Source organism: Dermochelys coriacea, chromosome 2, assembly GCF_009764565.3.
Source record: "Dermochelys coriacea isolate rDerCor1 chromosome 2, rDerCor1.pri.v4, whole genome shotgun sequence".
NCBI classification, from domain to species: domain Eukaryota; kingdom Metazoa; phylum Chordata; order Testudines; family Dermochelyidae; genus Dermochelys; species Dermochelys coriacea.
In genome coordinates, this window is record NC_050069.1 from 149,408,240 (window position 1) to 149,480,328 (window position 72,089).

General features: G+C 42.6%; 1 protein-coding gene across 1 annotated transcript; it reads left to right on the forward strand.

Annotated features, from left to right (window-relative positions):
• Positions 1-14,195: 14,195 nt before the first annotated feature.
• NDUFS6 (NADH:ubiquinone oxidoreductase subunit S6) lies at positions 14,196-44,730 on the forward strand. Its single transcript, XM_038389853.2, has 4 exons — positions 14,196-14,358; positions 21,660-21,713; positions 41,018-41,140; positions 44,580-44,730. Exons 1-4 carry the CDS (start codon positions 14,218-14,220, stop codon positions 44,646-44,648), a joined length of 387 nt encoding a protein of 128 aa, XP_038245781.1. The 5' UTR covers positions 14,196-14,217; the 3' UTR covers positions 44,649-44,730.
• Positions 44,731-72,089: the final 27,359 nt, after the last annotated feature.

Consider the following 72,089-nt stretch of genomic DNA (forward strand, 5'->3'; position numbering starts at 1 on the left):
AACAAGCCCCACATCCTGATTACAAAGATTGCTAACAGTAAAAACACAAATTAAAAACAAATTAGCAAAAATACAGTGGTTAGGGATCCAATATGTTTGATCAGGGTGTATCAAAGAGTCCAGACAGTCCTTCAGCCAGTTGGCTAAGGCCCTGGATAAAATCTTATAATCAGAGCACAGAAGAGAAATAGGTCTCCAGTTCTGTAAGTCACACAGATCCCCTTTTTAGTGCAACAGGGTGATCACTGCACCATGGCATCTGAGGAGCAGCTTCTTCTCCTTGACACACTCCAGCACCACTAGAAAAAAGTCAGGTCTGATAAAATGCCAGAAATGCTTGTAAAAATTCAGATGGCAGCCCATCAGTACCTCGGCCTGGCCTGTAGAGAGCTGCAGGAGAGCAACAGAAAGTTTCTGCAGTGACAGTGGGGCATCCAGGCACCACTGGTCCTCACCAGTCAGACAGGGTAACCCCTGGTGCAGGTCCTCCATTGCCAACACATCTCAGGCTTCAAGCGAGTACAGAGTACTGTAAAAAGAAACAGCTGCTTTCTGGATCACAGCAGGGTCAGCCATCAGACGACCATCCAGCAGCTGTAGGCAGAAAATCTGCTGTTGGAGAAACTTTTTCTCCAACCTGAAAAAAGAACCTTGTGGGAGCATCAGTTTCACGGAGCTGAGTAAACCGGACCTGAACCAGGGCTCCTTGCACCTTCTCTTCCAACAAGCTCCTGAGGAGCCACTTACGGTTTAGTGAATCTGCACTGGGTTTCCCACATCAAGGTTACCAGGAATGCCTAAGATGTCTTGTTCCAGGCACTCAAGCCTGACGCAAGGACAATGTAGCAGCCTGGTTATACCGCCAGAACAATTAGATCTGGACATCCAACCACAGTCTCAGGGACTCATGCAGGGGCTTGTGCAGCTGCCAATGCTCCCAAAACACAGCAAACATCTGGCTAAAATTCAAGTCCTGTAATAATTTGGTAGTAAAGCACCAGTGGGAAGCTCAGACAGGAAGCGGGAGAGACACATTGACAGAGACATAATGACAATCAGACAAGTGCGTGGGAGACATGGAAGACTGAACAAACACATTCACACCAGCCTTCATGGTATAAAAGCAATCCAGTCTCGCCCCTGACACCTGGTTGGGAGTAGTCTTCAGCCAAGAGTACTGCCTAACTGTGGGGTGAGAGAACTTCCAAACATCTACTAGCCCAAAGTTCTGCTGGAGACAACACAGTTCCCTGGTTGACTGAGGGTGTGGCTCCTTGTGGTTCCTGTCTAAAACATAAACTACAGTGCAATTGAAATCCCAATCCCAGGACAATAATAGTATCAGGGTCACTGTCAAGCATGGCATGGGCAAGTGTTTGCAGAAAGGAGATACAATCTCACCCCAAAGTAGGGGCACACACAGTAAAAACATAAAAATCAAGAGTGCCAATACGTCTCCACCTGGAGGAGCCAAGCCTGCCCAATCTCCTTCACAGAGAGGATCTGTGCCCTTGCACCCTTTGAAAAGAGAACAGCTACCCCAGCGGTGACATTGGAGTCATAGCTCAAGAAAGCTTCTCCTTCCCATTCCTTCAACCAGTTCCCCTGACTATCAGGGTCTGAGTGCATCTCCTGCAAAGGGGCAACAACATCACCCTGTTTTTGTCTGAGAAATTCAAAGAGTTGTGCCCTTCTATGACCATCCCAGCATCCATTAATAGTTTGAGAGCCATAATTGAGCAGCAACACAGAGATTAGAAGGAGAGAGCCAAGCAGCAGAGAGAAAAAATGGGAAGGGGGAAGTACCTTGGACAAAATGAGCCATGGGGAGGCCTATGTATCTTGAACAATCCCTCACATGCATCCTATCCTTTTGTGATGGAAATGTTTTCTATGATTAGCAGAGGTAACTTTCAAGACAAGGGCAGCTGAGTGAACAAAGTGCTGTACATCAGAGAAATAGGCCTCAACCTCAACTCCCCACTTCCCTTTAGTGCTACCCAAAAAGTCACTCATCTCCTGCACACTGTACCTAACCTTCCTATATAGCAGACTGGTTGGGACATCAGGAGCCAGTGAGGAGTCAGAGAGATCATCGTCATCCTCTTCATCTCCCTCAGACTCCACCAGCTCAGAAGAACATTGAGCCACCACTGTAACATTCTCCTCATTCAAAAAGGAGAGAGAGTCAGTGGGAATGGCTGGCCTATTTATTTTCCCTAGAGTGGTAGGGAGAGCAGCCCCAGGCTGGGACCCAGTGTAATCATTGCAGCATGCAGGATCGGAGGCTTGAGGACTTACTATGCCATGGGAAGACAGTACCCAACAGGGAGCTCCAGGCTTACCACCCAATGCAATGCTGCCCTCCTTCTGAGGGCATTCGAACCTCATCCACTGCCAGCAGCTCAGGAGCCCAAAGACTTAGACCTTTTAGAAATAGATGGTCTCATCAGTTTGTTCTTCACCCCCATTTCTAGAACCTGTATCTGCTTCATCTGCAAGAAGATGCTTCCCGACCTCCAGGACTGGCTTCTGTCCAGGCACAAGTGATGGGGTCACAACAGAGGATTCCTCTAAGGGGCTGCTGTCTGGACAATGGCAGACTACATACGGCAAGGGTAAGAGATAGAATCTGGCAGTGCAGATGCAGGTTCTGTTTCCTGCTGGTCCCTTGATGTTCCAGCCCCTCCCTGCTATCCCAAGGTCCCACATTCTACCAGGGACCCTCAAGCCAGCAGTGCATGGGCAGGAACCCCTCAAATAAAAAGGATCATCACACAGGAAACATTTCATGTTTTCAGAGGTAGCAAATACTGTATAATACACTCCATCTCTGTGTTGCTTTAAAACCAGGTTCCAGGGCTGTTCAGGGTTACTTAGAACCACATAAACCCTGCACTGGAATTACATAACATAACAGGTTCTTGAAGCCCAGCTACCTTCCCATAATGGGAGAGATCAGACACTAGCATCTCACTGTGAAAGAAAGGGAGACATTGCAAACAATACTTTAATAGTAGCTGTAAACAAGGAAAAAAACTTGACCAAAAGACTCCTTGCCCCAGAATCCCTCCTGTGCCAAAAAATTCACAAGCTGCTCCTGAGCCAGGAAAATCACTATAGATTTGCTCATTTGAGAGGAAGATTTTATATTAGCACAGCCAACAATTACCTACACTCCACAACACATCCTCCACAGTACAGGAGACAGCTGGCACACACTGGACCCCGTGCTTGTGGGTCAAACCATTCAACTCATCTGAAGTGAACCCATGGAGAAACCCTCCGATTCCTCAGGTGAATGGAGGGTAGAACCAAAATCCCTAACATACAGAAACAGCAAATAAAACAGAGACTACCAGAAGCCCAGCTAGTTAAAGCACTCAGTAGGAAACCCAGAGTCCAATCCCCCTGCTCCAATTAATTTTACATTATATATCCACAGTGGAACAGCTTCAACAGGAGGGACTGAGGGAGCCCCACTTCAGAATATCTCATAGCCCAGTGTTTAGGGATCTCATCTGAGAAATGGCAGATAGCTATTCAAATCCCTTTTCTCCCACTGGTGGAGAATGGATGACTTGAAACAGGGGTCTCCCTCATCCCAAATGAGTATCCTAAACATTGAGCTAAAAGTTACAAGGGATCTTCTGCTCTTTTCCGGGCTCCCAGCCATTTTGTGTAAGATTACCTGTAATTGCCCAATCCTATAGGCAAACTGGAAGAACTCTTACCAGATTGGGTCCAACAGCAAGTTATGCATTGGAATGTCTATCTTTCCCCATGAATAGCTCTGGGGCTGAGGTGACTAGACACTTGGTGTGGGGCTGAAGTGCACATGCTCAGAAGCAGAAACATAAGCACTCAGGGAACTTTTAATGCAAAAATGTAGGCACCTAGTAAGTTTAGCCATCTACATGGTTCAAGGGGCAGCTGAGCAGGGCTTTGTGAATCCCAAAGGGACCTGATTCTGGGATTTAGGTGCCTAAGAGAGAAGTTAGGTACCCAAATCCTTTTGTGAATCTAGCTGAATTGAACAGAATTCTTTATCATTATTTTATTGGCTAAACCAATCAAGAGAGTAAATTGAAAAAATATCAATAATGCTACTATGTTTAGCATTAATAAGGCTACTTATACCAATATTAATCCCTGAAAATTAAATACACTATGATATTGGGTGGGGAGGAGGGTTATGAGCAATTTCTTTTCTTACACTTGTGAGACAAAATGATAAAGGTCTTAAAATTTAGCCTCTGGTGAGTGTGTTAAGGCAGGGTAAGTTCCTGTTTAACTGAAACTGGATTACTTATTAATAGAAAAGCCATCAGAAGAAGCAGTTTATGAATAAAAAGGCTCAGAATTTGGTATAGAAAGGCTGCTTCATGGGTTAATGTATTCACCTATAAATAAAAGCAGTGACAGCTCCCCTGTCAATACATGCTGATGGACGGTTCCTTTTTCCGCCATTACAGCCTTGTGAATGTGGGAAAATTAATTTAAGTGGTAGTTAATTTCTAATGAATTCCATTCAAGCGGTTAATATGGTCCCTTGATGTTATGGTAACCTTCATGGATCATTGCATTATGTAAATAAATTCTACTTTATGCTGGTTTATTAAAAAAAGAAGATTGGTGAGTCTGGTCAAATCTTTCATACACACACACAGAAAAACTGTTAAGAATTTACTAAAAAATTGATTGTTTATTATGAGTAAAGTAAATTTTCCCAAAATGTCCTACAAACCAAATAATTTATCTTTCATCCTTACAGGGCAATTCATGCTTGTGTAATATTGCCAGAATTACCTTGTACTTGGAACTAAATCCTGGACCCATACACTGTCTCTGTAAATGAGCCCTGTAGAAGGGATCACTGTAGGGAAGGAAATCCTGTCTTGCAGTACATGTACACACACACACACACACACACACACACACACACACACACACACACACACACAGGTTTGATCAGAATCACTAGTCATACCTTGGCACATCTCAACTCTTCACTCATCTGGACTGCTGGGGAGACAGCTACTATAGAGTACTTGCTCTGCAAGGAGTGCAGAGAGTGCACATGTTGAATTTAGGTCCTCATACCACTGTGAGGTCAGAGGGAAGGGATCAGATCTGGTTCTTAAGCTCTGATTCAAAACCTATTGAAGTCAATGGGATTCTTCCCACTGACTTCAGTGAACATTGGATCAGGTCATTACTGCATAACTGAAATTAAAAATCTCTTTAAAAACTTATGTAGTTTGTTGTACAATATTTCATTTGAAATATCAATAGATTTCAGTGTCCAAATTCATGCAAGTTCATGCCAATGTATGATAGTTAATTTTTGGTTGGTTATGCCATACATTTTGCTAGCATCTAGTATATTACCCAACACACCTTAAAACCCTGGCATAGACAGGCCAATTTGTCCTTTAACATGTGTTAGCTGGCAGTGGTAAACACCAGGTAGGAGTCTGGAGTCTTATACCAATGTAAGTTGGTTGATTATGTGAGATTCTAAACTTCCATTTTAACAGAAAAAGTGTTATAGCCTCCTGGTGGCAGAGATCTTGAAACATGATACCTGATAGCTCAAATACCAGTAGACAAATAAAAAGAATCCAAAATATATTTTTTAAGATTTCATGATTTTTAAACCAATCTTTTATAATGGAGAGTGTTAAAAAAAACTTGAAAAGAGAGCTCATAGCAAGTTTCCCCATACACTATATATAAGGGATCACATCATTATAGAAACACACTGCAAATAATGTGGATCCTAATATGGGCAGGTGACATATGTGTGCATTTGGTGTAAGGAGCTCCTAGCTCTCAGAGACTGTGTACAGGCTTTAGAGACCAGAGTGTCTGAACTGGAGGAGCTAAGGAAGACAGAGGGGTACATAAATGAGACTTTCTGGGACACAGTAGAACGGTCCAACCCCAGTCTGACAGCCTGTCTGCTGTTGAGGAGAATGAAAGTCAGGGAAAGAGAACATGCAACTGAAGCTGAAGGAAATGATCCCCTAGTTTGGACTTTTCTTCCAGATGATGTTGTGGTATCCTCTCGCACTGAGGATACCTTGCCGGGGAAGGGAATTCCAGTTATTAGGAAGAGACAGGTAATAGTTATGGGGGTTCAATCATTAGAGACATATATAGCTAGCTTTACGATTACCGGAAGAACCGTATGCTGACTTGCCTGCCTGGTGCGAAGGTTGCAGAGCTCTTGAGATATCTAGATAAATGTACGTGTAAGTGCCAGGAAAGAGCCGGTTGTTGTGGTATTTGTAGGTACTAATGACATAGGAAAAGATAGGAGAGACGGCCTGGAGGCCAAATTTAGGCTGCCAGGTAAGAGACTGAAGTCCAGGAACTCCATGGTAGCATTCTCTGAAACGCTTCCAGTTCCACGCACATGGCCACCGAGACAAGCAGAAATGCAGGCTCTCAATGCGTGGATGAGATGATGGTGTAGGGAGGAGGGAGTTTAGATTTATTAGGAACTGGGGAAACTTTTGGGAAAGGGAGAGCCTATTCAGGAAGGGTGGGCTCCACCTAAACCAAAATGGAACCAAATTGCTGGCATTTAAAATTAAAAAGGTCATACAGTAGTTTTTAAACTAAGGGTTGGGCGGAAGCTGACAAGTGCAGAGGAGCAAGTGGTTCGGACAGAGACATAAGGGGATAAGTTCTCTCTAAGCTGTGTGGCAGGCTATCAAGGGCTGTGCAGGTGGGGAAAGGCGCCTCTCTCCGGCCCCAGCGCTGACGTAGGAAGAGGGTTGAGGGGAGTCCTCTTTGCAGCCCCCAAACCTCTCATCCCCACCCCACCCCGAAGCCCACACCCCCCGCCCCTCAACCCTCTCCCCCAGCCCTGAGCCCCCTCCCACACTCCAGATAGGTCCTATCTTCATCCCACATCAGCTCCATATTGGTGCATGTAAAATTCATTTTGCACATGGATGTAAAAAGAGAGAACATTGTTTTTACACGAAGATCTATTAATGGAGATTCTCTATGTCCTAGTAAGGAGAAGAGGATGGAAGATGATAAAATAGGGGTAGGATCTGATGAGAAACAGTCAAACAAAAAGAGAGTCCCATTCAATTACATCATGTAATTGGCAGACAGCAAAAAAGTGACAAGTTTTTAAAGTGATTATATACAAATGCTAGAAAATAAGATCTAATAAGATGTACCTCGTATTAAATGAGGATATTGATATAATAGGGATAAAAGAAACTTGGTGGAATGAGAATAATCAATGGGACACAGTACTACCAGGGTACAAAATATATCAAAGGACAGAACAGGTCACGCTGGCGGAGGAGTGGCACTATATATGAAAGAAAGCGTAGAATCAAAGGAAGTAAAAATCTTAAATGAGCCAAACTATACCATAGAATTTCAATGGATAGTAATTCCATGCTTTAATAATCAGAATATAGCAGTACAGCTATATTACCGACCACCTGAGCAGGATGATGATAGTGACTGTGAAATGCTCAGGGAGATTAGAATTGAATCATAGAATATCAGGGACCTCAGGAGGTCATCTAGTCCAACCCTCTGCTCAAAGCAGGACCAATCCTCAATTAAATCATCCCACCCAAGGCTTTGTCAAGCCTCATCTTAAAAACTTCAAAGGAAGGAGATTCCACCACCTCCCTAGGTAACACATTCCAGTGCTTTACCACCCTCCTCATGAAAAAGTTTTTCCTAATATCCAACCTAAACTTCCCCCACTGCAACTTGAGACCATTACTCCTCGTTCTGTCATCTGCTACCATTGAGAACAGTCTAGATCAATCCTCTTTGGAACCCCCTTTCAGGTAGTTGAAAGCGGCTATCAAATCGCCCCTCATTCTTCTCTTCCGCAGACTAAACAATCCCAGTTCCCTCAGCCTCTCCTCATAAGTCGTGTTCCAGTCCCCTAATCATTTTTCTTACCCTCCGCTGGACGTTTAACAATTTTTTCACATCCTTCTTGTAGTGTGGGGCCCAAAACTGGACACAGTACTCCAAATGAGGCCTACCAATGTTGAATAGAGGGGAACGATCATATCCCTCGATCTGCTGCCAATGCCCCTACTTATACAGGCCCAAATGCCATGGGCCTTCCTGGCAACAAGGACATACTGTTGACTCATATCCAGCTTCTCGTCCACTGTAACCTCTAGGTCCTTTTCTGCAGAACTGCTGCCTAGCCATTCGGTCCCTAATCTGTAGCGGTGCATGGGATTCTTCCATCCTAAGTGCAGGACTCTGCACATATCCCTGTTGAATCTCATCAGATTTCTTTTGGCCCAATCCTCTCGTTTGTCTAGGTCCCTCTGTATCCTATCCCTACCCTCCAGCGTATCTACCACTCCTCCCAGTTTAGTGTCATCTGCAAACTTGCTGAGGGTGCAATCCATGCCATCCTCCAGACAATTAATGAAAATATTGAATAAAACCGGCCCGAGGACCGACCCTTTGGGCACTCTGCTTGAGATTGGCTGCCAACTAGACATGGAGCCACTGATCCACTACCCGTTGAGCCCGATCTAGCCAGCTTTCTATCCACCTTATAGTACATTCATCCAGCCCATACTTTTTTAACTTGCTGGCAAGAATGCTGTGGGAGACCATATCAAAAGCTTTGCTAAAGTCAAGGAACAACCATGTCCACTGCTTTCCGCTCATCCAGAGCCAGTTATCTCGTCATAGAAGGCAATTAGATGAGTCAGGCATGACTTTGCCCTTGGTGAATCCATTCTGACTGTTCCTGATCACTTTCTTCTCCTCTGAGTGCTTCAGAATTGATTCCTTGAGGACCAGCTCCATGATTTTTCCAGGGACTGAGATGAGGCTGACTGGCCTGTAGTTCCCCGGATATTCATCCTTCCCTTTTTTAAAGATGGGCACTACATTAGCCTTTTTCCAGTCGTCCGGGACTTCTCCCGATCACCGTGAGTTTTCAAAGATAACGGCCAATGGCTCTGCAATCACATCCGCCAACTCCTTTAGCACTCTCGGCTGCAGCGCATCCGGCCGCATGGACTTGTGCTCGTCCAGCTTTTCTAAATAGTCCCGAACCACTTCTTTCTTCACAGAGGTCTGGTCACCTCCTCCCCATGCTGTGCTGCCCAGTGCAGTAATCTGGGAGCTGACCTTGTTCGTGAAGACAGAGGCAAAAAAAGCATTGAGAACATTAGCTTTTTCCACATCCTCTTTCACTAGGTTGCCTCCCTCATTCAGTAAGGGGCCCACACTTTCCTCTTGTTGCTAACATACCTGAAGAAACCCTTCTTGTTACTCTTAACATCCCTTGCTAGCTGCAACTCCAAGTGTGATTTGGCCTTCCTGATTTCACTCCTGCATGCCCAAGCAATATTTTTATACTCTTCCCTGGTCATTTGTCCAATCTGCCACTTCTTGTAAGCTTCTTTTTTGTGTTTAAGATCAGCAAGGATTTGACTGTTAAGCCAAGCTGGTTGCCTGCCATATTTACTATTCTTTTTACACATCAGGATGGTTTATTCCTGTAACCTCAATGAGGATTCTTTAAAATATAGCCAGCTCTCCTGGACGCCTTTCCCCCTCATGTTATTCTCCCAGGGGATCCTGCCCATCAGTTCCCTGAGGGAGTCAAAGTCTGTTTTTCTAAAGTCCAGGGTCCATATTCTGCTGCAGTCCTTTCTTCTTTGTGCCAGGATCCTGAACTTGACCATCTCATGGTTGCTACCTCCCAGGTTCCCATCCACTTTTGCTTCCCCTACTAATTTTTCCTGGTTTGTGAGCAGCAGGTCAAGAAGAGCTCTGCCCCTAGTTGGTTCCTCCAGCACTTGCACAAGGAAATTGTCCTCTACACTTTCCAAAAACTTCCTGGATTGTCTGTGCACCGCTGTATTGCTCTCCCAGTAGATATCAGGTGATTGAAGTCTTCCATGAGAATCAAGGCCTTGATTAACAACTTCCGTTAGTTGCCGGAAGAAAGTCTCGTCCGCCTCATCCCCGGTCGGGTGGTCTATAGCAGACTCCCACCACGACATCAGCCTTGTTGCACATACTTCTAAACTTAATCCACAGACACTCAGGTTTTTCTGCAGTTTCATATCGGAGCTCTGAGCAGTCATACTGCTCCCTTACATACAATGCAACTCCCCCACCTTTTCTGCCCTACCTGAAGAGTTTATATCCATATTTGACAGTCATGAGAGTCTAGTCTAGTCATGAGAGTTATCTCACCAAGTCTCTGTTATTCCAATCAGCAGCTAGTCCTGAACACACAAGAGGAAAGGCAACTCTTGATTTAGTCCTTAGTGGAGCATAGGATCTGGTCCAAGAGGTGAATATAGCTGGACTGCTTGGTAATAGTGACCAGAATATAATTATATTTAACATCCATGTGGCAGGGAAAACACCACAGCAGTCCAACACTGTAACATTTAATTTCAGAAAGAGGGACTAGACAAAAACATGGAAATTAAACAGAAATTAAAAGGTCCAGTGCCAAAAATGAAACCCTTAAAAGTGGCATGGAAACTTTTTAAAGACACCATAATAGATGCTCAACTTAAATGTGTATCTCAAATTAAAAAAAACATAGTAAGAGAACCAAAAAAGTGCCAATCATAGCTAAACAACAAAGTAAAAGAAGCAGCGAGAGGCAAAAAAGTATCCTTTAAAAAGTGGAAGTTAAATCCTAGTGAGGAAAATAGAAAGGAGCATAAACTTTGGCAAATGAAGTGTGAAAATATAATTAGGAAGGCCAAAAAAGAATTTGAAGAACAGTTAGGCAAAGACTCAAAAAGTAATATCTATTTTTTTGTTTTTGAAGTACATCAGAAGCAGGAAGCCTGCTAAACAACTAGTGGGGCCACTGGATGATCAAGATGCTAAAGGAGCACTCAAGGACGATAAGGCCACTGTGGAGAAACTAAATTAATTCTTTGCAACAGTCTTCCCGGCTGAGGGAGATCCTCAGATTATTCACCTAAAAAGAATGGCTCAGGTTTGAGAAACTGTCCCAGATGGAGATGTCATTAGAGGAGGTTTTGGAGCAAACTGATAAACTAAACAGTAATAAGTCACCAGGACTAGATGGTATTCACCCAAGAGTTCTGAAGGAAATCAAATGTGAAATTGCAGGACTACTAACTCATTTAAATCAGCTTCTGTACCAAGTGACTGGACGATAGCTAACGTGATGCCAATTTTTAAAAAGGGCTCCAGAAGTGATCCCGGCAATTACAGGCTGGTAAACCTGACTTCAGTACCGGGCAAACTGGTTGAAACTATAGTAAAAAAACAAAATTGTCAGACACATAGATGAACACTATTTGTTGGGGAAGAGTCAACATGGCTTTTGTAAAGAGAAATTGTGCCTCACCAATCTACTAGAATTCTTTGACGGGGTCAACAAGCATGTGGACAAGGGAGATCCAGTGGATACAGTGTACTTTGGTGAGGGACCTTGTCAAAGTCTGGACATCTAAGGCTCTTAAGCAAAGTAAGCTATTATGGGATAAGAGGGAAGGTACTCTCATGGATTGGTAACTGGTTAAGAGATAGGAAACAAATGGCAGAAATAAATGGTCAGTTTTAAGAACGGAGAGATGTAAATAATGGTGTCCCCAGGGGTCTGTACTGGGACCAGTGCTATTCAACATATTCATAAATGATCTGGAAAGAGGGGTAAAACAGTGAGGTGGCAAAATTTGCAGATGATACAAAACGACTCAAGTTGGTTAACTCCCAGGCAGACTGTGAAGAGCTACAAACGGCTCTCTCAAAACTGGGTGACTGGGCAACTAATTGGTAGATGAAATTCAATGTTGATAATAGCAAAGTAACGCACATTGGAAATCATCTTAACTATACATATAAAATGATGGGGTCGAAATTAGTTGTTACCACTAAAGAAAGAGATCTTGGGAGTGACTGGGGATAGTTCTCTGGAAACATCCTCTCAATGTGTTGCATCAGCCAAAAAGTGAACAGAATGTTGGGAACCATTAAGAAAGGGATAGAAAATAAGACCGAAAATAATCATATTGCCTCTATATAAACCCATGGTACACCCACAACTTGAATAATGCATGCAGATGTGATTGCCTCATCTCTAAAAAGATATATTGGAAGTGGAAAAAGTTCAGAATAGGGCAACAAAAATTATTAGTGTATGTAAAGCAAGCTGGTTGCCTGCCATATTTACTATTCTTTTTACACATCAGGATGGTTTATTCCTGTAACCTCAGTGAGGATTCTTTAAAATATAGCCAGCTCTCCTGGACTCCTTTCCCCCTCATGTTATTCTCCCAGGAGATCCTGCCCATCAGTTCCCTGAGGGAGTCAAAGTCTGCTTTTCTAAAGTCCAGGGTCCATATTCTGCTGCAGTCCTTTCTTCTTTGTGCCAGGATCCTGAACTTGACCATCTCATATGTAAACTTGATTAGCAGTAGTAAACTAAGGCTTTGTCCATGCACAAAGATGTCTTCGCACTAGGGGTTACACCAGTATAAATGTATTACTAAAAAAAAAATAAGTGAAACCTCTGAAAGTTATGCCAATACTGTGTGTATATCAGTTACAGGGATTGTCAGAATCACACAACAAAGTAAAACGCTATGTTTATACCTATTTAATTTTTTTAATTAGGCTTTTGATTGATAGCATTTATGATCTACCAACAAGTAGTTGTAGCACAATTATCGTTATTGCACTACTTACTACAGGCTGTTCCACTTCAAATTACTATAATTATTTTATGTTGATTCTGAACTGTAACTAGCATTAAATACCTTACAACTTTACAGACAATGAAAACTTAGCTCCATTATTGTTTACTCCGTTAAGTGGTGGAAAAATTATATTCATTTACAAACACTCTAATGATTACCTCCAAGGTTACTAGAGAGAGTAGGAAATCATCATCATTAGAAGATTTGTTTTTCTATTTTATTATTGAGCATCTTATATGAAATTTGTTAGTTTGAAATATCATCACGTCAAAAATACGAATTAAAAATACATGGAACTCAAAGCAAATTTAAGTTCTAATCACAAATTTTATTTTGAGAGTCTAGTTACCGTAATGACAATCATTTACACCACTTTTTCTGATTTGGGCCCATAGCTATGATAGAAACAGATCAATCTTTCAGCTAGTGAGAAATCCACAGCTCAGTAGCCATTCACGTGTATCCTGGTACCATATGCAATCTTTACAGCGATCACCATTGCATATGCAGCATTAGTTTAGTAGTTTCCTGCGGAACTTACTAGTCTTTTGAGGGACATTTTCAGAGAACAGGTGTTTTGCTTGCATTTAAAAAACTAAAATTACGCCTGTCGTTGCTTGTGTCTGGGATGAGTTTTACAGTACACAAACAGTCGCCCACGTCTGCGAACAATAAAACAGTCCTTACAACGCCTTTTGATTACACCTTTTGTTTTCATCCCCATAACAGGCTGTAGGGCTGGAAGCTGGCTGCTGGCAAGCAGTGGCTGACCTGCCAGGCTGCGCTTCTCGGCGACCAAGGCGGGCGCGGTCGCTAGGACGTGTCCGAAGCCCAGGGAAGAGAAGGGCAGGCGCGGGGGCGCGCCGTGCCGGAGGTAACACAGCGGGGTGGCGGCAGCCGCCAGGAGGGTCTTCACGAGCAGAGCCGCCATGTTGTCACACCTGCGGCAGAAGAAACAAGTGAGCCCCAGGCCCGCCCAGGCAGGGCCCTAGCGACCCCACCCCACCGGCCACCAGCGCAGCCACCAACAGACCGCGCCCAGCCGGCCGCGGGGAACGGGCCCCAGCAGGCACCAGGGCTGCCCCGGCTCAAAGCGGGGCAGGGAAGCCCCTTGATCCCGGCGCTGCCATGAGCAGGACACAGCCAGGCTCGAGCCCCGCTCGCCGACAGGGGACTGGCGAACCCGGCCCCGGCCCCGGCCCCGGCCGAGCCACCGACCTTCGCTCGCCAGCGCCGAAGCAGTTGCAGCGGGGACCAAGGAGCGCAGCTCGGGATCGGCGGGGTCACGCGAAGAGGGCGGCGCTGCCAGCTGCCTCGCGCCACGAGCAGAGCGAGTCCGCGGCGGCGCCCGCCCAGCACGGCCCCCGCGGGGCGAGGGCGGGCCTCCTGCTGCCGCGTCACGTGCTCAACGGCGCCGCCTCCGGGGGCAAAGCGTGATGCGCATGTGCGGCGGCGGCGCCAGGTTGCCCGATCGAGCGGTTGAGTGAAAATGGCAGCGTCCTGCGCGACCTTCCGCGGCTTGTTGTTGCGAAGGCGCCTCGCTGCAGTTCGAGGGGCGGCCGCTCCCCCCCCGAGAGGCTACGGCGCGCGCGTGTCTGAGAGTGGTGAGAGCGTGACGCACACGGGGCAGGTAACGTTACTGTGCCGGGCTGGGGCTGCTGGCTTCCCCCGAGCTGTGCCGCCCCGGCTGGGGTCGATGAGTGGCCCCGGGGGACGTGGTCCCGGCGGGTGCCCGGGACTGGGAGCTGTTTGCCGGCTCCGGGGTGCGCGGTTCCTGCGCCGCTCTCCTATATGGGCTCCCTGTGTCTTTCGCGCTTTGCAGGGCCGGGTGTCACTCCGCTGCCCCTTCGGCTCCCTTTTAACCCGGTGTGTTGTGGTAGCCGGAATCGCCAGTCAGATCAGGGCGCTGCCGCGTTTGTGCACAGTACAAATATGACGGGTTTCAGAGTCGCAGCCGTGTTAGTCTGTATTCGCAAAAAGAAAAGGAGGACTTGTGGCACCTTAGAGACTCACAAATTTATGAGAGCATAAGCTTTCGTGAGCTACAGCTCACTTGTAGCTCACGAAAGCTCATGCTCTCATAAATTTGTGAGTCTCTAAGGTGCCACAAGTCCTCCTTTTCTTTTTAGTACAAATATGGGATCAGGTCTACTTTGTTGGAGCGTTCAGATCGGTTTGTGCTTATGATTAAGGGCATGCACGCTAGCCAGTCCCCGTTGCTATAATACTTGCACCTGCGCTAGGATTAGCTTTTATCAATGGCGCTGTGTGTTGTTCTCTTTAGCAGGCCCCTCGGCTGATGTATGTAATTCACCCGCTGAGGGCATGTCTACACTTCCTGGTGGATCAGCTGTGCTGCAATCATTGCAATGAGTGTTGATTTAGCGGGTCTGGTGAAGACACCCCAAATCAATGAGAGCACTCTCCAATCCATACGTGTACTCCACCTCCCCAAGGGCTTGTCTACACTTACTGGGTGATCAATGCATCCGCGATCAATTTAGCAGGTCTAGTGAAGATCCCCTCGACTTCTCTGCTCCACCTGAACAAGAAGCACAAGGGGAGTCGACAGGAGAGCGTAATGTAGTGTGGACAATGCAGTAAGTAGATCTAAGTATGCAGACTTCAGCTATGTTGTTCACTTGGCTGAATTTGCATAACTTAGATCAATCTCTCCATAGCTTAGACATAGCCTGGATGGGAGACGCTCTGCTGTCGACACAGCGCAGTGTAGCCATGTAACTGAAATTGCATAAGTTAGATCGATTTACCACAGTAGCGTAGACCAGCCATGAGATTGCACTTTCACTGCCATGCTCTTTACAGCCCCTCACAGTATTTCTCCTTCCTAGCAATGCCACCATGGGTCCTCTCTATATCCCCCCCCCTTACTTTCTCTACAGGTCCTGGGTAGTAATTCAGTTGTGAATTGGTGACTGAGACTACAGCCCTCACAGTATGTCTCTCCATCTCTGTATCATTTCCCCTTAACTCTAGTAATTGCCTCCTGTTTCTGGTTCGCCAGCTGAGGAGTGTCACAGAACTAAAGATAACTACCGCAAATGTTTGGTACATGGACATATACGGTAGGCGTCACTGAGTGGGTTACTATGTGAGGATTATATGATGAGAGTGCAGTCTCGTCTGATGATCCCCAGCTGGATTGTTTGCTAAGGACTTAGGGGGCAGATTTTGGGGAGGTAACTGGAAAATGGATGGATGGGGATGCTTCTGGGGAGACTAGAATACTGTGTGGCGGTGTGTAGAATGGGGAATGGCTGGGGCCCTATTCACCTTTTGTGGGCCTGGCAAGAAACATATTTGTGGGCCCCCATGTCGTCGTTATGGGCCTCTTCTGAAAGTGAACTCGGCATCATTGGCTCTATAGTAAACCCAGTACTGCTGGGATGGGGATGAAAACATTTATTCAAAAACAAAATAAGATATTTGAAGCCCCACTGTATTAATACCTCCACTCAGCCCGTAGAGAACAAATTGGGCTAACATCAGTATACCCAGGGTACTCTTGAATTATTTATGTGGGAGGGGTTGTTCGTTTTTTTTTTTTTTTCTTTTGTTAAAACACTCGGGGCCTGCTTGGGGATTGAACACACACGTTTAATTAGCACATTTCTGAGCCATATTAAGCCCAGTCAGTGGAATTGCACCTGCATCTCTCCACCTCCTCCACCCAAAATTATGTTTTATGAGTACATTTTTTGAAAGCTGTATTTTCTACTTTGGTACAATAATATTTACAAAACCTCTTTAAATGTTAGTTTCTTTAGCCTGTTTCTCCCTTTGCCTCACCATCCCTCATGACTTCAAGTGAAACAGTTAAGTTACTGGGGTGGAGTGTGGGGAGGAAAATTGCTGGTGCCCATCTTTTGCAGGGAGAAAGGGCCACTGAGAGAGACATACTTTACCACCAAGGCTACCACAATCCAGCCTCAAGCCACTCCCCCAACCTTCACACCTGGGCTCTCCCCCTCGTCCATCATACTGTTCTCCCCTCTCTGCTCCCAACTAAATCCCACCTTCACACAAGGGCTCTTCTCAATCTCCCTGCTACTGCCAGTACATTCCTGGGGTAATTCTGCACCACTGCATATGCAGAATTTGCACAGAAATTAATGTTGTGTGCGCAGAATTTCCTTTTTATCCCACAGAAATGGGCTGCAGAGCTGTTGGTGGCCACGAGGGGCTTCTGGACTATACACTGTGGGGGGAGGAAGGAGAGAGGAGGAGCAGGGGGGTTCCTGGTAGCTCCAGTTCCTCACATGCTACCTGAAGGAAGGAGGCAGCATGCAGGAAATTCCACGGAAGCCTGAGAGCCAGTATCAGGCTATTTCTTCCTCTGGATCCCTGGGCTCTGGAGGGTGTGTGTGTGTGTGTGCGCGAGTTTCTGGGTGCAGGGGTAGGGGCGCTTGCAGTTGGGCTCTGGGCAGTAGGGGGTCCCTGGGCTAGGAAGGCCCCACAGCTGGACTCTGGGTGAGGAGGGAGTGTGTGTGTCTGGACTGCGGGGATCCCTGTGACTGGGCTCTGAGGCGTAGGGGGTGCGGGTATCTGGGCTGGGGGGGCCCCACGCTGGGTTCTGAGGAATAGGGGGTGTGTGTGAGTGTCTGGATGGGGGAGCTCTGCAGCTGGGCTCTGGGGGAGCAGGGGGTGTGGATGTCTGGGGGGCACCCTATAGCTGGGCTGTGGAGGAGGAGGGGATATGAGTGTCTGGGCTGGGGGGGACCGCACCTGGGCTCTGTGGGTGGTAGGGGGTGTGGATGTCCATCTCTCCCCCACCCCCCCCAGCTGGGCTGAGTGAGATGAGGCAAAGAAACAGGGGTTTCTTTCTCTGCTCCTGGGGGAGTTTTTTTTGTCTGTATTGTAGACATAGTTGCTGACAGGTATTTCGAAATAAATTACCAAATAATTGAAACTGGTGAGATTATGTAATGTTGTTTTGACAAATAAAATATACAGAATTTTGGAGAATTTTAAAATATTGTACACAGAATGTTTAATTTTGGGGGGCAGAATTCCCCTAGCAGTATAACTGCCCACCTGCTCATCCCCCACTTTCACCCCCAGGGCTGTCGCCTCCCTCCTACTGCCCCCCCCCAGCCAACTCCCACCCAGACTCTCTTCTCTGCCCCTCTTCCCCCCCCCCCCCCCCAGCCAGTCACCGCCAGGTCCTCCATTGCACCTGGACTCGTTTCTTTCCTCCAAACCGTGCTCTACCACCTCCCCTCCCTGGAGTGCAGGGAAAAGTTTCTGGGCATTCCCACTGGCAGGAGGCGTGGCAGCCAGCACCACCCAGCGCCCCCAATGGTGGCCAAGGGCTCCCCCCTCTGCCTTCCCCCCACCCCTCATCACAAAGCTGCAGGGTTGAGACAGTGCCCAGAAGCCCTTAGCTAGGCATTAGTCGCCGGGGGGAGAGTGCGGGGGGGGCACACACTGGGAGTCGTAGCATTTCTCCTACCCACTGCCCCATCAAAGCAGGGGAGACTCAGCAGTGGGGAGGGCTGAGCCAGGAGCCTCCACCCCGTGCCCCATGGGGGTGGGGAGCACGCCGGGATCAGCACCCCCAGCACCAGGAACCTTCTCCCTGCGCCATTTCCTTGGTTTGGATTTTTTTTTTTTTTTTTTTGGTCTGCTCCACTGCCACCTGCAGTTGAACTGGGGCAGTGTGGCATGGGGCATTTTGGGAGTAGTCGTGCAACTGGCGGCGCAGGTCCAAGGGCCCCGGTGGAACGCAGCAGTGTGCAAACTTCAACTCCCAGCATACCCCGCAACACAAAGTCCCTGTTGCGCCTGCATGCTGTGCTTCCTGGACTGCTGATCATTTTCAATGGGTGCTGGGAAGTTGCTGACTCTTCACATTGCCAGGCTGTGGTTAGGGCCAGATTAATCTTTTGTGGGTACCCATGTAGTCATTATGGGCCCCTTCCAAGTTTGGGCCCGGCACGATGGCACCATTGTAAACCCAGTACTGAGTATCGCTGTGGGGCAGAGAGGAGATTCTCTAGTGACAAACACAAGAGGTTCACTGACTGAAGGAGTTGTCTACTCTGACAGCAAATCGAAGAGACCAGTCCCTGGTTTGAAGACTTTTTAAGATTGATTTTCATTATAGTATACAACAAACTGGTAACATTGTGTAGATTTAAATGAAAACTGAATTTGAAGGGGAAAAACAAGACTTAAAATTGTCATGATGATCACAAGCATCCTACAGGTGTAACATTTGTGTCACCTTTTCTCTCTGTTCTCTGTGTAGGAGGAGCCTGCTTAATGGGAGATTTAGTTTTTATCCCTGCTCAGACTGTAGTCAATTTGACAATGAGTGTTCTGAGAGCAGACAGCAGTGTCCCAGCTGCTTGTTATCCCCAGAGCCCCTTCTGCCAGAATGATTGGTCAGAACTAAGGCTTGTGCTTAGTGTTTCCATTTCCTTCCCCTCACTGCAGCAGTGTCAGAGAAAGGCAGAATTGAGTGCTTTGGTTGTCCCTCAAAATGTACTTGCAAAGCAAAATTTATCTAGCATCTCCAGGTGATGTTACAGGTGATGTTACAGTGAGATACATACAGTACTTCACAGGTACTTTTGTAGGGCAGAGTAAAGAGTTGGAGAGTAGTATTAATTATAGAAACAAACTAGTTAATTTTAAAATAGGAGTTGATTATTTGAGGAATGTCATAGTCATAGAGTTTAAGGCCAGAAGGGACCATTAGATCATCTAGTCTGACCTGTAAATTGCAGGCCACCAACACCATCCAGCACACTAAACCCAACAACCAAAATTAGACCAAAGTATTACAACACACTGGAGACTAGGCTATTATGTGCCAGAGGCAGAGAATAGGAGGGACCAAGGCATACCAGGACCCAAGGCCTACAGAATAGTAGGAAAGTGATGATCTGATAATCCTGACAAGTGACCCACACCCATGTGCTGCAGAGGAGGCAGAAACCCCTAGAGTCACTGCGAGTGTGACTTGGGGGTAAAATTCCTTCCTGACCTCACATATGGTTAGATCCTGAGCATTTGAAGAGAGCAGAGAAAATGCTCTGTGCCACCTCAGAGCCCTGGCCCAGCCCACTAGTGTCTCATCTCCAGCTGTGGCCATCCTTGATGTTTCTGAGGACTGAGATATTTTTTTTAAAAAGAGTACATTGAAGGGGGTAGGCAGTAGATCCTTCCCTGAACACCTGCCGGTAGCCAGCTGAAACCCTGAAACAACAATAAATTACCAGGACCAGATGATGTTCACCCAAGAGTTCTGAAGGAAATATGAAACTGCAGAACTACTAACTGTGTTATGTAACTTGTCATTTAAATCAGCTTCTGTACCAAATGACTGAAGGATAGCTAATGTGACACCAATGTTTAAGAAAGGCTCCAGAGGTGATCTTGGCAATTACAGGCCAGTAAGCCTAACTTCAGTACCAGACAAGTTGGTTGACACTATAATAAAGAACAGAATTATCAAACAAATAGATCAACTTGTGTTGGGGAAGAGTCAACAGGGTTTTTGTAAGAGGAAATCATGCCTCGCCAATCTATTAAAATTCTTTGAGGGGGGTCAACAAACATGTGGACAAGGGTAATCCAGTAGATATCGTGTACTAGGACACTTAGAAAGCCTTTGATAAAGTCCCTCACCAAAGACTCTTAAGCAAAGTAGGCAGCCATGGGATAAGAGGGAAGGTCCTCTCATGGATCAGTAACTGGTTGAAAGATAGGAAACAAAGGGTAGGAATAAATGGTCAGTTTTAACAGTTGAGAGAGATAAGTAGTGGTGTCTCCCAGGGATTTGTACTAGGACCAGTACTGTTCAACATATTAATAAATGGAAAAGGGGGCAGACAGTGAGGAGGCAAAATTTGCAGATGAGACTCAAGATAGTTAAGTCCAAAGCAGACTGCAAAGAGTTGCAAAGGGATTTCACAATATTGGATGACTGGGAAACAAAATGGCAGATGAAATTCAATGTTGATAAATGCAAAGTAATGCATATTGGAAAACATAACCCCAACTATATATACAAAATTATGGGGTCTGAATTACCAGTTACCACTCCCAAAAGAGATCTTGGAACGGACCATGTTTATGGAATGGATGCAGATACAAATTTTGTATCAGAGTGGGGATCTATTAAGACAGAAGATATGTCTCTGTATAAATCCATGATATGACCACAACTTGAATACTGCATGCAGTTTTTGCCACCTTCTCAAAAAAGATGCATTAGAATTAGAAAAGGTACAGAAAAAGGCAACAAAAATGATTAAGGGTATGGAACAGCATCCATATGGGGAGAGATTAAAAAGACTTGGACTTTTCAGTTTGGAAAAGAGATGACTAAGAGGGGATATGATAGTGGTCTATAAAATCATGACTGGTATGGAGAAAATAAAGGAGGATCTGTGGAACTCATGGCCAGGGGTATGTTGTAAAGGCCAAACTATAATGGGGTTAAAAAAAGAACTAGAAAAACTAAAAAAAGAATGATGGATGATAGTTCCATCAATGTCTTTTTAGCTAAGGTGGTAAGGGATACAACCGCATACTCTGTGTCTCCCTAGCCCTTGATCGCCGGAGTGGATGACGATGCTTGCCTATTCCATTCATTCCTACTGAAGCACCTGCCATTGGCCACTTTCAGAAGATAGAAAGGCTAGATGGACCATTAGTCTGACTCAGTATGGCCATTCTTATGTTCTAAATGGTATCATTTGCCCATTTGAAATATTTTGTGGGAAATGATAACTCCATCCTCAATCCCCATCCTCAATATGACAATGAACTTGAAGCCCAGAAAGCCAATTTCACTTCTGTTTTGAACTGCCAGCAGATTTTTATTGTATTTTAAATATTCGTATCCCTTAGTCATGGTAACTACTTTCTAATTAAGATGCAACTTATTTTGTATTTCAGGTTTATGAAGAAAATGACTACAGAAAGGTTCGATTTGTTGCACGACAGAAGGAGGTAAAACACATTGTATCTAGACTCCTCAGGATATGATTTTAATTTTCTTGGGTAATGATGCCTTAAATATTCAGGTTTATAAAAATAAATATTTTTAATGTCCACAATTTTAAAAATTTGTTACAAAGTAGAAATGACAGATCTGTTTTACTCTGTCTTTGAACCAGTTGCTCCTCCAGACTCTCGCTGATGTGTACTGCTTTGCTTTGATGTCAGACTGCTTATATATTCCTCTGTTCCACAGCTTTGATCTAGGGGATTGTGTACATGTGGAGTTATTCAGGAACAGCTATTAGCCCACTGGGCTAAGATAAACAGAAACAAGGCACTCTAAGGGTTTGTCTACACTTACATTTTATAGTACTCTAAAAATCACCCCCCTGAGCGCAGCAAGTCTGAGCACTTTAAAGCGCTAATGTGGACAGGCTCCAAGTGCTGGAAACCATGCTCCCAGTGCTCGGAGCTAATCCCCTCGTGGAGGTGGATTACCAGGAGCACTGGGAGAGCTCTCTCCCAATGCTCGCGCGTGACCACACTCATACTTCAAAGCCACGAGAGCGCTCCCGCGACAGTGCTTTGAAGTTTCCAGTGCAGCCATGCCCTTATTCTGGAATAGGTGGGTCTACATATGTAGTTATCCGGAATAGCACCATGAGTAGACAAGCCTTAAATGTGTATTTACTAACTCCTACTCCCTCAAAGATTGTTAGTCTGGAGAATTTCCTCTTATACTTTTTAAAACTTTTATATATTGGTCACTAAATTTCAGGTAATAACAATTTATTCTATTCCATCTACTCAATGAAAATCAAATTCTGCCAAACTGGATTAAATCCATAGATTAATGTAAAAGTATTCAAAGAAAATGATAGCAATTAGATATTTGATACATATTTATTATTTGAATTGTGGTAGCACTTAGAGTCCCCAATGACATGAAGCCTCTAGTGTTCTAGATGCTGTAAAAACACATAGTGAGAGAGGAACCACATTTCATACAGAATTTTAGTACTATATTACTGTTTGACTATCCTTATAATAATGAATGATCTTTCTGTGGAAGCTTACTTTGTCTTGATCTTTCCAGCAGCAGTTTCAAATAGAGCAATAATAGTGCTCAATTAAAGCAGAGTACTGATCACGATTTGCTTAGTTAAAATTACATAACACTTTCCATTATAACTGACTTTTCAGTTGTTTCAGTTGGTTGAAAACTTCCTATGGTTTGTCTTAGCCTAGAGGCTGAGTTGTTTTGTAAAGTTGAGCAAGAATGTTTCATCTGTTTTTCTGAGCATGACAAGATGGATGAAAGAATTGGAAAACGTACCTTATTACTCAAAGAACTGTTATGATAATTGGACCTACAAATTTACTTTACTTGTTAGCTCAACTGTAATAAGCAGTGTAAGTTCATGAGATGTCACAATAACCTGTAACAACAAATATTGATGGGAAAAGGTGCAAAAGTGAGACGGACTGAATTAGTTCAAACAAAAAAAAATATGACTCAAGGACTGTGTTAAGATCATGCTTGGTAACAAGAGAAGTGTAGAACCAGAAATCAGTGAATCAAAATTGGTGTGTATGAAACTAGGCATAATTGGTGGACAAAATGAGGGGATGGGCTATTCCACCCATCATTCCCTTTTGGGGTCCTTAAAGAAAGCGTTTGGGAGAAAAATTGGTTACTGGAATGAGTTTCGCTATCATGGCTGCCATCCTCCCTCTCTCTGGTCTCCTTGGACTCACGATGAGGATGGAGAAGGTCCAGAGAGATGTCCTGAGCAGACCAGGCCAGGAAGAAGGAGCCAAATAACATTGCTACCTCCACTGGCTTTGGCTAAATCCCAAATACCACCTGAGATGTGAGACTTTTTCTCACCCTCACCCCACTTGCGTGTTCTTTTTCCTTCCCTACCTGATTTCTTCTCTTTTACTGTTCTTTTTTCCATCTGTCTAAAAAGAGTCTGGCTTAGTCTGCTAGACTGTATATTTTGCAACACTGCTATAAGCCTGTGACTAGCAAGAGGCAGCTAAAAGCAATGCCTTAAGTAACCTGATGCTTGTATGAGTTTGCCAGGCCTGAGAGTGGCTGATAAGACTGTGCTGTGCCTGTGTTTGTCCAGCAGTAAGGTTTCAAGTGAAAGTCAACACCAGAGACACAAACTGCAGCTTCTGTCTTTGATGTTGTTTTTCTCTCCCTTTGTGTGTGTGTTTCTTGTTTTGTCATCTTAGGAAACAGGATTGGACTTTAACAACAACAGCAGTAACAAGAGCTCCAGCTCATCTCTACTAAATTCTTATTTCCCCAAAAGGACAGTTATTACTATCTTTAATATCACCTAAAAGATTGTCAAACAAGGATTTTTTTTCCTTCTTAAAAAGTCTCTGGCTAAAGGGAACAAGGGGGGGCATGTTAAAATGAAAGTCTTCTTTAATACTTTATATTTTAAATACTTTGACTGTTTTCCTTCTTTTCTGTATCTTTAATAAAAAGTTAGGATTTTTAATGGTCTGTTTGCCATGATTCTAAGCAGGCTGATGTCTCTGTATACCAAACCTTGTTTAAAACTGCTTAATGTTGGACAGTGATTGGGTCATATTGACACCTTTAACTGATTGGGCTCGTATATTCCATCTAAATTAATGTAACAATACTCAGTCTGTTTAATTTAGCAAAGAGAAGGTTAAGGGATGACTTTATCACTGTCTATAAGTACCTACGTGAGGGGAAGATATTTGACAAAGGGCTCTCCGTTCTGGCAGACAAAGGTATAACAAGATCCAATGATTGAAAGTGAGGCTAGACAAATTCTGACTACAAAATATGATGCACATTTATTACAGTAAGAGTAACCATTTGAACAATTTATAAATGGTTTGGTGGATTTGCAGTTACTAGAAATCTTTAAATCAAGACTGTGTCTTTTTCTAAAAGAGATGTTCTAGTTCAAACAGGAATTAATTTAGGGAAGTCCTGTGTTGTGTTTATATTGGCCGGTGGCATGGTGGTGGTCAGCCCTGTTGATCACAGTGATTCCTTCTGGCCTTATAATCTCTGGGTACAACGGGAGTGTGAAAGGAATACATGTTTTGGGCAATCCTACTGCCTAAATGCATAAGACTGGAAGCTGAAATTTGGCATGAAATTAGTTTCCACTGACGAGCAGTCTCAGCCTTATTTCAATGGATATAGAAGTTTATTTCACTGTTTTCTAGGTAATTGGAACTGGATTCTGACCATGTGCATTAACTTTTCATAGAATATCAGGGTTGGAAGGAACCTCAGGAGCTCATCTAGTCCAACTCCCTGCTCAAAGCAGGACCAATCCCCAACTAAATCATCGCACTTTTTGTTAAGTGTGCACTAAAGAAGGTTGGTGGCATGTGCTTGTGTACTAAATTAGATTCACAATGAACAGTCCAATCAATTTAGGCTCTGATCCTACAGACACTTAAGCATGCACTTAACTTTAAGTATGTGTGCAAATATATGCAGGATTGGGGCCTTAGAGTCAGGGCTGAAGCAAGAACTTTCATACACTGTGTATGGTAATTTAGGGGCTGAGAAAGGGTTCCAACTGATTTCGAAAAGTGCACAGTGGAAATGAGCTCCCCTGGATCCTGTATGGTGCACAAGATTGTTATGTGGGAGTTGGATTGTGGTAATTCAGCGCAATGTTTGCAATTTGTTGGAAACCAGCAAAACTTGGAAGTCATACAGCCTGAAGCTTCTATAGAACAACTTTTTAATATTATATATGATGGTGGATAGACTTCATTGGGCCCTGTTGCTGTTGAGCTAGCATACGGGAATAAAAAAAGATCATATATTACAGAACACTTTGATGAAGCTTCTGTAGAACATCTTTTTAAAAACAAATATCTGCCCCCTTCTCTCCTAGTAATTCAATACCAAAAATAAGTTGAGACCATTAAGGCTGCATGGTTAAGCACTAAACATTCATGAAATACCGCAGCAAAGGATGCACGTGCAACCTTCATTCTGTTCCATGTGAGGATGCATTACAATAGTCCTTAATTACATAATCACATTTTTTCTACAACCTTAGCTGCATGGGTAAAGTATCTGTAGTATTGTGTGTGCTAGAGTCCATGAACATTATTTATATGAAAAGTACTCAGGACGCTAATTCAGACAATATATTACAGGTTAACTATAACTGAGAGTAATAGGGAAAATGTGCTGCCATTTATAGGGTTTTAAAATTTAATTACAGCATTAAGTCAGGCCTCAGTTCAGCAAAACAGTTAAACACATTAACTCCATGAGGAGTCCTATTGAAGGCCAATGGGACTATTTATTTGCCAAAGTTAAGTACTTAATTATTTGCTAGACTACTACAGTATTGGGTCCTGATCCTGTACACAAAGTGAAATCAATGGGACTACTTGTGTGTGTGAATGTTTGCAGAATGGGGCCTTAGTTTATCAATATATCTTACAGTAAGTACAGTGTTACTACAGGAGTGAGGTTCTGGAACAGCCTTCTAATAGTAGTGGGGGGAAACAACATAGCTAGTTTTAAGATGGATCTTGTTAAGTTTATGAACAGTATTACATGACTGTGTTGCCTGTGTTAAACACCCTTGCCCATTGAGGTAGGCAAGGAGTTCACAAAACAAGTCCCTCAGACTTCCCTGAATTTCTTTTGATAAAACTAGGGAACACCAGACTTGACATTCCTACTATTTTTATGGGTAAAGAAAAGAAAGATTTGGGGGCCTGCTTTATACATCTTAGAAAAGCAAAATTAGATGCAAGCCCATTTTAAAATAAATCTTAGCAGGATCACCTTTAACTTTCCCAGTCTACCTCTTAATTATGAAAATGAGAATGTAAATATTCTTTGGGTGAAGGGCGAAATCTGACGCCATTTAAAATCTTTTTTTAGCCCACTTGTATTAAAATTTTTCTTAAAATCTGCACTTTTGTATGGGCACTAAAATATGTAAATGGTCTCTCTCTCTCTCTCTTTTTTTTTTTTTTCCTTCTGAATCTTCAAGATAAGTATGTTATGCTATAATGACATACAGTTTCTCTTTGCTTGAATTCATGTTTACCCTTCTGGCGTAAGTGGCAGAATACTTGTACTGGAGAAGAATCCAAAATGGCAGAATCAGTTTGACTTTCAAGCCCAGATTTTCTATATTGCATTTAGTAAGCATGCCAGTTGTGCTTTCTGAAAACGGAAGTTGTGGATTTAGCCAAATCCATTCAGAATCTCTGTTTTCTGGGACCTTCATGTTTAGTACTCTTATCGCATGATTGTATCTATATATTCTTGATTATGCATATATCCCCTGGTACCTTGGTGTCTAACTACTGGGATAGTGAATTATGGGAATTGGCCAGTATTGGGGAGCTCTTGTTGGGGAAGTACTCTAGAATATGCATTGCATTCTTGAAGTTTGAGATCCTGCAATATCCCAGGTTAATCCATGAGTGGCTGGAAATTCTGGAACTTGGAATACAGCCCTTGGAATGCTAAACTACAAAGCATATCTATTTCTTTCCCCAAAATTTTAAGGCAACATGATGGTTCACTGAGTGTTTCAGAACTGTTGATTAAAATATGGTTAAATATGAAGTAGTTTTAATGGTTCATTTTATCTAGATTTTTAGCTAGGATGTTTCATATAGATGCTAACAAATCTGCTTACTCTGCTAGGTTTATTGAAATAATAAGCAATTGAAAATACAAGAAAAGGGGTTTAGTAATCGGATGAACAAATAACGTCCATGAATTCAAATCACCTATATGAACAAGTAACTAACTTAATCATTCACTGCAATCTGTAATACTGTAAGATAATTCATTGTACCTCTTAATTGAAAACAAGATAGGGACTTGTAAAACCACTACTTACCTTTTAAAACCTATTAAAATATTTTTAAACCTCTTTTTCCCCCTCATCAGTCAGAAAGGTAAATCTGATTTCTCTCAAACAACTGCACATCTAATTGATCATAAATATCAACAAAACCCTAACAATTAATCAAAAGTTAAGAACGTTCTGCAGACTCCTTAATGCTAATATTTTTTTTTACTTTAAGGCTGGCTAACCTGGTCACCAGAATCTCTCTTGAAAGTTGTTGTTTAGGCATTAAAGGCTTATTCAAAAGTCTAAAAAAGCATAGACGTTACATTTTAGAACAATGTGCATTTTTAGCTGTAATTTTCAGCCAGTATTTTCAAAAATAGCCTAACTTTAGACATCTGAATCAATATTTATGTACTTAAGTGGCCTGATTTTCAGTGGGAGCTGCTGAATGCTCAACACTTGGAAAATCAGGCCACTTAAGTCCATCCCTGTTCAGAGAACTATGTATTTAAAGGGTTTGCTGAATCAGGGCTTTATTTATATGTATGAATATGGATTTAGAAGCCTAATTGTAAGCTTATTTTTAAAAATTTTGGGCTTTCAGTTCAAAGTATTCAGCAGCTTCTTAGGAAGATACAGTATCATCCAAGGTTGGGCAATATTCTTTTAAAAAATGACAAATTGTTAATACAAATTTATTTTGTTGAAAAACAATGTGTGAATATCAGAGTCCAAAGACTACCACAGTTCAGGTCAAGTGCCCCTGTATTCCCCCTCTGTGGTTCAGCAAGGACACCCATTCTATGCTTCAGGCTCCCCAGCCAACACTTCTCTTGGGTGGAGACAAGTGTCCTGCCCTCTTTTGACTGGGATATTTTGTAGAATATCAGGGTTGAAAAGGACCTCAGAAGGGCATCTAATCCAACCCCCTGCTCAAAGCAGGACCAATCCCCAACTAAATCATCCCAGCCAGGGCTTTGTCAAGCCGGGCCTTAAAAACCTCTAAGGATGAAGATTCCACCACCTCCCTAGGTAACCCATTCCAGTGCTTCACCACCCTCCTAGTGAAAAAGCTTTTCCTAATATCCAAACTAAACCTCCCCTAATGCAACTTGACACCATTACTCTTCGTTCTGTCATCTGCAACCGCAGAGAACAGTATAGATTCATCCTCTTTGGGACCCTCTTTTAGGTAGTTGAAAGCGGCTATCAAATCACCCCTCATTCTTCTCTTCTGCAGACTAAACAATCCCAGTTCCCTCAGCCTCTCCTCATAAGTCGTGTTCCAGTCCCCTAATCATTTTTGTTACCCTCCGCTGGATGCTTTCCAATTTTTTCACATCCTTCTTGTAGTGTGGGGCCCAAAACTATACACAGTACTCCAGATGAGGCCTCACCAATGTCTAAGAGAGGGCAACGATCATGTCCCTCAATCTGCTGGCAATGACCCTACTTATACAGCATAAAATGCCATTGGCCTTCTTGGCAACAAGGGCACACTGTTGACTCATATCCAGCTTCTCATCCACTGTAACCCCTAGGTCCTTTTCTGCAGAACTGCTGCCTAGCCATTCGGCCCCTAATCTGTAGCTGTGCATGGGATTCTTCCATGCTAAGTGCAGGACTTTGCACATGTTCTTGTTGAACTTCATCAGATTTCTTTTGGCCCAATCCTCTCATTTGTCTAGGTCCCTCTGTAAATTATCTCTACACTCCAGTGTATCTACCTCTCCTCCCAGTTTAGTGTCATCTGCAAACTTGTTGAGGGTGAAATCCTCGCCATCCTCCAGATCATTAATGAAGATATTGAACAAAACTGGCCCCAGGACTGACCGTTGGGGCACTGCGCTTGATATTGGCAGCCAACTCGACATGGAGCCATTGATCACTACCCGTTGAGCCCAATGATCTAGCCAGCTTTCTCTCCACCTTATAGTCCATTTATCCAGCCCATACTTCTTTAACTTGCTTGCAAGAATACTGTGGGAGACCGTGTCAAAGGCTTTGCTAAAGTCAAGGAATAACACATCCACTGCTTTCCCCTCATCCACAGAGCCAGTTATTTCATCATAGAAGGCAATTAGATTAGTCAGGCATGACTTGCCCTTGGTGAATCCATGCTGACTGTTCCTGATCACTTTCCTCTCCTCTAAGTGCTTCAAAATTGATTCTTTAAGGACCTGCTTCATGATTTTTCCAGGGACTGAGGTGAGGCTGACTGGCCTGTGGTTCCCTGGGTCGTCCTCCTTTCCTTTTTTAAAGATGGGCACTATATTAGCCTTTTTCCAGTCATCCAGGACCTCCCCCGATCGCCATGAGTTTTCAAAGATAATGGCCAATGGCTCTGCAATCACATCCGCCAACTCCTTTAGCACTCTCGGCTGCAGCGCATCCGGCCGCATGGACTTGTGCTCATCCAGCTTTTCTAAATAGTCCCGAACCACTTCTTTCTCCACAGAGGTCTGGTCACCTCCTCCCCATGCTGTGCTGCCCAGTGCAGTAATCTGGGAGCTGACCTTGTTTGTGAAGACAGAGGCAAAAAAAGCATTGAGTACATTAGCTTTTTCCACATCCTCTGTCACTAGGTTGCCTCCCTATTCAGTAAGGGGCCCACACTTTCCTTGATTTTCTTCTTGTTGCTAACATACCTGAAGAAAGCCTTCTTGTTACTCTTAACATCCCTTGCTAGCTGCAACTCCAAGTGTGATTTGGCCTTCCTGATTTCACTCCTGCATGCCTGAGCAATACTTTTATACCCCTCCCTGGTCACTCGTCCAATCTGCCACTCCTTGTAAGCTTCTTTTTTGTGTTTAAGATCAGCAAGGATTTGACTGTTAAGCCAAGCTGGTTGCCTGACATATTTACTGTTCTTTCTACACATCAGGATAGTTTATTCCTCTAACCTCAATTAGGATTCTTTAAAATACAGCCAGCTCTCCTGGACTCCTTTTCCCCTCATGTTGTTCTCCCTGGGATCCTGCCCATCAGTTCCCTGAGGGAGTCAAAGTCTGCTTTTCTGAAGTCCAGGGTCCGTATTCTGCTGCTGCTCTTTCTTCCTTGTGTCAGGATCCTGAACTTGACCATCTCATGGTCACTGCCTCCCAGGTTCCCATCCACTTTTTTGTTTCCCCTACTAATTCTTCCCGGTTTGTGAGCAGCAGGTCAAGAAGAGCTCCGACAGGTCAAGGAGAGTTTCCAGGCAGAACAGTTCCCTGACTTCACTGTGTTATTCATAGCAAAGGACAGTCTACCTCAGCAGGTCTGCTTGCTTCTCTCCTCAGACAGGAACCAGTATAATTTCCCCAGTTATGTTACCTCACCACTTTTTTTAAGCAAACATTTTATTCTATGATAAAGAATATAGAGAAAGCATAGAAGAACCACCATGCATACTAATAAGCTTACCAGACATCACCTCAACTGCAACACGGGCTCTGGTAGGAGCAATACTTCAACCATGGTTTTAAGTTAAACCCTTTGCTCTGAACAAAAATAACCCATGACTCAGTGAGTTACTCATTTATCCAGTTTGGCTCTTTGAAGGGACAGTGAAGAGGTCATTAATCAGGCAATGGGTTCAGTAGGATGGATTTGAGGTGGGTCATTTGCATTTTCTCCCCTCCCCCCACCACCTAAGTATTTTCTAGGAAATGCATTTTACAAGTATTGTCCCAGAAGTCCTTTGAAGTGCCTAAGATCTCCCACAAATTGCATTAGTCCTATTTTTCTGCTAAAGAATTTCCATGCAATTCTCACAATAGTACACAAACCTTTGCATTTTCAATATAATGGACTGCTAAAATACTTGCACTTAATTCAGTAAGGTTTGTCCAGTATTTTATAGGACATTGTCATATCCGTCTTACTGTTTAAACAACAAACTATGTATTCTAGCTTTAAGTTGCCTAAGAGTGGTGCTAGTGTAATATAGGAAGCATATGTGAGAGAACATGAGCTGTACTATATTATATTCTGCCTCTTGAACACACAAGAGGCAGAGTGTGTGTGTGTGTGGGGGGGGGACACGGGACATTATCCTTATTCTGCTGCTGCCTTAAGGGTGGAAAAGAGATTGAGATCAGAGTTTCAATCCGAACTCTACATTTCCCACCTTCTGAGTGCCTGATTGGCTTTTTAGTATGAATGTTGTAAATTAAGAGGTACATATAATTCACGTAGTAAGCATAAGAATCAATTAATTAATGCAATTAAACTAGGAAAGTGGGAAAAATTGAAATATACAGCAAGGGCAAGTATAACTGAGATCAGTTGCTTTACTTCTCCATGTCTGTCAGATTTAAAATACCATTACAGAGAATTATAATAGTCATTCATAGCAACATACTAACCTAACTCATAGTTGTGGCACTGTGTGCCTCAGAACAGCACCCTGAAACCCCCATATTCACCACTGTAATAGAATTATATGTTTTGGACAAAGTATGCCTTGTGAGGTATCATTTTAAAAGTTTTGATTTGTGGAACATACAATCCAACAGGACAATAATATGCTATCATGGTATGTGAAGTTATGAAGTTTTTCTATATGTTGAGGTTAGGAACACCCACAACCAGCCTTTCAGGTACAACAGTGGAGCAGCCAGACGTGCTAATGGCCCTTTAAAGGGAATCCACACTCAAAATGACTATCATAGGAACTGTATACAATGGAGACTTCTCAGGCCTTGGCTACACTTGCAAGTTAGAGCGCATTAAATCAGCCTCGAGTGCCCTAACTCCTGAGGTGTCCATGCTGGCAAGGCACATAGAGCGCCCAGACTCTGTGGCTGAAGCGCCCCTGGTAATCCACCTCCACGAGAAGCATAAAGCTTGCTGTGCTCCAGTTGGAGAGCTGTGGTACCAGTGTGGATGCCCCGGTCAATTAATGACTCTGATTGGCTTCCAGAAGTGTCCCACAATTCCTGTTCTAGACACCCAGGTCATCACATCTACTGCCCTGTCCTCAGGTGACCAACCGTCAGACCCGCCCTTTAAATTTTCTGGGAATTTTGAAATTCCCCTTCCTGTTTGCTCAGCAAGGCATGTAGTGCTCTCAGTACATATTTCCAGGTGACCATGCCTCCATGCGCCAGGCGATCCCCACTATGGAGCAATGGCGAGGTGCTGGACCTCATCAGTGTTTGGGGGGAGGAAGCTATCCAGTCCCAGCTGCACTCCAGCTGTAGGACTTACGATACCTACGGGCAGATATCAAGGGCCATGATAGAAAGGGGTCATGACCAGGACGCAGTGCAGTGCAGGGTTAAAGTGAAGGAGCTGCGGAATGCCTACCACAAAGCGCGGGAGGCAAACCACCGCTCTGGCGCTATCCCCACAAACTGCCATTTCTACAAAGAGCTAGACGTGATACTTGGGGGCAACCCCACCTTCACTCTGAAGAACACCATGGAGGCTTCAGAGGCCGTAGCAGCCCGGAGTTCAACAAGACAGGAGGAGGAAAGTGGGAGCGAGGGTGCTGAGGAGGAGGGGGGCCCAGAGCCAAAGGACAGCCTGGCATCCCTAGATGCATGCAGCCAGGAGCTGTTTTCAAGCCAGGAGGAAGGTAGCCAGTCGCAGTGGACAATGCTTGGGGAAGAACAAACAGCAGAGGTGGTGCCCGGTAAGCAGCTTTTATTTTGTGAAGGTAGTTGTTCGGTGCGGTCTCCTGGGGCGAGGAGGGTTGCAGAAAAAAAGGGTTAGGGCTGCCTAGATGTGAAATAGGGCGTTGATGTGCTCTCTCACATTGTGGTAATCGGCCTCAGTGATCTCTTCAAAGGTCTCATGCAGAAGCTGGGCAATCCACTTGCGCAGGTTCCTTGGCAGAGCTGCTGTGATTCTTGTCCCAGTCAGGCTAACATGTCCATGCCACTGTGCCATGAGGGATGGGGGGACCCTTGCTGCACACAGGAAAGTGGCATAAGGGCCAGGGCAGAAGCCGCATTGTAGCAGAAGACCCTCCCTTGCTTCCCAGGTCACCCTCAGCAGCGAGATATCTTCCAGGACGAACTCATCCTGTGGAAAACGTGGGGACAGTGTTCAGTATAGGAGATCCTGCAGCTGTTGGCTCTCCCCAAGGCACAGAACCCCAGAGGACAGTATGGCCCTGTAACAATCAGTCCCCCTTGCTCCTGTGGTTACTCACCATTTTGGGGCTCCTGTGGGTTGTGTACTCGCTTTGGGATGGGCACTTTACTTGTTTTTAAGTATGACCAAATCATTGCTCTGTCTAGTTTGAACAATGCTGCCTCTGTTAAGTGTTGCATTTTGGCTTTAGAGATGCAACCTTGAGATTCCAGCCATCCTTGTTATCAATGGCTGAAAGACTGCAAAGAATCAGGAAGCGTCCACAAAGAACCAAAGAGGACCTGCTACATGAAGTCATGCAGCCATGCAGCAGTCCCTTATTGAAAATCAAAAAGTACAGGAGACTGAAAGGAGGCTCCACCAGCAGAATGCGGATCGCCGGCACCAAAGCATGGAGCGGCTCGTAAGCATTATGGAGCGCCAAGCGGACTCGATATAGGCACTCATAGCACTGGACATGGAGCAGATCCATGCTTGCCCCGGCAGCCCTTGTCCCAAAACTCTTTCCCTTGTACCCCCATGTCACTGCTAACCCACTTCCCCCAACATCCGGTTTCTTATCCCCACCAGCTGTCTCCAACACCTGTAGCTTCACCACCCAGTCCTGCAAACTATGATGCTTACCCACTGCACTCAACCCCCATCACCATGCATTTTAGCCAGCTTGAAGTGCAGCACTCATTGCTCAGCACTCCAGTCAGGAAGGCTGAGTATGATAACAGGACATATGCAAATCTGTGATTGTCCCATTCTCCACCCTGCCCCCTTCCCTACTTCCACATAGCACAGATATGTCATACCCTTTCTCTTTCCCCAGCAGTTGTTTCTTTTTAGTAAATGAATTTTTTGAGTTTGAAAACATTCTTTATTGCATTAAGTACAGGATACCATAGTCCAGGAAAGCAACAGCACTGCAAGTCAGTGCATCATATGTAGCAAACACAGATGTCTACTAACATTGGAACCACTGCACTTCACTACTGTGCAGGGCACCAAACATTACTGGTGGCTTTCAGCATCGAATTGCTCTCTCAAAACATTCCTAATCCTTGCAGCCCTGTGCAGGGTCCCTCTAATAGCCCTGGTCTCTGGCTATTCAAATTCAGCCTTCAGGTGTTGGATCTCTGGGGTCCATGCCTGAGTGAAGCTTTCATCCTTCCCTTCGCAAATGTTATGGAGGGTACAGCACGCGGCTATAACCGTGCGGATGTCATCATTAGCCAGGTCCAGCTTCCCATACAGACAGTGCCAGCGGCCCTTTAAACTGCAAAAAGCACACTCAACAGTCATTCTGCACTGGCTCGGCCTGTTGTTGAACTTCTCCTTGCTGCTGTCAAGGCTCCCTGTGTAGGGTTTCATGAGCCACGGCATTAAAGGGTAAGCAGGGTCTCCAAGGATCACAATGGGCATTTTGACTTCTCCTGTGGTGATCTTCTGATCTGGGAAGGAAGTCCCGGCTTGCACTTTCCTGAACAGGCCTGTGTTCTAAAAGATGCATGTGTCATGCACCTTTCCAGACCAGCCTGCGTTAATGTCCATGAAATGCCCACGGTGATCCACAAGTGCCTGGAGAACCATTGAGAAATACTCCTTCCAATTTATGTACTCTGAGGTTAGGTGGTCTGGTGCCAGAATTGGAATATGCGTCCCATCTATTGCCCCTCCGCAGTTAGGGAAACCCATTTGTTCAAAGCCAGCCACAACGTCACACATGTTGTCCAGAGTCATGGTTCTTTTGAACAGGATGCGATTAATTGTCCTGCAAACTTGCATCAACATGATTCCAACGGTCGACTTTCCCACTCCAAACTGGTTACCAACAGTTCGGTAGCTGCTTGGAGTTGCCATCTTTCAGATTGCAATAGCCACCCGCTTCTCCACTGGCAGGGCAGCTCTCAATCTTGTGTCCTTGCACCACGGGGTGGAGGTGAGCTCAGAACACAGTTCCCTGAAAGTGGCTTTCCTCATCCAAAAGTTGTGCAGCCACTGCTCGTCATGCATTGTGCTTGTAGCTTGTAGCTGACAGTGTGAACACATGGCAGTGCTTTTTCTGCTGTGGTCTCTGAGAGCTGGTTTAAGTCTCGGTGCTATACATCTGCAAGTGTAGCCATGCCCTCAGAGAAAGCACATAGACAATGGAGAATGCTTGACCAATGAGGACCCCCATATCAGGAGCAAAGATCTTTCCAGCAAGCTGGAAGAAACTGTAAAAGAGGGGAAGTGACATCATCACTTGGCCTCACTCCCTCCACAACTGAACACCTAGAAACACATCTAGAGGACAAAGACTGAAAGGGGGAAGGTGGTCCCGAGCTGGAGGGGAATTCCAGCCTATGTATTGTAGCTCTTTTAACTAGCTTGTACTATCTATCAGGATGAGATACTGCTTGATTCAAATCATGTTTAGTTTATAAAACTTAACTGTGCTTATTTTTATTTTCTTTGGTAACTATTTCTGTCCTTTATCACCTATAATCACTTAAAATCTATCTGTAGTTAGTAAACCTGTTTTATGTTTTTTGTATTTTGTTTGAAGTGCTTGGGAAACCTCAGCTCAGGAACAAAAACTGGTGCTGCATGTCCTCTCCACGTTGAGAAGGGACGGATGGGTGATAAATGTATTCTGGTCAGGCTGGTACAGCTCAGGGGAATAAAGCTGGGGGGAATTGTTAATTCATGAGTGGCTGGGAGAAGCATTCATGTAACTCAACTGGGGGTGTCCCTTCCTGTGGATGTCTTTGTTAAATGCAGTACCTATCAGAGGTTCGCAAATTTGTCACAGCTACACAGGGTGAGAGGGAATCCAGGTTGGTGGGATAGAGGGCTCTAAGTTTCAGGTTGCACCCCGGGAAAACCAGTCACAATAGTCCAAGCCAAAGAATATTAAAATTGCAAAGTGAGGAACTCCACTGGTGGTAAATCTGAAATCAAGGTCGCCTTGTAACCTTAATTCTCCCCATCCCATGCATGTGCATTATGTTACTGTCTTAATTACTTGGTTGCTTATTATTTTTCCATATGCTCTATGCAGGTTGAACAGTACATGAGGCATAGTTGTTTAATGCATGAGGCAGAGGTTCCCTTGGCAAAGGAAATTGTTGGGCACTGACTATATTTTGGGAGAGGGATGGGTTCTGTTCCTGCCTTTGCATCAACTATACTTCAGAGCCATATCTCCTTCTGTGCTCCCTGTCACATATTATATGGAAGGAGGCAGGACTTCTTCCATGCACACTTTCACAATTACCTATGTCCTCCCACATTAACTGAAGTTCCACCCAACTTGTGCATACATGCATAATGCCAATGAGATTCTGAGGCACTGGCTCAGCAAATATTCTGTATTTATGGTTATTTGATCGTTTTAAAATTTCATATTTTAAAATACAATCTTTAATTTTTGCATGTGTGTATTTGTAGATAAATAGCTAAAACTTGGTTCAAAATGGAAATTGATTAAAATCTTTAGCTACCAAAAATTCAGTCTGGATAATTGATTTTATTAGCTACATTAATTTTCCAATCTTGCATTAAAGAATTTAAATCCTAGGCGGAAGACATAATTTGGGAGCCGGGAATCTGTTAGATGTTGCCATATGCCAGAACTGTAAAGTAACTACTTTTAGTTCTTCAGGATTCACCTGATATAAATATACCTACCTTATGCTTAAGGAGTACTTGTGGCACCTTAGAGACTAACAAATTTATTAGAGCATAAGCTTTCGTGAGCTACAGCTCACTTCATCGGAAGTGAGCTGTAGCTCACGAAAGCTTATGCTCTAATAAATTTGTTAGTCTCTAAGGTGCCACAAGTACTCCTTTTCTTTTTGCGAATACAGACTAACACGGCTGCTACTCTGAAACCTACCTTATGCTTATATTCTCCATGAGTAGCTGCATTTTTCAAAATCAAATTGCACGTTTTGTATAATACTTGCAAAGATATGCACACAGCAGAAACTGCCTCTTTTGATAGACATTGCAGAATATTTTATACTCTTGTGTATATAAAACTGTTTTTTTTAAAAAATATCCAGCTTTTCTAGTAAAGTAGATGCCAGCATCACACAGACATGTATTAACTAAAGTTATTCTTTTGGGAAAAGTGGTATGTTAGTCTGTGTCCAAGCCCTAAAGGGAAAATGTGTATATTCTTCATTGACAATACGGATCAATTAAAACTGCTAGAATAACTTTAAATGTTTCTCTGCATGTTCGTATTTTAATTGAATACAATAAGCTATACTTTAATAGCTGTTAAGGTGTAAGTACTGAACACTAAGTCTAGAAAAAATATTTGGAGAATTTCTCCCATTTGGTCTGTGAGATCAAAGTTAAAGCCTATTTGCTGTTCAGGAGATACTTTGTGTATAAAAATATGAATTAATTGTGTTGAATTCTACATTTAAACTTATTAAAGTCAATGAATGTTGTGTTCACATTTGAGGGCAGAATTTTTTCCTTAGTATAAAAGCAGAGTTCATACTCCTAATTAGAAATGTGTGTAATCAAAGGTAAGTGGGCTGAGTCTTAGAAGAGTACAGGTGAGTCTCATCATACGCGCATTTAACTTATGTGAATTCAACTATATGCACTTGGCAAAAAAAAAAAAAAACAAGATACCTGTAAATAGTGTGGGCGATTCCGCCCACCGTTCCACTCAATGAGCGTATGCCCTGGAGTAAGCATGAGATGGGAAACTTAAATCTGCTGTTCCCTCAGTTGGTCTCGGTTCCCACGTGCCTCTCATAGTGTGAGCATCTCACCACGCTGAGTATGAATCTAGTGTTTTAAAGATACTGTACGTATTTTTTGTACAACATGGCCCCTAAATGCAAGCCAACTATTTCATCTGGTGCTCAACCGAAGAAACAGCGATTTGTCCCAACGCTGGAGGAAAAACTGGCTGTGTTGGACTTATTGGGAGACGGTATGTCGGTGTCCAGCGTGGTGCGTAAATATGGCCGCAATTAATCTAGCATCTGTGCCATCAAGATTATAGAGAGAGAAATTCATCAAGCCGTGGCATCAAGTGACGAGCCAAGTGCGTGATAAGACTTTAGTGAAGACTGAAAAGGCATTAAACTTATGGCTGGAAGACATGAACTGTAAACGTGTCCCTATCGATGGCAACACATTGCAAAAAAAAGGCTCTTAGCCTCTACGCGCTGTTCAAACTTCCCGCCGAAGAGGGACAGCCTTCTAATGAGAAGGAATTCAAAGCCAGCCAAGGTTGGTTTAACAGTTTAAGAACCGCTTTAACCTCAAAAACGTGCAGACTACTGGTGAAGCTGCATCTGCCAAAGAAGAGGCAGCAAAAGCCTACCCCAAACAATAAAAGAAAATCATAGGAGAAAAGGGCTATCTTCCGGAACAAGTTTTTAATGCTCATGAGACTGGGCTCTTCTGGAGGAAAAAAAAAAAAAAATGCCAAACTGCACTTACACTTTGAAATCAGAAAGACCAGGCCCTGGCTTCAAAGCAGCTAAAGACCGTGTGACTGTGTTGTTTTGTGGCAATGCGGTTGGGCATTTAATAAATCTGGGCATGCTCTACAGGGTTGCAAATCCCCGGGCCCTAAAAGGCAAGAACAAAAATCTCGTGCCTGTGTTCTGGCAATCAAATAAAAAAGCTTGGGTGATGGCAGCATTATTTCTGGATTGGTTTCACAAGTGTTTCATTCTGGAGGTCAAGCCGTAACTCGAAGAGAAAGGACTTGACTTTAAAGTTCTTTTTAAAGGGTTAGGTAAACAATGCTCTTAGGCACCCTGCGGCACTCCAGTTTGCACATAACGACGTTGAAGTTGTCTTTCTCACCACCCACAATACCTCCTCCAACCTCTCGACCAAGGTGTGATTCGTTGTTGCAAGGCTATGTATGCGAGGCTTACATTCTCATGGATACATAGCACTATGGATGCTGATCCCAATCTTAATGTGATGGAGTGTTGGAAGTCCTTCAACATTGCAGATTGCATCACTTATATAAACAGGCAATGGATTCAATCAAGCCTGAAACAGTGAATGCATGTTGGCGAAACCTATGGAAAGAATGTGTGAATGATTTTAAGGGTTTCCCGACCATTGACAAAGAAGTGAAACACATTGTTCAGGTGGCCAGTCAAATGGGTGGTGGTTGCTTCATCGACATCCTTGAGGAAGAAATTGAAGAATTAATTGAGGGCCATAGAGAAACATTGACTAATGAAGAGTTAGAGGAATTGATAAAATCGTCTACAGAAGACTAAGATGACGATGACTAACAGGAAGAGCCAGCAAGTTGGAATCTTCAGAAATTTGCTGAAGTGTTCCAAGCAGCGAAACACTTGAATGATTTAATTTCTGAATACGATGGAACATATGAAACGGAGCCTCAAAATCACATGTAGTATTATGGACGATTTGAGACCATATCAAGAAATATTTGAGCAGCTCGAGAGACAACAGTGACATTTGCTGATCATGTTTTTCAAGGAAAAACAACCAGCAGGAAATGAGCCTACGCAATAACTTCTCGAGCTGAACCAGAGCCAGCCACTTCATCTACGACTCGCTCTCCGTCACCCAAGCTCTGTCACCTCCGTCTTCTGGATCGACATCAAGCCCTGATGACCCCCTGTAATTAAAAATACGGTACTGTAAAATATTTTGCATCTGTACTGTTTATTATATACTATACATTCCTGTATCCATTATACATGTATACATATTACTGTACAGGGTTGTATACACAAAACCATGTACAGTATACTGTACTTTATGGGCGATTTAAGGGATTTTCAAGGGTAATTTTGACTATATGCAATTTTCACCTTACGCGCTGACTTTAGAACCTAACCCCCAAGTAAGATGCGACTGCACTATGTACACAGTGGATTTGGAAAAGTGGACAGATAGGTTTGTGACAAGACCATATTTGAATGCAGTTGAATAGATCTAAAGTTTATTTTTTGAACTCTGTTTGCGTCAAGTTGAGGTAATTATTATTTTAAATGTCTATGAGCTATTTATAAAATACAAAATTTATGTTTCAGATATATTCTGTTAAAGGAGTTTCTGTGCACTTCAGAGTTCACTATATTAAAAATTCCCAATCTTTTTCCTGACATGAAGTTTAAACTGCTATTGTTCCACTAAAGCAAGGAAATTTACCCATAGTTTGGTAGAAATTAGATAAGCTTTGCTTGACATTTAGTATGTGATTTGTTCCCTTAAACAAACACCTATCATTATCTGTTCAATATTTAATAATGCTTCTTCTAAAAATTACTATGCAGAATTTGGTTTCTGAGGGACTCAGATGGTGATCTTCTGATTTGTATCTTAGTGCAGTGAACCTCAGGAAAAATCTTTTCTCTTGTTCTGTTGTTGCAGGTGAATGAGTCCTTTGCTATTGATTTAATAGCAGAGCAGCCTGTGAATAAAGTTGAAAGCCGAGTGATATCATGTGATGGTGGTGGTGGAGCTCTGGGACATCCTAAAGTGTACATAAATTTGGTAACGGAACTTTAATCTCCTCTTTTGCTATTCCCTGTATCACATGTAGTATATTTTATTTACTAATTTATTTATGGTAGGTAAAATCGCTCTCTTTTGATGTTTTGGCTTAGTGAGTTGCAAAGGAAGGAGTGACTGTCACTTTTATTATTTCTATAATAACATAGGTGTGCATGGCACTCTAAACATATAAGGGTAAGGTTTTCTGCTCAGAAGAGTTTACAGTCTTAAATGACTGAACATGACCCTCATCTCAAGTCCATTGAAATTAACAGGATTCTTTTTGTTAACACCAATAGGTTTTAGATTAGATCCCAGGAAGAGGAAGTGGAAGGAATGACATGACCAAACAAAGGCATAGTGGAAAGTGAGCTAGGGAAAGATCAGCTAGGAACAAATAATGCCTTATAAACAAAAAGTAGGAACTTTCTTTGAGACATTTCTGTCCTGATTATGCAGATTCATGATGATCTATTTTTCCAAGTAAGAGTTTTCTTAGATATGCTTTAATTTTTTTTAAAAAATTCTGTTAGTTTCCTGCTTGTATAAAATGCTGGTTTGACAGTTTAAGACGAAAGTCTGTTATATATCCTAAGAGAGCGTGTGCAGTATGAACTTCCCCTCATTATCTTGCTGTTCATAAGTACTGATAGTTTCCGGGATGCTGCCCTACCAGTGCATATCATTTTAGAGGAACCATCTCTAAGTGTAAGTAGGATGTGATTATTGATGACCTGGTAGCATGCTGGGTGCTCGCCACACACACAAGACAAGGTCCCTGGTTAAGAGTTCACAATCCGAGTTTAAAATAGTCATTCTCTATGTCCTCTTGGCCTCTGGCTAAGATAACCATCAAGAGCGCCTTTTTTTTTTTTAAATTGGTGGTTTTATTTGGTGTCAACATCATTGTGATTTTTCCCAACATGGAAAAACTTCATACGTTTTATGAAGAAAACACATGCTGTGATTCATTTTATAAGCATATTTATTGTTTATATGGAAAGGCTCAATTATATCTAAAATTAAAAAGTTTTGTGATTCTATAAATGAAACAAAATAATGGAATCCACAGTCTAAGGCATATCTCTTAGATCTGCTGTGAAAGATTGAAATGTTTTTACCAACTAAATTGCTGTTTTAGTTCCCAGCGTGTTGTATAGCTTTGAACAAACTAATGTGAGTATGCTGAAAACTTACTAAATGGATGTGGAGGGACAGAAGTGTAGATATTTTAATTCACAGTTCTGAATTAAGTTGTCTCTTCTTCTGTGACTTGACTTTCACAATTTTTCACTGTTTGTTTCAGTTCAGTGCAACAAATCACCTTTATAAATATGTATTTGGGTAGTAATCTGGATCTTTGGTTCTAATGGTGGAAGATTCTTTTAGTTTCTGTATTTTTCCTCTTTCTTCACTTGAAATATCTGATAGTGGATCTGAGAGTTAAATCCATCTGGAGGAAATATCCAAGGCAAAGTGATTCAGTCCCTTTTATTTAATTGCTAGTTAGGATAAAAGAAGATTGGAATGTTTTTCTCAATTGAAGTTTTTGCTTGTCAGTTATTTTTGTGGCACAATCACTATTGGATTTGTTCCATTTGTGGGGGTTGTTAAAGATGAATGAAGACTGCTCCTGAATGAACTTGATGTTGAAGAACAGCTGGAATGCCAGTGACAAGTACTTAGCTCTTATGGTAGCTTATGTTTTGAGGATGAGAAATGCATGAAAATGTCTTATAGATTCATAGATGCTAAGGTCAGAAGGGACCATTCTGATCATCTAGTCCGACCTCCTGCACAACGCAGGCCACAGAATCTCATTCACCCACTCCTACGAAAAACCTCACCTATGTCTGAGCTATTGAAGTCCTCAAATCGTGGTTTAAAGACTTCAAGGAGCAGAGAAGCCTCCCTCCAGTCAACCATGCCCCATGCTACAGAGGAAGGCGAAAAACCTCCAGGGCCTCTCCAATCTGCCCTGGAGGAAAATTCCTTCCCGACCCCAAATATGGCGATCAGCTAAACCCTGAGCATATGGGCAAGATTCACCAGCCAGCTACTACAGAAAATTCTTTCCTGGGTAACTCAGATCCCATCCATCTAATATCCCATCTCAGGGGATTAGGCCTATTTACACTGAATATTTAAAGATCAATTAATTACCAAAATCACATTATCCCATCACACAATCTCCTCCATAAACTTATTGAGTTTAATCTTAAAGCCAGATAGATCTTTTGCCCCCACTGCTTCCCTTGGAAGGCTATTCCAAAACTTCATTCCTCTGATGGTTAGAAACCTTCGTCTAATTTCAAGTCTAAACTTCCTGGTGGCCAGTTTATACCCATTTGTTCTTGTGTCCACATTGGTGCTGAGCTGAAATAATTCTTCTCCCTTTCCTGTATTTATCCCTCTGATATATTTATAGAGAGCAATCATATCTCCCCTCAACCTTCTTTTAGTTAGGCTAAACAAGCCAAGCTCCTTAAGTCTCCTTTCATGAGACAAGTTTTCCATTCCTCAGATCATCCTAGTAGCCCTTCTCTGTACCTGCTCCAGTTTGAATTCATCCTTTTTTAAAGATGGTAGAATCTTCTTGCTGGCAGAATCAGTCAAACTCTGTGTTCTATTATCTGAGTTCAGTAAACAAACTAATTCTATGGTACTTTGGATCTAAAAAACCAACCAAACAAATAAATTTTCTGCACTTTGAGATGAGCTCTCAAGGTCCTTTCCAGTTCTATGATTCTACAAATGCTTTTTATATTGTTACTTAACAACTCTTGGCTATATTTGCCTGGACTTTTCACAGTAATCTTATTCTTCCTCCAGAGTTCCCCTTTATGATGTCCCTCAGAAGTCAGCCTCTGAACTTTCCTTCTCTTTGTCAGCTACACTATAGGACTGTTCAATTGTCTGAACTCCCAGTGTAGGCATGTTTTAAGAGAGTTACTCTCTACTATTTTGAATAAACAATATATAATGTTTGTTAATTCCAATCAGTGACTTCTGTGGAAATCTAGTGAAGTTACTTTTTGAGGTAACTTTGCAACTTGTAGGGTTGCACAGGTGTCAAGAGGGTCCAGTTTGGCTTGAGAAACCTTTTACTGTTGATGTACTAAATTTCAGATCCCACTTTGCGCTTATAGAGCTGGCATTTTTAAAAGGAGGGGGGAAATAACTTGGAAACTGGGCATGATATGGAAGTCAAACATGACCCTTTCAACGCCACTTCTAATCAATTTTCAGTGTAGATACCACAACTGAAATATGTAAAGTTAACTATATTTTAATCAGGATGTCAGTCATTTTAGGAAAAAGATAAGTAAAATATGCAGGTAATTTAGTGAAGTGCAATGTTTAAAATCTACAATAGTAAAATAAAATTATATTTGGCAAGTCTTATTTTTTTTTTTATTGAGATGTTTTCTTTTTGCAGGACAAAGATACAAAAACTGGAACATGTGGTTACTGTGGACTTCAGTTTAAACAGAAACATCACCACTGAAAGATCATCCCTTCATGCCCTGCAGAATTGTCAGTATTTCAATGTTAAAATATTAACAATAAATGAAATTTAAAAGCTCAAAGCCTTTATATTTGTTTTAAAAAATATCTTGAACGAATGGAGTTTCCATAGCTTAAAATTTGAAAAACTAAGGGCTTGTTTACAGGGTGAGGTAGTGTACCTTTCAGGGTTGGGAGGTGATTTTTATAGAGCATTAATATGTTGCACATTAATTGGTCCATGTAGACTCTGCTGATACACAGAAAAGTTTCCCTATTGTTCTTTAATGTAGTGTACAGTACTGTGTTAAGGCACACTAGAGAACTTTTAGTTTGCACTAGCAGAGTCTAAATCATGGGTAGACTGTGGGCCAAATCTAGATCACCAGATGCTTTAACAGATCCCAAAATCTTTTTATTTAACTATTAATATTATTATTGTTGTGTTTATTTTCTCTGGAATCTAGATCTTGACTATACCTTGAACAAGAAATTTGGACCGTGATAAAAATAATAGACTACCCCTGGTCTACGTGGACCAATTAATGCACAACACAGTAGTGTGCTTTAGAAATTACAGCCCCGTAGTGCACATTATCCTACTGTGTAGACAGCCCTAAGTGTGTTTTGAGAGATGAATGTAAAGTTTTGAGGTAGAAATTCTAATCTCAGTTTGTTCATGGTGCCATGTTATACTTTTGCCACCTCAGATGCCTCTTAGTAAAATGTCTTGGACTTGAAACTGATGCTGAAATCAAATGGAAATGGAAATCTGATACCCTTTCCCTTCCGATAAATTAAATATATATAATTTCTTTTCAAGCCTGAATTAGACTTGGGTTTCAGATTAGAGGATATATGGTTTGATAATTCTAGGTATTTGTCTCTTGGCTTCATTATTACTCTTGTTCATAGATTGGTCATTGTGTGCCATTTCTCAGCTGATATAACTAATTAAACTGAAATCCATTTGCTCTTTTGTTTTGTGGCAGAGAGATTTTTCATTTTCAAAGCTAGAAGTTATGGCTGACTAGAACTGGATATAGTAATTGGCTATATTTCTCAGCCATCTTGAAAACAGCACAAAATGTCTAAAGTACAGTGAAAAGTTTTGACCACACTTAAATTCTCTTCATAAATATGAAAAACAAACTTTCAAAACTTTTCAAAAAGTTAATGATGCTGATAACCAGTAAATCTTGGTCACTTTCTGTCTTCACTACTGAAAGAACATTTAGGATCTGGTTGTCCATTATCCTGCACCAAGTGTAGTCAGTTACAGGATTTTGAAGTACAAAATGCTATCAGATCAACTTAGTGGGATTTTATAAACACATAGCACTGTTGCAAATTACTACATTTGGTGCAGGATAATGGAGAACCAGACCATCTAAATTCTTCTAGTTTCAATGTGGACTAAGTTCAAACAGTAGAACATTGAACTCCACCACTTTATCCATTTGTATATGTACAACGGGAGGTAGAATAATTTTTTTGTGTTTTTCTTCATCATATTGAGTGGAAGGAGTGAAACTTCAGATCTTTTTTTCTCCACCTGTACACTTAGAATAGTTTGCAGATATAACTCATTTTATTAATCATTTCTGTAATGCTGAACAGTATTGCAATGCCTCAGAATAACCTTTCAAGATTCATCATCAGAGGAGAAATTAGATGTAGATTAGCTATCGGAGAGAACCCCCATGTATTTGGTGGAAAGGTGTAAACTTGAATTCTGTTGCACTCTGTAGCACCAGAATGGAAATTAAGTTTAAAAAATTGGAAACTTTTACTGAATTGAATACAAACTGAATAATAGAATTGATGCTTTAACCCTGTTTATTTTGATATTCAATTCAACTTTCTGTTCTTATACTTTGATGTAAATATTTCTGGACTTCCTAAACTTCTACAATGCAGGAGTGTAGGATTTGGCAGCTGGAACTTTTGGCACATGGAAGGGCATAGGATGCAGTCCTATATTGTGAGATAAGCATACTGACTTGATGTGAAATAATTTAAATGTCAAGTGCTGTCTTTAGGCTTTCGACTTTATTTTAAATGAGTTTTGATTCTGAAGCACAATTCTGTAGCAAACAGTATCTTTACAGTAACTTCTGTGTCCACAGAATTGTGGCATGCACAAGGTGTGTATAAACTGCACATACAGATCATTTATTGTATTATATGCACAGTAGCTATGCAGAAGTGTACTAAAAATATTTTTTTACGGACTTGTGACAAACATTTGGCAGTCAATGAAAAATGGGACTAAGTTATGCTGAATTGATTTTTATTGTATATGTACTGTATATGGCAATTTTTTGGCCCCGACCAGTGAAGGTTTATACCCTGAAGCATGAGATTAGATTACCTTTATTAGTCTCTTAGAATACACATACTAATTTTAATATTCTTGTGTTAAATCCAGCATCAGTGACACCAAACCCTATATTTTGAAGATATACTGTGTAAAATAGCATTTCTCTTTCATTGGTTCCTGTATTGCTCTTCAGGAAATAATTTATTAATCCTATTTACAATTACATTTTGAGACCTATCATTTAGCCAATTTATAATGCATTGAATGTGTGCCATGTTAATTTTATCTTTCTAGTTTTTAATCAAAATGTCATGTGCTACCAAGTTAAATGCCTTCCAGAAGTCTAAGTAATTACATCACTCTTCTTTTTTTAATGCAATTGCAAGTTTGGTTGGTAAAAAGTTAGACAGGATCTGTTTTCCATAAACCTATGTAGGCTTGCATTAATTATATTATGGGACTTCTTTTAGTGAAGAATTAAATCAGTCTCTCCATTTTTTTTGCCTGGAATCAATGTCAGACTGACAAGCCTGTAGTTACCTGGGTCATCCAATTTAGCTTTTTTAAAAATTGGCACAAAATTTAGCTTCTCTCCAATCTTCTAGAACTTTCCCAGTGTTCCAAGTCTTACTGAAAAATCAATATAATTGTCTAGCAAGCTCCTCTGCCACCTCTCTTAAAACTCTTGGAATAGAAAGAGTATTATCTGATATGACCTATTTCCCCCCCAAATACAGAATAGAAATATTTATTAAATACTTCTTCCCTTTATGCATCATTATTGGTAATTCTACTAGATGGAAATAATATGGACCAGTACCATTGTCAGGATTATTTTAATTCCTAATGTAATTAAACTCCTTAGTATCCTTAACTGTATTGGATATAGACTTCTCCTTGTGTCCTTTTACCTCCCTTATCAACTTTCTACAATTTCTAATAATGAATATAAATCAGAAGCTATCAACATCCCCTTTCATATATGTAACTTCTAGGGCTGTCAAGTGATTTAAAAAGTTTTACCAGCTTACGTTAAAGCTTCCCTAAGGTACAAACTATTTTACCTTTTGTCCCTGGACTTTATTGCTGCCACCACCAAGCGTCTAACAAATATAACAGGGAAAGAGCCCACTTGGAAACGTCTTTCCCCCCAAAATCATAGATACTAAGGTCAGAAGGGACCATTCTGATCATCTAGTCCGACCTCCTGCACAGCGCAGGCCTCAGAATCTCACCCACCCACTCCTATGAAAAACCTCACCCATGTCTGAGCTATTAAAGTCCTTAAATCATGGTTCAAAGACTTCAAGGAGCAGAGAAGCCTCCCTCCAGTCAACCATGCCCCATGCTACAGAGGAAGGCAAAAAACCTCCAGGGCCTCTCCAATCTGCCCTGGAGGAAAATTCCTTCCCGACCCCAAATATGGCAATCAGCTAAACCCTGAGCATATGGGCAAGATTCACCAGCCAGATACCCAGGAAAGAATTTTCTATAGTAACTCAGATCCCATCCATCTAATATCCCATCTCAGGGGATTTGGCCTATTTACCCTGAATATTTAAAGATCAATTACTTACCAAAATCCCATTATCCCATCATACCATCTCCTCCATAAACTTATCGAGTAGAATCTTAAAACCAGATAGATCTTTTGCCCCCACTGCTTCCCTTGGAAGGTTATTCCAAAACTTCACTCCTCTGATGGTTAAAAACCTTCGTCTGATTTCAAGTCTAAAGTTCCTGGTGGTCAGTTTATACCCATTTGTTCTTGTGTCCACATTGGTGCTGAGCTGAAAGAATTCCTCTCCCTCTCCTATATTTATCCCTCTGATATATTTATAGAGAGCAATCATATCTCCCCTCAACCTTCTTTTAGTTAGGCTAAACAAGCCAAGCTCCTTAAGTCTCCTTTCATAAGACAAGTTTTCCATTCCTCGGATCATCCTAGTAGCCCTTCTCTGTACCTGCTCCAGTTTGAATTCATCCTTTTTAAACATGGGAGACCAGAACTGCACACAGTATTCTAGGTGAGGTCTCACCAGAGCCTTGTATAACGGTACTAAAACCTCCTTATCCCTACTGGAAATGCCTCTCCTGATGCATCCCAAAACCGCATTAGCTTTTTTCACAGCCATATCACATTGGCAGCTCATAGTCATCCTATGATCAACCAATACTCCAAGGTCCTTCTCCTCTTCCGTTACTTCTAATTGATGCGTCCCCAACTTATAACTAAAATTCTTGTTATTAATCCCTAAATGCATAACCTTACACTTCTCACTATTAAATTTCATCCTATTACTATTATTCCAGTTTACAAGGTCATCCAGATCCTCCTGTATAATATCCCGATCCTTCTCCGAATTGGCAATACCTCCCAGCTTTGTATCATCTGCAAACTTTATTAGCACACTTCCACTTTTTGTGCCAAGGTCAGTAATAAAAAGATTAAATAAGATTGGTCCCAAAACCGATCACTGAGGAACTCCACTGGTAACCTCCCTCCAACCTGACAGTTCGCCTTTCAGTAGGACCCGTTGCAGTCTCCCCTTTAACCAATTCCTTATCCACCTTTTGATGTTCATATTGATCCCCATCTTCTCCAATTTAACTAATTCTTCCCCATGTGGCACGGTATCAAATGCCTTACTGAAATCTAGGTAAATTAGATCCACTGCATTTCCTTTATCTAAAAAATCTGTTACATTTTCAAAAAAGGAGATTAGGTTGGTTTGGCACGATCTACCTTTTGTAAAACCATGTTGTATTTTGTCCCATTTACCATTGACTTCAATGACCTTAACTAATTTCTCCTTCAAAATTTTTTCCAGGACCTTGCATACTACAGATGTCAAACTAACTGGCCTGTAGTTACCCGGATCACGTTTTTTTCCTTTCTTAAAAATAGGAACTATATTAGCAATTCTCCAATCATTCGGTACTATTCCTGAGTTTACAGATTCATTAAAAATTCTTGCTAATGGGCTTGCAATTTCAGGTGCCAATTCCTTTAATATTCTTGGATGAAGATTATCTGGGCCCCCCGATTTAGTCCCATTAAGCTGTTTCAGTTTCGCTTCTACCTCTGATATGGTAATATCTAGCTCAAAATCTTCCTTCCCATTTGTCATACTACCATTATCCCCAAGATCCTCTTTAGCCTTATTAAAGACTGAGGCAAAGTATTTGTTTAGATATTGGGCCATGCCTAGATTATCCTTAACCTTCACTTCATCCTCAGTGTTAAGCGGCCCCACTTCTTTCTTAGTTTTCTTCTTATTTATATGGCTATAGAACCTTTTTCTATTGGTTTTAATTCCCTTTGCAAGGTCCAACTCTACTCGACTTTTAGCCTGTCTCACTTTATCCCTACATGTTCTGACCTCAATTAGGTAGCTTTCCTTGCTGATCCCTCCCATCTTCCACTCCCTGTATGCTTTCTGCTTCTTCTTAATCACCTCTCTAAGATGCTTGCTCATCCAGCTTGGTCTACAACTCCTTCCTATGAATTTTTTCCCCTTTCTTGGGATACAGGCTTCCGATAGCTTCTGCAGTTTTGATTTAAAGTAATCCCAGGCCTCCTCTACCTTTAGATCCATAAATTCTTCAGTCCAATCCACTTCCCTTACTAATTTCCTTAATTTTTGAAAGTCAGCCCTTTTGAAATCAAAAACCCTAGTTGCAGATTTATTTTTGTTAATCCTTCCATTTAGTTTGAACTGAATTAGCTCATGATCACTTGAGCCAAGATTGTCCCCTACAACCATTTCTTCTATGAGGTCCTCGCTACTCACCAAAATTAAATCTAAAATGGCATCCCCTCTAGTCGGTTCAGCAACTACTTGATGAAGGAATCCATCAGCTATCGCATCTAGGAAAATCTGAGCCCTATTATTATTACTAGCACTGGTCCTCCAGTCTATATCTGGGAAGTTAAAGTCTCCCATGATCACGCAGTTTCCATTAGTATTTACTTTATTAAAGACATTAAAAAGGGCTCTATCCATATCCAAATTAGATCCCGGAGGTCTATAGCACACCCCAAGCACTATCGTAGGAGAGGCTTTACTAGTTTTCTTCCCCAATGTAATTTTTGCCCAGACGGACTCTGTCTTATCCATTGCATCGCTTCTTATTTCTTTACATTCTACCTCATCATTGATATACAATGCTACTCCACCCCCTTTACCTTTGTTTGTCTTTCCTAAAGAGCACATACCCTTCAATACCTGTAGTCCAGTCATGACTACTATTCCACCATGTTTCTGTTATCCCTATAATATCTGGTTTCACTTCCTGCACCAGTAGCTCTAGTTCCTCCATTTTGTTACCTAGACTCCTCGCATTGGTGTACAAACATCTTAATTTTTGCTGTTTGGACTCGCTCACATTTTGTACCCTATTAGGCACAGTCATTCTACAGCCAGTATAACCTATTAGACTAGTATCCACACCGCCCTCGCTCCTTATATACGTTCTCCTACCCATGGCTGTATCCTTTCTTACTTCATCTTCTTCCCTCTCAATGCTAAAATCTGGCGTGGAGATTTTCTGGACATCTCCCATCCATCTCCCCCCAATTCCTAGTTTAAAGCTCTCTTTATCAGTTGTGCCAGCCTCGATCCTAAAAGTCTATTTCCTTCCCTACTCAGATGAAGTCCATCCCGAGAGAACTGACCTCTGTCCGTGAATGCCTCCCAGTGGCCATACATCCCAAAGCCCTCCTTATAGCACCACTGCCTAAGCCATCTCTTGACAGTCATAATCTTGTCAGACCTTTGTTGCCCTTCTCTAGGAACAGGAAGGATCCCGCTAAAGATCACCTGAGCCTCAATTTCCTTAAGCGTCTTCCCCAGCCTAGCATAGTCTCCCTTGATACTTTCCAGCGAGAATCTGGCTGTATCATTTGTTCCCACATGAAGGATAATTAGGGGATTCTTTCCCGCTCCCTTTAGGATCCTTTTCAACCTCAGGTCTACATCCCATATCTTAGCACCTGGAAGACAGCACACCCTTCTATTCTCAGGATCAGCTCTAGTTACAGGCCTGTCTATTCTTCTCAATAAAGAGTCCCCGATCACATAGACCTGCCTTTTCCTGGTGACAGTGCTATTCTCCACTCTCTCCCCTGTTCCCTCTGGCTGCAAGTTCTTTTCATTCCTATTTTCCCTTACAATCCTCTTCAACCCATCCTGTATCTTCCTGGGGCTCATATTTGGTGTAGTCTCCCTTGACTCTTCCCCTTTTTCTATAGGACTAGCCTCTCTTCTTCCTTACCCTTCCACCTTCAACAAGTACCTGCTGAGCCCCTTCATTTTCCAACTCTGCAAACCTGTTCCTAAGCTCTATTTCTCCTTCACTAGCCCATCTTTTTCTCTGTCTGGTTCTTTGAGTCACATGTTTCCACTGACCACTTTCCTCATCCAGTCTCTCCTCAAAATTCCCCAGCCCTGTTTCCATCTGTGAGTCTGAGCTTTTCCCTTCAGATACCTCATATCTTTGCTCCATCATCTGCTCAAACCCCTTCCTAAACTCAATCAGACTTTCCACCTGCATCTCCAAACCTCGAATCTTTTCCTCCATCAGCTCTATCAGACGACATTTCATGCAGAAAAAACTCTTACCAGGTCCCCCCTCCAGCATCATGTACATACCACAGCTTCCACATCCAGTCATCCTCAATGTTTCTTTCACTACAGGAGTCACTCCCACAGCTGCCTCTGTATCTGTCATCTCCTTCCCACCTAAATCCTGTTAATCTGGGAAACACAAGCCACACCAAAAAGACCACACACACCCCAGCAAAAGCAAACCCCAAACAAGCACCATAAGCCAAACTCCCCTGGTTAGAGCTCTGTTTGCTAGCTCCTGTGTCGCTGCAAAATCCCACCAAGCCCTACCATTTCCTGGGGAAGGCTTGATAAAAATCCTCACAAATTTGCATAGGTGAACACAGACCCAAAACCTTGGATCTTAAGAACAATGCAAAAGCAATCAGGATCTTAAAAGAGAATTTTAATCGAAGAAAAAGTAAAATAATCACCTCTGTAAAATCAGGATGGTAAATACCTTACAGGGTAATCAGATTCAAAAACATAGAGAATTCCTCTAGGCAAAACCTTAAGTTACAAAAAGACACACAAACAGGAATATACATTCCATTCAGCACAGCTTATTTTCTCAGCCATTTAGACAAAACAGAATCTACAGCATATCTAACTAGATTGCTTACTGACTTTTTACAGGAGTTCTGACCTGCATTCCTGCTCTGGTCCCGGCAAAAGCCACACACAGACAGAGATTACCCTTTGTTGTCCCCACCCCGCGTAGCTTTGAAAGTATCTTGTCTCTTCATTGGCCATTTTGGTCAGGTGCCAGCGAGGTTATCTTTAGCTTCTTAACCCTTTAAAGGTGAAAGGGTTTTTCCTCTGGCCAGGAGGGATTTAAAGGTGGTTAGCCTTCCCTTTATATTTATGACAAACTTCTAGGGCTGTCAAGTGATTAAAAAGTTAATCGTGATTAATTGCACTGTTAATAATAATAGAATATCATTTAATTATTTTTGGATGTTTTCTAATATATTTGATTTCAATTACAACAGAATAAAAAGTGTACATTGCTCACTTTATAATTATATATAATTATTAGTATTTTTCAATTCACCTAATACAAGTACTGTAGTTCAATCTCTTTATCATGAAAGTTGAACTTACAAATGTAGAAAGAAAAGGAGTACTTTGTGGCACCTTAGAGACTAACACATTTATTTGAGCATAAGCTTTCGTGAGCTACAGCTCACTTCATCGGATGCATTTGGTGGAAAATACAGTGTGGAGATTTATATACACAGAACATGAAACAATGGGTGTTACCATACACACTGTAACAAGAGTGATCAGGTAAGGTGAGCTATCACCAGCAGGAGAGCGGGGGTGGAGGGAATCTTTTGGAGTGATAATCAAGGTGGGCAATTTCCAGCAGTTGACAAGAACGTTTTGTTGGGTGGGTTAAGGGAACCACTGTTGTGGCCCCTTGTGGCATGAAGTAGTTTAGATAGATTAGTGTTCCTTTTCTTTTGTAGAGAAGTAAAGTGTGTGTTGTAAATGGCTTGTCTAGTTTTTGTAACGTCCAGCCATGAGGAAGTTTGTTGTGAAGGTTGGTTTTTTATGAGAGTATCTAGTTTGAAGAGCTCATTCTTAATCTTTCCCTGTTTGCTGTAGAGGATGTTGATCAGGTGGTTCTGCAGTTTCTTTGAGAGGTGTGTGTGTGTGGCACAAGGTGTCAGCATAGTCTGTGTGGTATGTCGATTGTAATGGATTTTTTACCTTCAGTCCTTTTGGTATGATGTCCATCTGTTTGCATTTGGAAAGGAAGATGATGTCTGTCTGTATCTGTATGAGTTTTTTCATGAAGTTGATAGATTTCCACTCCATACGGCTAAATTCAATGCCTTGCATAATGACGGGTTTCAGAGTAGCAGCCGTGTTAATCTGTATCCATAAATCTGGAAATCCTGGACGCCTAATGCCCCTACTCTACTTCCGCTACATTGATGACATCATCATCATCTGGACCCATGGAAAAGAAGCCCTTGAGGAACTCCACCAGGATTTCAACAATTTCCATTCCACCATCAACCTCAGCCTGGACCAGTCCACACAAGAGATCCACTTCCTGGACACTACGGTGCTAATAAGCGATGGTCACATAAACACTACCCTATACCATAAACCTACTGACCCCTGTGCCTACCTACATGCCTCCAACTTTCATCCAGATCACACCACACGATCCATTGTCTACAGCAAAGCTCTACGATACAACCGCATTTGCTCCAACCCCTCGGACAGAGACAAACACCTACAAGATCTCTATCATGCATTCCTACAACTACAATACCCACCTGCTGAAGTGAAGAAACAGATTGACAGAGCCAGAAGAGTACCCAGAAGTCACCTACTACAGGATAGGCCCAACAAAGAAAATAACAGAACACCACTAGCCACCACCTTCAGCTCCCAACTAAAACCTCTCCAACGCATCATCAAGGATCTACAACCTATCCTGAAGGATGACCCATCACTCTCCTAGATCTTGGGAGACAGGCCAGTCCTTGCTTACAGACAGCCCCCAATCTGAAGCAAATATTCACCAGCAACCACATACCACACATCAAAAACACTAACTCAGGAACCTATCCTTGCAACAAAGCCCGTTGCCAACTGTGTCCACATATCTATTCAGGGGACGCCATTATAGTGCCTAATCGCATCAGCCACACTATCAGAGGCTTGTTCACCTGCACAACTACCAATGTGATATGCCATCATGTGCCAGCAATGCCCCTCTGCCATGTACATTGGCCAAACTGGACAGTCTCTACGTAAAAGAATAAATGGATACAAATCAGACGTCAAGAATTATAACATTCAAAAACCAGTTGGAGAACACTTCAATCTCTCCGGTCACTCGATTACAGACCTGAGGGTGGCTATCCTTCAACAAAAAACTTCAAAAACAGACTCCAACGAGAGACTGCTGAATTGGAATTAATTTGCAAACTGGATACAATTAACTTAGGCTTGAATAAAGACTGGGAGTGGATGTCATTACACAGAGTAAAACTATTTCCCCATGTTTATTCCACCCTCCTTCCCTTCCCTCACCCCCCCCCCCGCCCCAGTTCCTGACACATTCTTGTCAACTGCTGGAAATGGCCCACCTTGATTATCACTACAAAAGGTTTTTTCACCCCCGCTCTCCTGCTGGTAATAGCTCACCTTGCCTGATCACTCTCATTACAGTGTGTATGGTAACACCCATTGTTTCATGTTCTTTGTGTATATAAATCTCCCCACTGTATTTTCCACTGCATGCATCCGATGAAGTGAGCTGTAGCTCACGAAAGCTTATGCTCAAATAAATGTTAGTCTCTAAAGTGACACAAGTACTCCTTTTCTTTTGTGGATACAGACTAACACGCCTCCTACTGTGAAACCTTACAAATGTAGAATTATGTAAAAAAAAAAAATACATTCAAAAATAAAACTGTAAAATTTTAGAGCCTGCAAGTCCACTCAGTCCTACTTCTTGTTCAACCAGTCACTCATACAAGTTTGTTTACATTTGCAGGAGATAATGCTGCCCGCTTTGTTTACAGTATCACATGAAAGTGAGAACAGGTGTTCGCATGGCCCTGTTGTAGTTGGTGTTGCAAGGTATTTACGTGCTAGATGCACTAACGATTCATAGGTCCCTTCATGCTTCAACCATCATTCCAGTGGACATGCGTCCGTGGTGATAACAGGTTCTGCTCAATAACTATCCAAAGCAGTACAGACCAATGCATGTTCATTTTCATTGTCTGAGTCAGATCTCACAAGCAGAATGCTGATTTTCTTCTTCGGTGGTTTTGGATTCTGTAGTTTCTGCATCGGAGTGTTGCTCTTTTAAGACTTCTGAAAACATGCTCCACACCTCGTCCCTTTCAGATTTTGGAAGGCACTTCAGATTCTTAAACCTTGGGTCGGTTAGAAATCTCACATTGGTACATTCTTTGCATTTTGTGAAATCTACGGTGAAAGTGTTCTTAAAATGAACATGTGCTGGGTCACCATCCGAGACTTCTGTAACATGAAATATGTGGCAGAATGAGGGTAAAACAGAGCAGGGGACATAATTCTCCCCCAAGGACTTCAATCACAAATTTAATTCACCCTTTTTTTTAATGAGCGTCGTCAGCATGGAAGCATGTCCTCTGGAATGTTGGTCGAGGCATGAAGCACCACATGATTGTTTAGTATATCTGGCATGTAAATACCTTGCAATGCCAGCTACAAAAGTGTCATGCAAATGCCTGTTCTCACTTTCTGGTGACATTGTAAATGAGAAGAGGGCAATATTATCTCCTGTGAATGTAAACAAACTTGTTTGTCTGAGCGATTGGCTGAACAAGAAGTAGGACTGAGTGGACTTGTAGGCTCTGAAGTTTTACATTTGTTTTGTTTTTGAATGCAGTTATGTAACAAATCTACATTTGTAAATTGCACTTTGCACGACAAAGATTGCACTATAGTACTTGTATGAGATGAATTGAAAAAACTTATTTTTACAGTGCAAATGTTTGTAATAAATATACACGTTGATTTCAGTTACAACACAGAATACAATGCATATGAAAATGTGGAAAAACATCCAAAATACATTTCAATTGGTATTCTGTTTTAACCATTCAAACTGATTAATTGCGATTAAATTTTTTTTAATTGGGATTAATTGAGTTATGTGAGTTAACTGCGATTAATCAACAGCACTGGTAACTTATAGCTTTCTTCACTTCCCCTCTAAACCAGGTCACTTTCTTAAATATCAATACAGCGTTTTTCCTCTATTGTGTCTTTTTGATTATATAATGTGTTCTTAAATAATTTAAAGTTATTCACATTTCTGATTTAATTGACATTGCTCTGAATTGGTCTGGCCCTGACAGTGACTACTGATTATCTGAAATTTAGTGAGGGTGAATCTATTAAAAAAACCCACAGCTTTATACTGATTTAGCTAAATGGGTGCAACTGTGTGTTTAAATACAGATGGGCTTTAAACCAATTAAAAAATAGCTCCTTGGCTTGATGCATAGATTCCCAGGCCAGAGGGGACCATTGTGATCATCTAGTCTGATAACAGACCACAGAACTTCTGTGAAATAACTTCTAGAGCATATTCTTTAGGAAAAATGTCCAGTGTTATGGAGGAAGCTAAAACCAATATAACCAAGTTTAAGTGAATATAAATGCCTCCCTGCAGCAGTTTGTACTGGCTTAACTAAATGCAGAGGGAATATGAGGAAAAACATGGCCACTTGTTGAAACTGGATCAGTTGTGGTTCAGCTTCCTGAGAGATTGACACTTTTTAGCAGTAGGATGAGTGACTTCACATGCGTTTGTCTGTGCCTTTATTTGTGGATTCTGGCAGAGCCTGCATGGCTCATTTAGATGCCTTGTGATGGAAGAGAGGGAAGTATCAGTAGGGGCAGGCCTGCTGGCAGTGTTCCTTCAGGCATGTGCAGTCAGCTAGCCTGTCACTTCATTGTCTTATTTCTTCAGATGACCAGAATCTGCAGGTTTTAAAAAAAACAAAACAAAACAAAAAAGCCTAGACTAAAGCACTGTTTTACATCAGTCACTCAGGGACATTAGAAGAGATCCTGAAAAGAAGACTTGAGTTTTCAGAAGTACTTAATCACCTTATATCCATTCTTTCTTGTGCACTAGAATATCTCTCACTATGCTCTGGGTGCCATGGAAGAGCTTGGAGCAGTGGATATTTAACACTTGAGGTGGGAGAGTGGTTCACCCAGACCAGCAAGGGGTTTTCAGCACCTGCCGTATAATCCTGGGGTTTCTGGACTGTGCTGCTTTGGTTCAGCGCCTGAACACCGGTCACCTACTCACAGCACAGTGGCCTTCCCCTGGCTTCCCCCAGCTTGGTTACTCCTTGCAGCAGGACACCAATAGCCTTTCCAGCCCTGAGTCTCCCCAAAACAATCTTCTCTGCTGTGTCCAGTCCTCATTGCACCCTCACAGAAATTGTAAAGTTTGCTTCCTCCAAAGAGACAGAGCACACCAGCCTGTTAATTTGGATGAGGATTTTACCCTTCAGTTTGATACTTAACACTGAGATGGTTGTTTTTGTTTTATTATGAAACCAAGAATAGATGAGAGAATAGAAAATGTATGGTTTTAAGTAAAACAAGACATAACATGATTTCTATTGACTAAAACTTAACTTCAGCAAGCTATTTTGTCTAGACATTTCTTCCCTATAATTAGTTCCCAGAGACTTCAGCTCCCTTTGCTTGAAGGATACAGTGACCTCAGCTTGTGAAAGCTCTGGTCTCTTGTGTCCATCCAGTGATGGATGACAAAATGGCTTTTTGCCTCTGCATATATCTTCTCAAAGTTCACTCACACTGTTTCAAGCAGTAGGAAGGCTTCCTCAAGGATGCAGTCTCCAACCCTTGCCAAGATTAACTGGTCATCTTCCCCCACTTACTCATCTGTTGGCTTTGGTTTACTTTACTTGTAAGTGTACTTTTCATTTTCTTTGGTCACATCTTGCTTAATTTACTTTGGAGACAGTCGACCCTGGAAAACGACATTCCTTTGTCTAGAACAGGCTAGACTTAGGGAGGGCCTGCCAAATATTTTGGGAACATTTCCAGCACATATGTATAATTTTTTATTCATCATCCCTGCATACATCATGCAATAATATTAAAGGCAAGCCTCTTACCAGTTTGCATACGACACCTTTTAGATACAGATTATGACAGTATGTCATGCGCAAAGTGAGTTGTGTTGTGGCGTGTCTTCTTCCTGTTGGTATTGATGTACACCCTGGCTCACAATGTTAAAACTGTGGCTTTATGCAGCATTTGAGAGTGGTCTGTAGGTTGCTGGGTGAGTAGTGCTTGCTCTGCACTGCTAAAATGCATTCAAAGGTGACGCAAAATAAATCAAGTACTTTCCTATTATCACTTCTCTGTGTAAGCAATAGAGCACTTGCCACAGGGTGTTTCATCTCATTAATGAATGATCAACATAATTCAGAATGGAAGGGGATGTGGGCCAGGATAACCTTCTATGAAGCAGTTTTCACTGTGGAAAGTGTCCTGTAGTGTCATCTCATATACACTGCTTTTCTCTCTTCCTTTTAGCTATCGGTTCACTTAATATGTTTTGTTCAACTTCTTTATTAATGATCTGGGTGATGGGATGAATGGCACCCTCAGCAAGTTCACAGATGACACTAAACTTGGGGGAGAGGTAGATACAATGGAGGATAGGGATAGGTTCCAGAGTGACCTAGACAAATGGGAGGATTGGGCCAAAAGAAATCTGATGAGGTTCAATAGGGACAGTGCAGGATCCTGCACTTCAGAAGGAAGAATCCCATGCACCGCTACAGGCTGGGGACCAACTGGCTAAGCAGCAGTTCTGCAGAAAAGCACCTGGGGATTACAGTGTATGAGAGGTTGGATATGAGTCAGCAGTGTGCCCTTGTTGCCAAGAAGGCCAACGGCATATTGGGCTGTATCAGTAGAAGCATTGCCAGCAGATTGAGGGAAGTGATTATTCCCCTCTATTTGGCACTGGTGGGACCACACCTGGAGTATTGCGTCCAGTTTTGGTTCCCCCACTACAGAAGGGATGTGGACAAATTGGAGGGAGTCCAGCGGAGGCCAATGAAAATGATTAGGAGGCTGGGATACATGACTTACAAGGAGAGGCTGAGGGAACTGGGGTTATTTAGTCTGCAGAAGAGAAGAGTGAGGGAAGATTTGATAGCAGCCTTCAGCTACCTGAAGGGGAGTTCTAAAGAGGATGGAAGTGGCTGCTGACAGAATAAGAAGCAATGGTCTCAATTTGTAGTGAGTGAGGTCTGGGTTGAATATCAGGAAACGCTATTTTACTAGGAGGGTGGTGAAGCACTGGAATGGGTTACCTTAGGGAGGTGGTGGAATCTCCATCCTTAGAGGCTTTTAAGGCCTGGTTTGACAAAGCCCTGGATGGGATGATTTAGCTGGGGTTGGTCCTGCTTTGAGCAGAGGATTGGACTAGATGTGCTTCTGAGGTCTCTTCCAACCTTAATATTCTATGAATGCCTTTTTTCCTCCCCCTTCAAACACTATGTAGTTATCACCCTGAGTAAATATTGCTCAGTATTCAAACTGATGTCCTCTAGATCAGTGATTCTCAAACTAGGGCCGCCGCTTGTTCAGGGAAAGCCCCTGGCAGGCTGGTTTGTTTACCTGCCGCGTTCGCAGGTTTGGCCGATCGTGGCTCCCACTGGCCACGGTTCGCCGCTCCAGGCCAATGGGGGCTGCGTGAAGCGGCATGGGCTGAGGGATATGCTGTCCACCCTTCCTACAGCCCCCATTGGCCTGGAACGGCAAACTGCAGCCAGTGGGAGCCGCGATCGGCCGAACCTGTGGATGCGGCAGGTAAACAAACCGGCCCGCCAGGGGCTTTCCCTGGACAAGCGGCGGCCCTAGTTTGAGAACCACTGCTCTAGATGGCTATTTTATTATTTGTTTCTAGTATACCTCCAATTTAAGAGTAAGACTAGGGCTTCCGATGTCTCGGCACATCTGTGTTTAAAAAAACAAAACTCTTTTTTTGTGGTTCTCCAGTTTAACTGAAGTTAAATCTTTTAAAAATTCACTTTATTATTGTAGATTAAAGTGATCTAAAGTGACCTCTTATGGGCTACTTTAAAGTGATTTTGAAGCAGCCAGATAGGTGGCTAGAATGGTTAAAACCTTGTGTGCAATAAGAAGTCAAACCTATATTTTCTCATATAATTGAGGGGGGAAAGGCCTTTTATCAATAGAGAAATTACAAATGTGGAGGAAAGACGTTAGGCAATAGAGCTCTAAAAAGTTTTGGTGAAGTGAGCAGGGCAAATACTGCAAAATCTGAGTATTCACTAATTTAAAAATGAACTTGTTTCAGCTGTAATCATGTATGTCCCTTGTGTTAGCTTTCCTCAATATTTAAGTGCCTGCGCTGGAGGAGCATAAATGAGTGCTGACAGCGAATTTCAAACTTGCAGATTTAGAGTACTTATGGATAATGCGTTTTAAACTTGCATACACCTGCAGCGGTTTTATTTAGGGTAGAATACAGTTTGACAAAGGATATCACACCCCCTCCCCTTACAACCCTGACACAGAATCAGTTAGAGTGCCTGAAATCTGACATGACCTTTCATAACTGAGCTACATCTACACAAATAATTTGTGAATGTAATTAGAGATAATTTAAACACAAGACCCAGATAATAAACCTTACATTAGACTAATTTTTCTTGGAGTAATACCTTAGCTGCAGCAAGTAAAAGGTTTGCAATTTCTAATCCCTATTTAACTGCTACATCTCTCTATAATCTACCTCATTTAGCTTTAAGGTTTCACAGACATTTTCATTTTCTCCTCTTGATTATTATGGAGGTGGTAGCACCCAACCTCAACTTCAAAGTTGCAATCCTCTTCCTATTATAAGCTCTAATTTTCACCTTCCTTTGACATGTGCAAATAAAAACAATGGGTCTGAAAAATGCTATGGCAGAGCTGGGCCCAAGACTGAATTTTTCTGATAGAATTATGGTACTATTTATCTCTAAGAATTGGTTGGATGCTTCTACTTCACACATTCTAATGACTTTTTGCTGTCTCGCTATTCACAAGCTTCACGGATACAGATATGCAAGTCACTGGGCACATAACAGTATTCCATTAGATTTAGGATCCCCCCCAAGGCTAGGATAGCTATTCTGGAATGGCAGTTCTGGCAAGCCACTTTCAGATTGCCTGCATACTACTTTTCTCTGGCTTGCCAGCCCAGCATTTCCTGCTTGTCATTCATAGCAGGTTCATTTCTGGAGAAACTGAATTCCAGAGTCATTTCATAGATGACCCCATGCTCCTTGTTCTGATGGTGGTGTCAGGCTTTCAGCAAATCAGGGCATAGGTAAGATGAATGACTAGCTACTGCTGCTTTTCTTCATCAATACACCATTTAGCCTACGATAAGAAACAGTGGGCTGGAAACTAGGAGACAATGCATCATCTTACTAAATGGCATTAATACTTCTGTATTTCACAACCATTAATGAATGAAACTTCCTATCCCTACCCTAGAGGGAGACAGCTATGAGATTCCTATCTCACATTCAGTAACTCAGGCCCAAAAGTTTGCATAACAACACTTCTGACAGAGACTCAATTTCTATTTTTAATTCTAACATAGCAGGCCCAAGTTTCATCCACTTAGCCAAGCACCTAGATGTAATATATCCTTTTTGAGAGGCAGTCTGACTGTGTTTGCAGACGGAGGCTACTCCTATATACTCACATTTACAAAATATTTGAGACCTACAGATAAATGAATATTATGTAAATGTAAATTGTAGTAAAAAGTAGCACCCAAGCGTCAGGCAGTCAGTCCTCTACAAAATCACATGCTATTCCCAGAGTCAAGAAGAGAATCCAGAAATCTTTATATGCAGCATTCTATTGCTGGTTAATGAATAATTGCATATTGTGCAATTTCTGTGGATTAAATGAGGCCGGAGTCTACAGGAAGAGAAAGGATGGTCCTCCGTTTAAGGCAGTCTCCTAAAATTCGGGAGAACTGGGTTTGGTGCCAAGCTCTGTGACAGGCTTCCTTTGTGCTGCTGGGAATGCATTGAAATCAGAGGTGGTCACTAACTTTATTTTATGGATGCTTGTCTTGTGCCACCTAGAACCTGACTTTTAGAAGTGGTGAACGATCACCACACCCAATGAAGTCAATGGCAGCTGTGGGTGCTCAACACCTCAGATATTAGGCCCTTAGTGTCTTAAGATGAGTGCACACCAGATACTGAAATCAATAGTTCACCATAGTATCTCAGAGTAACAGAGTGTCTAGGTGCTTTTGAAAGCTGCTTCTCAGCACCTATCTACACCTTTAGGTACCTAAATACCTTTAAAAAGTTTAAGTGACTTAGATGCTCAAGACCCATTTTCAAAAGTGTCTGTGTGACCCAACAGCCTGAATCCCATTGACTTTCTTGGAGACTTTACAATTCTCAGCGGCCAAGTCTAAGGAAAATGGTATTTAGGCTCCTAAGTCAAGCACTTTTTAAAGAGCTCTCTGGCATTGCAATGCAGATACACAGAATTAAAGTTACAGAGTCCACTTAATTAATCTCTCTCATTCTGAGAAAAAATGATGCAAGTATGAAAAATTCAAATAAAAAAAATGTACATGGACATCAAGATTGTAGCTACACAACAGTGCTCCTCATGCTGCTTGTGCCCTTCTTGAATATCAGAGGATCAGTCCCCCAAGTAAGCTTAAAAACCATAAGAAACCTGGGAAATGCAGAATTAATTTTACTTTCCCCATAGATATAACCATACAATTTTAATTCTAGTCTCATAGGGATTTAGATTTATTAGGAACTGGGGAAACTTTTGGGATAAGAGGAGTCTATACAGGAAGAATGGGCTCCACCTAAACCAAAGTGGATCTAGACTGGTGGCACTTAACATTAAAAAGGTTGCAGAGCAGTTTTTAAACTAAGATGGGGGAAAGCCGATTGCTGCAGAGGCACACATGGATCGGACAGAGATTTGTCTGAGAGGAGAGTCTATTGATAGAGATTCTCTAGGTTTTAGTCAGGAGGAGAGGATGGAAGAGTATAAAGTATGGGCCAGATCAGACGAGAAACATTCACATAAAGAATTTGACACATCAGAAAAGGGCAGACAAATAAACAGTGACAAGTTTTTAAAGTGCTTGTACACAAATGCTAGAAGTCTAAATAATAAGATGGGTGAACTAGAGTGCCTCGTGTTAAAAGGAGGATATTGATATAATAGGCACCACAGAAACCTGATGGAGTGAGGACAATCAATGGGACACAGTCATTCCAGGCATGAAGGATTCCTGCACGACCTTGCAGACCTTGGGCCTTTACGTACCGCCAGCCAAAGCCAAGTTCAAGCCGCAGCAGGCCCCTGCCCAGGCTTCTCAGCCTAGATATGAACCCGCCTATAACAGGTTTAAGGACTGGAAGGGTCACCCTCAATGGCATCGCATCCTACCCCGCAACCTGGGCCTGCTAAGGGCAAGCAGGTGGGAAAAAGGCATTTTTGATGGGGCGCCGGGGGGTACCCGGGCAACTCCCGAGTGGACTCCCCCTTCAATAAAGCTTCCCTTCCACAATCACTTGTGTGCTTTCCTCTTGGAATGGTCACAACTAACCTCGGACCTATGGGTCCTCAACACACTGCAGTTTGTCTTGCCCCTGCCCAACCGCCCCCCCATCCCTCACTGGTCTGGGGGACCCATCACATGTGGGCCTGTTAGAGCAGGAAGAGGGTCGGCTCCTCAGTCTGGGAGTTGTGGAAATGGTGCCTGGGGAGTTCAAGGGCAAGGGGTTTTACTCCCGTTATTTCCTTATCCCCGAGGCGAAAGGGGGTCTCAGGCCTATCCTGGATCTGCGGGACCTGAACCAGTTCATGGTCAAGCTCAAGTTCCGCATGGTCTCCCTGGCCTCTATCATACCCTCCCTAGACCCTGGGGATTGGTACGCGGCCCTGGACCTGCAGGATGCATATTTCCATATTCATATATTTGAGGGGCACAGGCGCTTTCTCCAGTTCCTAGTAGGGCAGAACCACTATCAGTTCAAGGTCTTCCTGTTTGGCCTATCCACTGCCCCCAGGGTGTTCACGAAGTGTATGTCCGTGGTGGTGGCCTACCTCAGGCACCAGGGGATCCAGATCTTCCCCTACCTGGATGACTGGCTGGTCGAGGTGCAGGACCACATGGCAGTCCTTCTGTCCACTTGTGCCAACTTGGATCTCTTGGTAAACAAGGCCAAGTCAACATTAATTCCAGTCCAGCGCATAGAGTTCCTGGATGCCTCGACAGCCACAGCCTCCCTCCCGCTGGGCAGGTTCGAGACCCTGAAAGGGCTAATCGCCTCGGTCTCGAAATTCCCTGTGATTTTCTACAGCTCCTGGGTCACATGTTGGCGTGCATGTACGTAGTATGCCACGCCAGACTCAGGATGAGGCCCCTCCAACTTTGGATGGCCTCAGTTTTCCCTGGCCCGGGACAGTTTGGACAAAGTCCTCACTGTGCCCAGCCCAGTGATTGCCTCCCGACAGTGGTGGATCTCCCTGAGCAACATGCTCCAAGGGGTCCCCTTCCAGGTCTCGGCCCCATCACTGTAGCTAGTGTCTGATGCTTTGGACCTGGGTTGGGGGGCCCATATGGGGACAATTCAGACGCAAAGGCTGTGGTTGACCATGGAGTTGTCCCTTCACATGAAGGTCAGGGAGCTCAAGGTACGTCTGGCATGTGTGGCTTTCCGCTCACGCTTACAGGGCACGATAATCAGGGTCCTCACAGACAACACGGCCTCGATGTTTTACATCAACAGGCAAGGTGGGACCCGGTCCTTGGCCCTCTGCCAAAAAGCCCTCAGGCTGTGGGACTTCTGTATAGCCCACAACATCTCCCAGAGGCCTTCCATCTGCTGGGCCGATTGTTTGAGCAGGGATTTCTTCTCCCAGGACGAGTGGTCTCTCCGCTCGGAGGTGGCTCACCAGAACTTCTGAGTGTGGGGAATTCCCCAGGTGGACTTGTTCTCGATGAGGCAGAACAAGCGTTGCCCCCGGTTCTGCTCCAGGGTGGATTTGGGATGGGATGCTATCTCAGATGCCTTCCTCCTGCCATGGTCAGACCAGCTTCTCTATGCTTTCCCCCCATTCCTCCTGATCAGCAAGGTCCTAGAGAAGGTGAAGTTAGACAAGGCACAGGTCATTTTAATCGCCCTGGCTTGGCCCTGGCAGCATTGGTACAGGACCCTCACGAGCCTAGTGGTGGCCCCGCCACAGCCATTGCCTCTCTGCATGGACTTCCTCTCCCAGAAACGAGGCCATCTCCTCCACCCCAACTTAGAGGCTCTCCACCTCATGGCATAGCTGCTCAATGGCTAGGTGGGAAGGAGCGGGCATGTTCAGAAGGGGTCCAGTGTGTCCTTCTGGAAAGGCGGCGGCTGTTTACACACCGAGCCTACTTGGCAAAGTGGTCCAGGTTCTTCAGGTGGGCTGTCAAGCAGGGTGTTTCCCCGGTGGCAACCCTGATTCAGCTTATCCTAGATTACCTCCTCCACCGAAGGACCCAGGGCCTGGCCCCCTCCTCAATCAGGGTGCACCTGGAGGCCATATCGGCCTTCCATCTGCCAGTGCAGGGTTGTACGGTGTTCTCCCATACTTTGACCAGATGGTTCCTCAAGGGATTGGACCATCTTTTCCCATATGCTAGGCCCCCTGTCCGACAGTGGGATCTGAACTTGTGTTGTCCCGTCTCACGGGACCCCCCTTCGAACCTCTGGCCACATGCTCCTGGTCTCATCTTTCATGGAAGGTGGCCTTCCTGGTGGCCATCACATCAGCCAGCATATGCCCCAGAATGAGCATGAGATGGGAGACATGAATCTGCTGTACCCTCAGTCAGTCTCAGTTCCTACATGCCTCTCATAGTGTGAGCATCTCGCCACACTGAGTGTGATTCTAGTGTTTAAAGATACGTACTGTATTTTTCGTACAACATGGCCCCAAGCGCAAGCCAACTACTTCACCTGATGCTCAACTGAAGAAACAGCGATCTGTTCCAATGCTGGAGGAAAAACTGGCTGTGCTGGACTTACTGAGAGACGGTATATCGGTGTCCAATGTGGTGCATAAATATGGCCACAACGAATCTAGCATCCGTGCCATAAAGATTAGAGAGAGAAATTCATCAAGCTGTGGCATCAAGAGCTCCAGTAACTGCTAAGGTGATGAGCCAGGTGTGTGATAAGACTTTAGTGAAGACTGAAAAGGCATTAAGCTTATGGCTGGAAGACATGAACTGTAAACGTGTGCCTATCGATGACAACATATTGCAAGAAAAGGCTCTTAGCCTCTATGTGCTGTTCAAACCTCCCGCCAAAGAGGGACAGTCTTCTGATGAAAAGGAATTCAAAGCTAGCCAAGGTTGGCTTAACAGTTTTAGGAACCGCTTCAACCTCAAAAACATGACTACTGATGAAGCTGCATCTGCCAAAGAAGAGGCAGCAAAAGCCTACCCAAACAATTAAAGAAAATCGTAGAAGAAAAGGGCTATCTTCTGGAACAAGTTTTTACAAGATGAGACTAGGCTCTTCTGAAAAAAAAAAAAAATGCCAAACCGCACTTACACTTCGAAATCAGAAAGACCAGCCCCTGGCTTCAAAGCAGCAAGACCGTGTGACTGTGTTGTTTTGTGGCAATGCGGCTGGGCATTTAATAAAGCCAAGCTTGCTCTACAGGACTGCAAATCCCTGTGCCCTAAAAGGCAAGAACAAAAATCTCGTGCCTGTGTTCTGACAATCAAATAAAAAAGCTTGGGTGATAGCAGCATTATTTCTGGATTGGTTTCACAAGTGTTTCATTCCGGAGGTCAAGCGGTACCTCGAAGAGAAAGGACTTGACTTTAAAGTGTTGCTGATCGTAGACAATGCTCCTGGCCACCCGAGGCACTCCGGTTTGTACATAAAGACGTTGAAGTAGTCTTTCTCCATCTCAATACCACCTCTGTCCTCCAGCCTCTCGACCAAGGCGTGATTCGCTGTTTTAAGGCCATGTTCACAAGGCTTACGTTCTCATGGATATGTAGTGCTATGGATGCTGATCTCAATCTTAATGTGATGGAGTGTTGGAAGTCCTTCAACATTGCTGATTGCATCAGTTATATTAAACAGGCAATGGATGCAATCAAGTCTGAAACAGTCAATGCATATTGGCGAAACCCATGGAAAAAATTTGTGAATGATTTTAAGGGTTTCCCGACCATTGACAAAGAAGTGAAACACATTGTTCAGGTGGCCAGGCAAGAGGGTAGTGATTGCTTCATCGACATCCTTGAGGAAGAAATTGAAGAATTAATTGAGGGCCATAGAGAAACATTGACTAACGAAGAGTTAAAGGAACTGATAAAATCATCTTCAGAAGATGATGACGACGAACAGGAAGAGCCAGCAAGTTGGAATTTTCAAAAATTTGCTGAAGTGTTCCAAGCAGCGAAACACTTGAATGATTTAATTTCTGAATACTTTCCCTCTATGGAATGGAGCCTCAAAATCACATGTAGTATTACGGACTATTTGAGACCGTATCAAGAAATGTTTGAGCAGCTCATAGATTCATAGATACCAAGGTCAGAAGGGACCATTCTGATCATCTAGCCCGACCTCCTGCACAGCGCAGGCCACAGAATCTCACCCACCCACTCCTACAAAAAACCTCACCTATGTCTGAGCTATTGAAGTCCTTAAAGCTCGAGAGACAACAGCGACATTTGCTGATCACCATGTTTTTCAAGAAAAAACAAACAGCAGCAGATGAGCCTATGTAATCAACTTCTCGAGCTGAACCAGAGCCAACCACTTCACCATTATCATCGTTGTCATAGACTAGCAAGAATATCCAGGATGAATGGTGAGTGATTAGGTTTACTATTTTCCTTTTTTATTCTTTCATTCTTCCTTCTTTCTCTCTTTTATGCTATTAAAAATACTATAAAATTATATTTTGCATATGTTCTCTTTATTATATACTGTATATGTTATACTTTTAAACATTTTACTGTACAGGGTTGTACAGTATACACAAAACCATGTACAGTATACTGTACTTTATGGGTGATTTATGGGATTTTCAAGGGTAATTTTGACTATGTGATTTTCGCCTTACACACTGACTTTAGAACCTAACCCCCGCGTAAGATGCGACTCCACTGTACCTCTATACAGCATAAAGCTGGCATCTTCAGCTCTACATTGCTTGTTCCTTTCTGTGTAATGGGTATGTTGGAGGAGGCTGGGGCAGGAGAGACTGTGGCTGGAATATTCTTACCACCAGCAGTTTAGAACAGGTATGCCACATTTATGGATGCTTTATGTTGCTGTAGAAGTGCAGAGTGGCTAGAGTGTACTGGTAAATTCTGAATATGTCCTTTGTAACAATAAAAGCTACTTTCACAAGTGCTTTTCTTAAATCTGTACATGTAATACATGACGTATGTAGTTTGCTAAAAATGAAGTGGGACAGCCTTTACTTAAAGTCAGTTGCCATTAGATTGATTATGTTTCTGGATGAGAAACCAAAGGTTTACAGCAATAGGCAATTCACCACCTTATCACTGAGCAATTCCACCTGATTTTCTGGAGTTCTCAAGTTTTGGAAACAATATGGATTTTTATTCTCTGGGACAATATTATGGAGAGGTGGTCATCTTTTTTTGGATGGTATAGAGTATGTCATGCAAGTTACTTTGTATCACTAACTAGTACAGAAGCATGTCCATATGTTACAGATTGTGTAACTTGTCTCTATAACCTCCTCTTCCAGGTACAAGGCAAATATCTATATAGCACTGCACTGAAGATAGGAATTTAACAAGGGAAAGCCCCATACCCATACTTAGATCCTGAATTCCCACTTTGAGGTTGGTCTAATTCCCAAAGGTAATCTTTGTTTTCAATTAAAGACAAATTGATCACTTCACTAAAATTAGTGTTGCTTAGGTGAAAGTCATCATGATCTAGTTATATTTATGTGCAAACAGAATATCGTCCCAAACAGTAATATATTTTTTCAGTGCTTGAAAGTGGCCAAATTCCTGAAGCTGAACATAATTATGAGCAAAACTGATTGGGATGAAAAAAATTAAACAGAATATAAATAATTGGGAGGTGTGTGTGTGTGTGTACATATGTACATTTCATCTCAATCCATTTTGCTCATGGTTGTTTTATGCTGCCTACCACCTTTACTAGGTACCCCAAACCCCACACTTCTGGGATCACAAAAGGTGGCTTTGTCAGTTTAAATAAGAAGTAATCCTGGTTAAGAACAGATGTGAAAGCAGCAATAAAAAGTGATGTATATAACTGAGAATGTTTTTGATGAAGCTTGAAAAATGTAGATGAAAAAAATTTTTTGCAAAAAATATTTAGTCAAAAAATCTTCTGCTGAAAGTTTTTTTTCAAGAAAATATTTTTACCAGTTCTAGTAACAACCCTGTCTGGATTAACAGAATTAGGGTTGACTTGTCAAGGTGGCTGTCACTTTCCATTTAATTATTTGAGAATTAGTCTTTATAATGAAAATTATGTCTTGTACTTATATAATTAACAATCTTAGCTGATTTTCAGGTCTGTCATTTTGGAACAGCACAAGTTGTTTTAAAAAAAAAAAATGTGAACCAAATCCCCACCATGATAGGCCTGCACATTTGTCAATGAAAGGGAGGGGTGTATCAAGCTTTTCTGTCCTGAAACTGAATTCACCTTGTTAGGAGTGCAGCATTTTCAATTTGCTGATTGCCAAAGAACTTATCAAGACCAAAGAAGTTTTGTGCTTGTTTCTTTCAATATGGCAACTAATCTTCTCACTGGATTCTCAGATCCCCAAATCAGAATATTCTATTCTCTGATAGTTATTTGGTAGGCAGCATGTATATAGTCTGCTTCAGGATTGGTACATTTCCATTTCTATCTCCATTAAATCCTGTTTCTTTTCCCATCTAGCTTGATGAAGTCAATATTCAGGGCTTAGAGAAAAGCTGGTATTATATATCTGGCTGATACATATGGTCTCAAAGGGCTGTACTCTTTTACAGAATTACAGAAAATAGAGGTGCTACCCAGATCCCATTTTCTTGCTTAACTTCAGTTGAGATGCTTCATAGAATCACATATATGTGAAATAGACATTGGTCTATGTCTTTCACTCCTGGAATCCATTCCGTATACCCAGATTCCTGTAAAGATTGGATATCTCCCATAAATTATTAATTAGAATAGGAACTTTTGTTAGACCTTAGGTCAGAGGGGTGTGGGAATGTTTTTGTCAGGAGCTTCTCAGATAGGTCACTGTTGGAGCACAGAATGTAACCCAATCCACTTTATCTCCCTGGAAATCAGCATTTATGCAAATCATCTCCATGGAAGAAAAAAATAGCAAAATGACATAAAATTGACACTTGATATAAGGACTAGAAACCATTCTGAACTCTCCATCTGAGTGAATTCAAGAGACAGAAGTTTCAGGGATATAGCCCACAGCAAAATTATAGGAGTTTAGAGGGAGATTTCTGACCTTCTCGGAAGACAGGAAAGGCAGAGAGGGCCAGATAGTTATCTGGTGAAAATCAGCATAGTTTCACTGAAGTCAGTTTTACATAAGCTAAGGTTCTGGCGAGCATCTTAAGAAATTTATTATTAATGTTTGATTATTTTTTTTGAGGAAAGGGAAGTAGTTTGGGACAATGAGTACACGTAAGGACACTCATTCTTTTGATCTTATAACAGCAGGCACTCATCTCTTGAGCAGCTCCTGCTGCGGCATGTAGTATTGCAGGCCTTTTCCCACTTCATGTATAGAATCATAGAAGCTTAGGGTTGGAAGAGACCTCATGAGGTCATCTAGTCCAACCCCTGCTCAAAGCAGGACCAACACCAACTAATCA

Bases quoted from the DNA above. Each gene is read 5' to 3' on its own strand.
- NDUFS6 (XM_038389853.2), top strand. From the start codon at position 14,218: ATGGCAGCGTCCTGCGCGACCTTCCGCGGCTTGTTGTTGCGAAGGCGC. The intron at 21,714-41,017 runs GTAAAACACATT...CTGTTGTTGCAG, and splicing joins TTGTTGCACGACAGAAGGAG to GTGAATGAGTCCTTTGCTAT. The intron at 41,141-44,579 runs GTAACGGAACTT...TTCTTTTTGCAG, and splicing joins CTAAAGTGTACATAAATTTG to GACAAAGATACAAAAACTGG.